The sequence below is a fragment of the Haliotis rubra genome, unplaced genomic scaffold (assembly GCF_003918875.1).
Source record: "Haliotis rubra isolate DU_JTF1 unplaced genomic scaffold, ASM391887v1 Scf518, whole genome shotgun sequence".
Taxonomy (NCBI): domain Eukaryota; kingdom Metazoa; phylum Mollusca; class Gastropoda; order Lepetellida; family Haliotidae; genus Haliotis; species Haliotis rubra.
Genome location: NW_025767211.1, coordinates 536,932 through 609,020, shown reverse-complemented (window position 1 = coordinate 609,020; position 72,089 = coordinate 536,932). Strand labels below are relative to the sequence as shown.

The 72,089-nt window shown below is 41.0% G+C and overlaps 2 protein-coding genes and 1 long non-coding RNA gene across 3 annotated transcripts; 2 read left to right on the top strand and 1 right to left on the bottom strand.

Annotated features, from left to right (window-relative positions):
- The first annotated feature begins 11,125 nt into the window (after positions 1-11,125).
- LOC124292452 (fibrinogen-like protein 1) lies at positions 11,126-16,319 on the top strand. The gene is made up of 4 exons (XM_046729535.1): positions 11,126-11,470; positions 12,798-12,897; positions 13,199-13,539; positions 15,419-16,319. The coding sequence occupies exons 1-4, from the start codon at positions 11,186-11,188 to the stop codon at positions 15,728-15,730; spliced, it is 1,038 nt and encodes a 345-aa protein (XP_046585491.1). The 5' UTR covers positions 11,126-11,185; the 3' UTR covers positions 15,731-16,319.
- Positions 16,320-36,636: 20,317 nt separating this feature from the next.
- Positions 36,637-46,242, bottom strand: LOC124292439. Its single transcript, XR_006902453.1, has 3 exons — positions 46,114-46,242; positions 40,018-40,022; positions 36,637-36,646 (listed from the first exon to the last, which is right to left on the bottom strand). It is a non-coding gene; the product is annotated as an uncharacterized LOC124292439 (long non-coding RNA).
- Positions 46,243-47,716: 1,474 nt separating this feature from the next.
- Positions 47,717-60,668, top strand: LOC124292442. The gene is made up of 7 exons (XM_046729521.1): positions 47,717-47,725; positions 48,299-48,404; positions 49,884-50,227; positions 51,071-51,367; positions 57,008-57,113; positions 59,458-59,801; positions 60,345-60,668. The coding sequence occupies exons 1-7, from the start codon at positions 47,717-47,719 to the stop codon at positions 60,666-60,668; spliced, it is 1,530 nt and encodes a 509-aa protein (XP_046585477.1).
- Positions 60,669-72,089: the final 11,421 nt, after the last annotated feature.

Sequence of the window (72,089 nt, the reverse complement as noted above, 5' to 3'; positions counted from 1 at the left end):
CTATATGTTACAAATAGGAAGAAATGGTAATACTACTACTGACGATGATATGAATAATTGTGATGAGGATGTATTTGGCGCAATAACTTGTGGAAAAAATGAGAAAACGTAAATGTGTAACCGACTTCAGGGCACCTAAGTTCAAACAAAAATTCACTTTCTAACGTCATGTTTGGTTTTGCAAATGCGATTTGAAAATCCGATAATTTTCAACAATAGAACTAAACAACAAATCATAAAAAGACACATGCAAGCCAATTGCCAAATAAATCAGAACATCGGTTTCAGACAATATACGTGAAGACCAAGTATATATACTCTCCCAAAAAAGAAACGCATATAGGAATTTCAACTGTATTTTTATGTTTATTTTGAAACATCTTGTAGGCTTTATGAATGAAATATAGCGAAATTGCACACTGGGAATGCAGACTTATCCGTCTTTGGCACCAACTCGAGGAAAGTCAGTTTGAGTGTCACATGGAGACGTGTGGTGGCGCTGAAGTCAATATCTCGTGTGACCACCGTGGGCATCCAGAACTGCACGGCATCGCCTCGGCATCGAACGAATAAGTCTCAGAATCTCGTGTTGCCCAATCGCAGCCCATTCTGCCTGTAGTGCTTGTGCGAGTTGCTGAAGTGTCTGGGGCTGAGGGTTACGGCGCCGTTACCCGTCTGACCAGGGCATCCCACAGATGTTCAATCGGGTTTAAGTCGGGTGATCTTGAGGGCCAGGGGAGCACATTGATGTTGTGGTTCTGGAGGAAGTCTCTAGTGTGACGTGCTGTGTGGGGCCTGGCATTGTCCTGTTGAAACAACTCCCTCTGGCGATCAATGATTGGAAGGAGGTGTGGGCATAGGATTTCGTCACAGTACCGTTGAGCTGTCAGGTTGCCCTGGATCATCACCAAATCACTTCTCCTACGGCAGGTGATCGCTCCCCACATCATAACACTTTCCCGGCCGAATCTGTCCACCTGGGCAACGCAAGCGTTGGCGAAACGTTCACGTCGACGTCTGTACACCCGCATTCTTCCATCGCGTCGTTCCAATAGAAATCGGGATTCATCACTGAACCAGATTCTACGCCAATTCGGTAGGTTCCAGGCCTGAACGTTGGTGCACCATTGAACTCGATGTCGACGATGTTGTTGTCGAAGCACAGGGCCAAAATAAGGTCTTCTGGCACGTAAACCAGCCTCTCTCAACCTGTTCCTGACGGTCTGTGCAGAAAGTCTCCTCAATCCGGGTATTTGTCGAGCGGTACTGGTCGCCATAGCTGTTCGATGACGCAGGTGATGTACCCGGATGTAGCGATCCTGCGCCGCAGTGGTCGCTCGAGGTCGCCCACTACGAGGGGCATCTGCTACCGCATTCTGCCGGCGATATCTCTCCCAGAGCCGTGAAATGGTGATCTGGTGAACATTCATGCGTCGGGCAACTGCACGTTGAGACTGGCCAGCTTCAAGCAAGCCAATGGCGATATGACGGTTGGCTTCACTTAGACGTGGCATTTTGCGTTCGTCAACAATATTCCAAATACAGTGAATAATCGACAGACAGCGATCAACCTTTTATACCCATCATTGAGACTATCTGATCCCAACTTTCACGTGCATTGCATGTGAATTGTGTATTCTGTGACACTACACGCCGAAATTGAAAATCATGCTGTTAAATACGGGTATTTTACGGATGGTGCGTTTTGTTGTGATGTTTCAAAACATAAACACCACAGGACTCATAAACAGAGCAAAACCTTTTGTAAAATGAATCACATTTTAATTCATTGCTACATGCAATTGCTATTTTCATGATGCGTATCTTTTGGGAGAGTATATATTAAGGCATATGCAACCACTTTAGCTTCCTATTGATGCAATATTGACTTATTATTCCTTATGACTTGCCTGAAATCGATAATTGAAGCTTCGAGGCGAACAGCTTCCAAACAGATAACACTGGCCATATATGGAATTTACATCGAAAACTGTCGCACCCGGTGTTGTCGGTGTTTGCCGAACTGCTTTCAATCACAAGTTGTGCGTAGGATATATTCGTAAAGAGCGCTACACGGGACATAAATCTATGGGGTTCGCTTGAAATAATGTTTGGCCGGTAGAGGGCGCGAGGGTCGATTCTTTAATTATTTTTTATTTATTTAGGGGGCATAGATAGTATTATTGAGAGAAATGCATTATTTAAGCGTGCTATCAAATAGTGCCTTTAAAATTAAAACGGACTGATTTTGTGATTTTCTCCAAGAGTATATTTAACATGAACTGAAAATACGACAGGGGTGATATGTACGACAGTGCCATGAAATATGCATCGTAAGGTGAGCTAAAAGTCTCATTCACTATAAAGATTCATGTTTCTTCTTCTTAAGTGTTTTGCGAATACAATGTGTTTATATCTTTTATGTGATGTTTGACATCTAATATATTTTATCAAATGATTAAAATGGCAAATTTATATCGGAATCGTCATGGTATCATCCATGCAGGAATTCCAGGACACAATGCTTGAAGAGCCGTGGAACACATCTAAGATAATCATTTGGCATAACGAAAGTGTAAAGGTCACATCATCAGGGCTACAGATACCTTTTGGGTCATTGAGTTATGTACTCGCTTGTGTTCTTTTCAATTCGGTATCCTAATTTCTCTCTGAGTAATTATATAACCACCTCACTCAAACTCAATTGGGTATTTGCTATTTTCCGTTAACTGTAAAAATACAACAAACTTTAAATGTTGGTTTACGTGTTTGTTATTTATATTGGTGTCGTCTCAGGACGCCGACCTTTCGATTTTCCATTAGTCTCAGGACGCCGACCTGCGGTTTCCTTTGAAGGTTAGGTTCTGATTAGGCGTCATTAGGGTTGCGGATAATCTACTCTAGATGTTTTGATAAGGTGAACTCGTCGCACTAGGTAAACATATCGCAGTGGAACGATATGGAACCACCACAACTCAGATGGGATAAGAACCAACAACCACCTGGAAGGTGGCATTTACGTCTGAATAGATACGTTACCAAGGCTCACCCAAACATCTTCGAGGTCGTGCCGTTCCTGTCACGAGAACAGACGAACACGGAAAACATTCTGGTCCAGTACGCTGCTGGCCAGAAGCGTCCGTCCAAGAACAAGAAATACAGGGACTTGGAGCGACATCCGTCACCAGCTCAGGCGAGGAACACTGTCCGTAAAACAGTTTGCTGATTCAGCATTCCACCTGTTGCATTTTTGGTTAAAATCTGTGGATCAATCTCTGTGAAAAAATGTCTGCTATATGTATCATGAATACGCATCGGATATGCGATGTCTTTATTAAAAGTGTCACGTATTTACTTATGTGAATCATTGTAAAAAAATGTTAAAATCTGTCAACTGAGTTTGTTGATGAGTGCTTCAAGTATGGAAATTAACTGATATAAATATAAACTGTTGTCGTCTTCTCATTAGGTGTGCTCTCGTCCGCATAATCCGGATTATCCTCTTCTAACAACTCGTTGATCCTTCATTGTCCTCGTAATCCTTTATTAATTGGCAAAATGAAACTAGTCTCAGGACGCGATATGTTTTTCCACTCAACCGTGAAGTTTGGTCGAAAGGTCGGCGTTATGAGCCTGAACCTGTATATTTGATCAGTAATATGAAAAACAACAAGAAAGAGTGCAAGTTGCCAAGTTCGTTGCTGAAATAGAACCTCTCAATATACCTCAGTTATTTTACCTATCCGCAGTAACCTCCAAGCTAAGATTTGACATTTTTGTGTGTACACATTTATTGAGTATTTACAAAAATTCAAGCGTACTTGTACGCAACAGACTTAATAGCTTATCTGTACCTCTGCATCATGGTTAAAATTATGGCTTATGACTGATGCAGCATGACATATTTGGAACTGGTCTCTATTTGATAGAGGATCACAATGACTGCCAGAACACCATACAGCCGAGTCTTCCGTCTGTGTGCCATGTTGGTTCACGTTGTGTGTTTGAAAACCTCCTGGAGCAGACTATCACCCAAATTCACTTGCCAGATCTTATATATCACATCTGGAACAAAATCGGGCGAAGTGTACGCCGACGCTAACGCCTGCTGAAGTGGGTAAGGAGCTGCAAGGGGAGTGGACACGGCTTCCTCAAATTGTCACTGGGAAATTGATCCAGACCATTATTGAGTCTTCGCAAATGTTTATTTTTAACACACGCATGCTGTCCTTAATGGTTGTTTGCGCCTTACAATTAACTGCAATAAATTCTGTTGACTGCCGTGTAACACAAATTTCTTCCTTTTCTTATTCATCCATTACCATCCCTGGATGCCTGTTTGAATTTCTGCTCTCATCAATTTTTTACATTTCCTACTCGTTTCAAGAGAATACACATATAAAAAAGCAGTTCCACACACGTTTGTTTTCCGTCGAACTGTTTTGTCAAGCTGGTAAAAATCGAACCATTTCTGAATTTTGTCATGTATGTTTTACATATTTCTGCCTGCTTTGTAAATACGCATTGTTCCGACATGTATTATTCCTAGTGAGGAACAACAGAGAATCCCCTAAAACAAACATTGCGGATGTTTGTACTATAAATGAACTAGTAGATTCCAAAATGAAACCATTTTGCAATGTACATTTGTCCAATCGGAGGCATCAGACATAACACAAAAGGCTAATTTCCTTTAAAACATGAACTGCAATGTGGTAGTTTATATATTCTTAAAAAAGTAAAAAGTAAAATTTAATACCAGCTAATTGGAATTCAGATAAGTGTCGATGACAAACATCCTATGCAAGTATGTTGATGTCTGTAAAACTTCACACAGACATCGGTATTGTTTGCGGGGCGATGGGGTAGCCTAGTGGTGACAGCGTTCGCTCTTCACAGCGAAGACCTTGGTTCGATACCCCACATGGGCAAAATGTGTGAAGCCCATTTCTGGCGTCCCCCGCAGTGATATTGCTGGAATATTGCTAAAGGTTGTGTAAAACTAAACTCACTCACCGTATAGTTTGCACGTAGTACGACTAACGTGTGTAGGTAAGGGTGCCATTCCTGATTTGGACACTTTCAGAAAAGGTCCCTCAAACACTATGGACCATTACTTTTGTCAATCTTATAGATTCTTCTGGTTTATACCATTGTGATTTACATTGTTTCGTTCATTTGGGTATATAAAGACGTTGGAAGCGGCATCTGCATTAAACACCTTTATTACATGTTTACTGAGTAATAAAATCTATATTCTCATGATCTCCTATCAGTTTTTATCGGTGCATCTATAAAGAGCGTCACCTATTCCAAAGGTTGATGGAGACAGGTGTGTGTGAGTTTTGTTTTACGCCGCTTTTAGCAATATTCAAGCAATTTGACGGCGGGGGATGCCAGAAATGGGCGTCACTCATTGTACTCATGTGGGGAATCGATACCAGGTCTTCGGCGTAGATCGATGCCCATGAGGTTGATTACTTGATCACGCCACGACCACACAAGATACCGCCAGACCACATGTTGCTTGAGTTGTACAACGGTGTCTTAAACAGACCAACAATAATATGTTACCCTAGCTCGCAGTATCCCCTGATTTGTTACCCACTGAGCACGTCCAGGATGAAATGGAGCGACGTTTACGATGTCATCCGAATCCCCAACAACGCTGCAGGAACTCCGACAAATCCTTCAACGGATATGGAATGATGTTCCCCAGGACTTCCATCGACATTTGGTGGCCCAGTGAGGCGAAAGTGTAAGGTCTGCATCAACGCACAAAGTGGGCGCACCCGCTGCTGAATTGCTTGTGAACCTCCTCATGATGTGGGTCACTTGCGTATGCCAGGTGCGCTGGTGTAAGGATTGTTGATCGTTACCATACCTTTCAATGTAATGACATTTCATTTGTGGCAGTAAAAGTGTGGCTGTGATCCTGTTTGTCGTGTTTGTATCACAATAACTTTTGCCTTTGAGTATATTACAATAGAAATAAGTGTTTACACACACTCGTTGCAAGAACGTTTGTGTCTGTAAAACATAAGATCACAAAACAATCGATAGTTTACACGTGTTACACGCAATAGCTCAACACATGTTCGTGCCAACTGATTCGACATTTCACACTCTAATGGAGAGTCCTTATCTCTGTTGACCCATGTTTCTGTCATTTGTATGGACCTTCTACACACTTTCATACAGGGGGGATTTGTTAGATTTCAATGTTTGTGTCTGAACAGGCAGTGCGGTCTGTTGGAACCCAACAGAGCCCAAATTTTGATAATCGAACACGTTCAGAACGTACACGATTAACGACCACAGCACAATAAACGATTGATCCGGAACCAGGATCGATTGAATCAGGATCAAACAGCGAAGCAAATTACCAGAAACTTTCATCAGGCTTCTGGAGTAGGAATTACGGGTCTGACAATTGCATGTTCGTCTTGCTAACGTCCTACTGGCAACAGATGTCAGTATGTCACGGTAACATTTCCCTATACAAGGAAACTAGGGTAAAATAGCTAGACATGCAAAGTCAAAGGGGTGTGGTTAACTCAGTTTATTAACACGACACAGTGGATAATCAATCAAGGGGAACAAAGGTGCCCACAACGACATATCACGACACACCTCTGCTTATTGTTTGATCTGCATTCTAGAAGTTGTTGGGTCAATAACGAAACATACGATGTTTCGGTGTAGATTTTAACACCGTTTTCAAGGCAAAAGAGATTGCAGCCAAGTATTTAGAAGTTTATTTACGAGTATGTTGTGAAAAACATTAGATTAACGTTAACAACAGTATGTAGTTGAATAGCAAAGGGTGGAGTAAGAACAACAAATACCAGGGACCATGAAGTCGATAAGCTGATAGGGTGGTGTTAATTGATAAAGTCTATAGCTTGACAAGTTATTGAACCCCACTCTATAAATATTGTGCATGGAAGGTTATTGGACAGTAGTATCAGAACACCTTGCTGACAACTTTCGATGTCCCGTTTACATGGCATGTGGGTGGATGTTTTGTCTTTCACGAGCACGGTATAAGTTGTTCGTTGGTCCCTCTGGACCCATAGGTTGATGTATCCTCTATGTCTGTTTGTTCCCCGAGCCTGAAGGGTGAGGGGAACATAAACAAACATAGAGTGTACATTAACCCATGAGTCCCGAGAGACCAGTGAACAACGTATTTATCTTACCGAACACCTCAATGTTAATTTTGAACTGTTTGAAGCACGCGTATCGTATCATAAAAAGGAGTACCAGAGTTAGGCAATTAGCCATTACTAGATTTTTCAGATGATATAGATTCTTGCAGACGACATGAAAAACAAATTTAGCGTTATATCCCTTCCATCGATTTGCATTCGCAACGTACATCATACGTGGCTCAATAATACGAGATAAAGATTTACTAACATGAAGTGAAACATTCGTAACTACTCGCGTCATTCCGGATGGCGTCTCGTACCCCTCTCGTGGCCATGTTTACGACTAGGCCCTGTCTAAGCACAAACGGGCACGGAGATGAAAATAGTCTAGTACTTGTACCAAGGAAAGATACATCTAAATTTCCAAACATGGCTACTCCAAGAATATCATATAGCTATATCCCGTGGACAAAACAACTATACAGTCATTCTCTTTGTAAGTATGTTTCAGTGTTGAAAGTTGCTGATCCTTTAGCTCAGAGTTTATGTTTAAATTGTGCTTTGCATAGTTAGCGAAGTTTCAAAGTTCAACGGTGCCGCCATTTTCATGCTTCGGAATGCGTTTTACTACGCGCAATTTGATTCGTTGGCTACGATTCTTGGCAATAATGGCGTACGATAGGGGTACGAGTCTTCTTGTAGGTCACGGAAAGAGGCGAATAGTTACGAATGGAAGTGAAAATGATAGAAGATCGCTCAGCCAATCAAAAAACGACATTTATATGTGAGGTAAGATAAGGCCGGTGGTCACCGTGCACGATTGCTCCTCGTGATCCATAGAACGCCAAGGCCAGCAATGAATCCAGACCTCTATATCATTGAACACATCTTGAGAGACAAGTTCCAACCATGTTGGAGGAATGGAACAGTATGCGAATATGCATGAATGTTTCACAAACTGTGACGATATTACACAAAACTGATACAAAACGTCAACCCTTACATTTCCCACCTTACCCTATCGTCATTCGAGACTGATGGAGGGCATTACATCTTTCGTCATACTTCACTATCGATTGTAAGATGATCCCAATTCGTTCATTCATAGCATACAACAATTACTAGAAATCAATATCTCTCAAACTTGTTAAAATATATTTTCGAATAGCTCCTACTTGTGTGACAACTGTACAATGGAAATTACAGCACTGTTTATGGCTGTAATCAAGTTCACATTAGTTTCATGATTAATTCATCAAACTGCCACCATTAGTTGCAAATACTTTACAGCTATGTAAATCTGAAATCGAAATCCACTCAAAACAACACATCAATATTAATCTGTTTCCACAATTCAGAGGCATATCGATTCCTTCGGTTTGCAGATTTTCAGTTGAATCAATGGCGGAATATATAATTCAGCGTCAAGAGTCATTATCCTTTCTGGACCTGAACACTTATCTAATAGGGATTCTTAGTGGATATGCAGTACATAAGTTCACCAACACAGTCAAGTAGTCAAGATCCAGATCCACAAAGCGTTCGTAACTTTACGACCTGTCGTAACTCTATAGTTTATCATGGGCTTAAGAATATCGTAGCGCTACGAACGTTTTGTGGATCGGGACCCTGACTACTTGTATTGGTGAACTTGTTTTTGATATGTAAATCATTTATTACTGCAAAGTATTTGTGAGTTGAGTTTAACGTTGCTCTGAACGATATTCCATCTGTCACAGCTTGTAAGGAAAGTCTTAAATGATGCATACCTCAGAAGTATACCACTTTAACAAAACCCATCAGCACGGGTAAGATATTTAGAAAACTAACTTCCCGGTGAAATACATAATGACATTTTAGAAAGTGGTCAAATGTAACATATGTTATATTTGGGATTACACTTTCTCAGTTAAGTACAGATTCTAGTACTTTTTGGGGGTTGAGTCCCATCCGGGATTCGAACCCACACCCTCAGAGTCAGGCACTTAATCGCCAGCACACTAACTTCCAGGCGGGATTCCAACAAACAATCACAGGTTCCTGGCGTGCCCCAGGGGCGTAACTCTGAGCTAGACAATTGGGCTGTCATCTGACCACCATTACACGACTTGCTCAACGTCATCAGCAAACCGGGGTTCCTGCTGTTCGTCCCCGTACCGGACGGCAACGGGTGACAACTCATGCACAAGATCGGTTCATCCGGGTCACTCATCTAAGGAACCGAACTCAAGCAGCAGCAGTAACAGCAGCCTTTGTTCTTGGGTCAAGGGGAGCAGTGCCAAGCGATACGATTAGGCGTCGTCTTCGGGCTGCTGGAATCCACTGCCGAAGGCCATATGTGGGGCCAATTTTGGCACGTCAACAACGCCAGCGACGTTTGCAGACCTCACACAGCAAGGGTGTCGATGGATTATCTGGCTCAAAACAACATTAACGTCTCCTTCCCCGGATATGGCTCCCATTGAACATTCTGGGACGAAATTGGACGGAGGATTGCTGCAGGTAGACAGCCACTCACACTTGCACAGTTGGAATAGAGATTAGTGTTTGAGAGGAACCAGTTGCCTCAGGCCTTCTTTCAGAGTCTAGTGAACTCAATGAGGCCACATTGCACGGCCTGTGTGCAAGCTCAAGGTGGCTATACGCGCTACTAAAGAGACTGTCACTTTTCGCGTTCAGGGGTATCTCCATTTGACGGACTGTGATCAATTTGAACTTATTGCAATTCAATGTCAACAGCAACTTTTAGCTGTTACATTGACAGTGTTTTCTATAGAATAAATGATTAGACATAATTTGGACTGTCTTCTATTAAAACAAATTGACAAAAAGCCAGACTTGCGTTTCTTTTGCTGTTCAGTATATTATAGTACTATTATACTAACATTTGTATAGCGCCAATATCCAGCCCAGCTGCTCAAAGCTGCACAGGTTTGTGTACTGTTCACTAGGGGTTGTGACAACACTGAGAGTGTCTCCACACAAAGTTGACTCCAAGGTTTTTACACCCGGTCACAGGTGGGCTCGATCCCAGCACCTCATGCCCGCTGGATCACTAGCCTGGCGCCTTAGACAGCTCGCCCACCGCGCCCATTTTGATTATTCTTATCTGCACCAGTCTTAGTGACCTGATTTTATTTGTATTTCTGATAGTACGGTGATGATATTACTTTCTTCAATGGCAAACAACCATGATACTTAATGCTTGAGACTGGTTGGTAAATGGTTTAACTAATCGATAAGTTTTAATACTTGGTTATGAATGAGGTGGACTCATGCATTATAAATACCAGTTTCGATGTTTCATGTACGTTGAGCAGGATAAAGTGAGTGAGTGAGTTATTATTTAACGTCACATCGGCAATATTTCAGCCATATCGTGACGAGAGCACGATAAAGAACCCCGGACTTGTATCAGTATATACCACCCGTTGTAGCTGAAGTTACAGCAACACAAAGCCTTTCAATTGCATATTCCTTAACCTGTTCTATGTGTGTATAGATGGCGTTTACATTTGGTCTAAATAATGTCATACATAAAAGTTTTGAAACAACTACTAATCAATATTGAAAATAACCATGAAACTGAACACATGTGTTTCGTTTAAAAAAATATTACAGGTTTGTTTAATTAAAACGAAATGGTACAATTGGTAAATAATTCACGGCGTATTCCATGATCAATTCCGTCTCTGGAAGCCTAAAAATATCCAGTTAGTTCAATATAATTGATCAAAATGAATTTACAGTTCCTACCTATGAATATCGCATGCTACAGTTGCTATCACTACATATAGCCTACAGCCATTGCAGAGTGATTTTATCTGTATTATACAACCCCTAAACCTGCGCATGCCTGGATAATAGCAATATTGATTCAGTTATACACGGGTAATGGTTTCTTGATGGGATTATCGAGTCGCGTGAAAGCATTGACAGGAACGGTTTCAGAAAAGATACATCCCAACAACGACTGAAGACAGTGGTACGTGAACCTGCTGGTGGGCTGCAAGGAGAAACCTTCTTCCGTTATGTTTCTCCTAATTGTGCTTCATTTTTTAGCTGTCTGCGGACAAGAGGACATCACTTCCAACTTTTTTGAAAAAGTGGGCATATGTTCGGTGGCACCAAGCGTGATTATTCAAACAAAACAGGTGAAATCTAAGATAGGCTGTGCCTCGATTTGTGTGGTTACGGAAAATTGTAAATCATTCAGCATTAGTAGAATCGTGCCGAGGATGTGTTACCTGAATAACGACATCCTGGTCGACACCGGGTGTTCGTCTGTGACGCATGCGCACTACAACATGATACAGGTAAGTTACATATTATGTAGTGTAATGACCTATTTTAATTTCCTATTTCAAGAGAAAGTATGTAAAAAGTATACCAGTAAAGAGTTTCGTGAACACTTACAATAAAGTGTATTGACTATGAGGTACCATGTCTTTGGATAATGTATTTACAGGCCACTTAATGTATTTACTACACATGTATACAGATTATATAACCTTCAAACCTATTACATCCTTTTAAACATATTATTAAACAACGTATTTGATGCATTTATTGGTCCCCGATACACGACACACACCCTGAAACATCCCACTCATTTGGAATATCAGTAAAACAAAAATCCAAACAATCTGTTTCGTAACATCACATTGTATAAACAGAAAAACAAATTATGAACCACTATGAAATGAGGTTTGAGCACAGATAGGTCCAAAAAGGTAGATCTTCAAATGTTTTTCTAGTGACTAATATGCTCATTAGACACAATGTGGTCAAAGGAGTTTATCGTATTTAAGGTCTCCGGCCCACATATTATACATTTGTAAAATATACAATATACAGATAATATACAATACACATAATGGAGAGAACAAAATGACAGCCTATTGTCAAATAGCGTTTTAAATTGTTTAACATTTCTTAGTGTCATACTATGTTTGATAAATAGTGATGTAAGAATATCATTATCCTTTTAAGAAGACATCAAGGATGTAAAAGCTAGAGCAGGTGGTTTTGACAAAAACGGACGTGGAATGTATTTGCTTCTGAGAATGGAGTAGGATGGACAAACCAGCATAAAGTGGATTTCATTCTCAACTGCGGATATACATAACGGACAAATTCTCCTGTACTTATCTATGGAGATTTTCCTGCCTTCGTTAATCATTAAATCTAACAAACCAAGTCTAAATTTGATAAAAATATTTCTTAAATCTTTAGAATATAAAATAGACAAATATATTTCAGTCTGAAGTAAACTTTGAAATGACCTGTAACAATTATTACTTTACGAACAACTATGGTCATAAGGAAGTGCAAGTGGCGATGCACTCTCAAAACATTCATTATTATCATATCAACATTGACTGACTCCTATATATCTCCCATTTTTTTCAATCGTAAGATAAAAATGAAGTTCCCAATTTTTTTCGAAGAGAATGTAATAGTTTCAAATTGAATTCTTTAGTCTTCCCCACTACTAACTCAGTGTTTATTGTAAGTTATCAGTCCCAACGTTCGAATATTTAACGTGAAAAACGCAAATTTCAAATGTCCTGCCAGAACGTTGATCTGAGGCATTTCTAAACTGCAAAGTTATGTCTCTCAAGTGTATCATATTTTGTTCAGGACAACCCCTGTCTCAATGGAGGGATCTATGACAAGGCCACACAGAAGTGTCGCTGTTTCAACAGTTACGTGGGAGAGTACTGTGAGAGGCTTATGTACGGTGAGTGAGACCCATTATGGAGATCGGGATAGAATTGGTGTTCACCGACCAATGTTTTTCGTAACAGGCGAGTAACGGCTTAGACTGGTCAGACTCGCTAATTATATACTATGGCGTCTCGACCTGGATGTTCACATTATCAACCACTCGTTCAGGAATTAATGCTTTTGCTGATCACAGTGTTAATAGTTAGACAACTGATCCATATTTGATTTACAACGCCGTAACGTCAGAGGTTTGTACAACGATGTAAGGAAATATAATGTGAAATAAATTTATATGCTTCAAATTACTATTTCAGATTGTTACGATGGCTATCAATCTGGGCATTACGATGGGGAGGAGAAGGCATTTTATGTCCACCCCACAACCTCACCCTCGAAATTCAAGGTGTTTTGTGAAATGCAACGGGGTGGCATTCTCATCGTTATGAGAACGGCGACGTGGTATAGTTCTGAAGACTTCAACCGCACTTGGGACGAGTACAAGGCAGGCTTTGGGAATCTGGAGGCGGGCGAAAACTTCTGGCTTGGCAATGAGAGACTATACTTTGTGTCAAACTATCGGAATATGACCTTAAATATCCAGATAGTCTATGGGAACAGCTGGAATTTCAGACAACATTACTACAGTTCGTTTAAGGTAATCAGTAAGAAGGCGTTGCGTTTGTGCCGTGTTACATTAATTCATTTTCCTTATATAAGACGGCATAAATAAATCAAACGCGGTCCACACAAACTGGTAGTATGTGTGAGTGAGTTTAGTTTTACGCCGGTTTAGCAGTATTCCAGCAATATTACGGCGGGGGATACCAGAAATGGGCTTCACACATTGCACCCATGTGGAGAATCGAACCTGGGTTTTCGGCGTGACAAGCGAGCGCTGTAACACCACGAGCATATACCCCCCATAAACTGTGGCAGTGTGAGAAACGTTCAAAGCCGCCATTGACCTCCGATCCATTTACTCACCTAGTTCAACCAGTCGTTGTCTAAGGCCATTTCTACCCCAGAATCCATCCTTGTTCAAATGCTTCAAATTCATTTGTTTGATTTGAATGTCGGAACCGTCATCAAACAACGTTTGACGTTCTTTGAAATGTTTGTAGAGAGAGATTAGAGTCAGGAAAACGTTAATTGTTGTGAAATGTAAACATCAAATCCTGGAGTTGGTGAAATAATACTTGATGAAAGGGTAACTGGAGACAGTTTTGTGGCGAGTTTTTTGTCAATCAATGCATAGATCTAGATATGATGCAGTTCTTTTCTTTCTTTCTTTCTTTTGATGTTTAACGGCGCACTCAGCAATATTCCAGCTATATGGCGACGGTCTGTTAATAATCGAGTACGGACCAGACAATCCAGTGATCGACAGCATGAGCATCGACCCTCGCAGTTGGGATACGATGACATGTGACAACCAAGTCAGCAAACCTGACCACCCGATCCCGTTAGTCGCCTCTTACGACAATCATGGGTTACTGAAGATCAATTCTAACCCGGATCTTCACGCGCATTGACCTATAACTATTTATGTATAATTCAGTGTAGTAAGTCAGTGGAAGGGTATTGACCGTTATTGGAGTTCTTCCAACACCAAATGTCAATAAGCTGCAAATTATTTCTAAAGAAAAATGTTGTTCCCATGGTGATTCCAGCCATGTTTTCACTGGTGGGTGTGTTTGTACGTTAATGAGCAGTTATCCTCGTGTTATATGTGTCAAATAACTTATCGAACTAGATTCAAATGGTTTTATCTTCAGCGACATAAAATCGTGAAAGGCAACTAATGGGATCGGATGGTCAGACTCGCTGACTTGGTTAGACGTATCTCCATTGCGTACGTAGATCGGTGCTCATGTCAATCACTGGATTGTCAAGTTCAGACTCGATTATTTACAGACCGCCGTCATATTTCTGGAATACTGCTGAGGGCGGCTTTAAACATCTAACAAACAAACAAACAAACAAACAGTGCTTGTGACATTGTAGACTAACCTAACTTAGAGACCGCTGTTATAAAACTTGAATATTGCTATATAACAATATTGCGGCCTTAAAAACAATTAAAAAACAGCAACAAAAACAGAAATACATTCGGAAAACACATTTGCCTCGATACTTTACTCTGTCAATAAGAAGAAATTTCAGTCTGTTTTCATGGTAAGGCAATAATTATTTTAAACCCATCATAAACCATTTCTTAATAGGCTTATGTATGTTCATCAAGTTCTTGGTTTGGAAAGGGACACGGCCACGGGTACCTGCATTGACAAAGGCGCCGCCAATCGATATGCAGAGTTTCGTTTCTTCGGAATGCCACAAACCTATATAATCGTGGGCTGATTCCTGGTTTGCTTTGATAATGTTCCTCGGTGCTTTAGGCTTCCCCCAAAGTGGTAAAGGACAGAAATCTTCACCACTTTGAATTTTCCTTCTGTATGACAAACGGAGATATGATGGAAATTCATTAATTTTCGAAGAAACTCACGCATGGTACAAAAGCTCTGATTATTTTCCAGATATCTGACGAAGCGAGTAGTTACAGGGCTTCATATGAGAGCGCCTATACCCACAGCAGTGCCAATCACCAACTCGGCAACTGCATGAAACAGCAGGGAGACATGATGTTCACCACCATCGACCGCGACAACGACCTCAACGCTGGTGGGAACTGCGCACAAATACATCAGTCGGGCTGGTGGTACAACAACTGCGGTGGTTGTAACCCTACAGGAAGCTGCAGCCCAATTCCGAGTATGTCCAGAACTCGGATCCGACTTACGCCAAAGTCCCTGTGGTGGGCGACAAGACGCCCCGACTTTTGTCGGTAACCCTAGAGGTTTTCTCATAACAACGGCTCGGTGGGTAACCCCGTAGATAAAGTGTTGTGTCATTGATGGATTTAAAGTTAGTGTCCCCGCCATGATATTTCTGGAATATTGCTTAAAGCGGCGTAAAACCACACTCGCTCACTCAAGCTAATGTTCAAGTTTTTATTCCGTGTTATCGTACTCAGACGGCGAGAATAATATCAATCACTGGATCGTCTGGTCAATACTCGATTACTTACCGGCCTCGTTAAACAGACACACATGGGAGTATTGTATCTCTTTAATAAGAGATAACACTCATTCTCACACTGTGTTCACTACATATACTTAACGGCATAAGAAACGCAAGTCATGTTGGTTTTTAAGTGTAGAATCACAGTTCACTGTTGACATTGATCCTTTATAAAACTTCATTCTGTCTCGTTTTTGCACGTGCAACGCAAATCACATGAAATTGCATACATTTCCCCCTTGGCCATCTTTTAAAACTAATCAAGCATTTTACCCTGGACATTGAAATGGGACGGAAAACATGACTCATTTATCTGAACTCCAGAGCAGCGTTGCTATTTAGATGCTACGGGCCTGATCAACGTCAACTACAGTGGACAGATCAACGTCAACTACAGTGGGCGGATCAACGTCAACTACAGTGGCCGGATCAACGTCAACTACAGTGGGCGGATCAAAGTCAACTACAGTGGGCGGATCAATTTCAACTACAGAGGTCGGATCAACGTTAACTACAGTGGTCGGATCAACGTCAACTACAGTGGACGGATCAAGTCAACTACAGTGTGCGGACCTACGTCGACTGCAGTGGCCGGATCAACGTCAACTACAGTGGACGGATCAATTTCAACTACAGTGGGCGGATCAACGTCAACTACAGTGGGCGGATCTACAAGAACTACAGTGGACGGATCAAAGTCAACTACAGTGGGCGGATCAACGTCAACTACAGTGGGCGGATCAACGTCTACTACAGAGGGCGGATCTACGTGAACTACAGTGGGCGGCTCAACGTCAACTACAGTGGCCGGATCAAAGTCAACTACAGTGGCCTGATCTACGTGAACTACAGCGGGCGGATCAACGTCTACTACAGTGGCCGGATCAACGTCAACTACAATGGGCGGATCAACGTCAACTACAGTGGACGGATCAACGTCAACTACAGTGGGCGGATCAAAGTCAACCACAGTGGGCGGATCAATTTCAACTACAGTGGGCGGATCTACGTCAACTACAGTGGTCGGATCAATGTCAACTACAGTGGTCGGATCAACGTCAACTACAGTGGGCGGATCAACGTCAACTACAGTGGACGGATCAAGTCAACTACAGTGGGCGGATCAACGTCAACTACATCGGGCGGATCTACGTCAACTACAGTGGCCGGATCAACGTCAACTACAGTGGACGGATCAACGTCAACTATAACGGGCTGATCAACGTCAACTTCAGAGGGCGGAACAACGTCAACTACAGTGGGCGGATGAACGTCAACTAAAGTGGACGGATGAACGTCAACTACAGCTGGTGGATCAACGTCAACTACAGTGGGCGGATCAACGTCTACTACAGTGGGCTGATCAACGTCAACTACAGCGGCCGGATCCATGTGAACTACAGTGGCCGGATCAACGTCAATTACAGTGGACGGATCAATTTCAACTACAGTGGGCGGATCAACGTCAACTACAGCGGCCGGATCCATGTGAACTACAGTGGCCGGATCAACGTCAACTACAGTGGACGGATCAATTTCAACTACAGTGGGCGGATCAACGTCAACTACAGTGGGCGGATTAAGGTCAACTACAGTGGCCGGATCAACGTCAACTACAGTGGGCGGATCTACGTCTACTACAGTGGGCGGATCAACGTCTACTACAGTGGGCGGATCAACGTCAACTACAGTGGGCGGATCTTCATGAACTACAATGGGCGGATCAACGTCAACTACAGTGGGCGGATCAAAGTCAACTACAGTGGACGGATCAAGTCAACTACAGCGGCCGGATCAAAGTCAACTACAGTGGGCGGATCAATTTCAACTACAGTGGGTGGTTCAACGTCAACTACAGTGGGCGGATCAACGTCAACTACAGTGGGCGGATCAACGTCAACTATAACGGGCTGATCAACGCCAACTTCAGTGGGCGGATCAACGTCAACTACAGTGGGCTGATTAAAGTCAACTAAAGTTGCCGGATCAACGTCAACTACAGCAGGCGGATCTACAAGAACTACAGTGGGCGGATCAAAGTCAACTACAGTGGCTGGATCAACGTCAACTACAGTGGGCGGATCAACGTCTACTACAGTGGGCGGATCTACGTGAACTACGGTGGGCGGATCAACGTCAACTACAGTGGCCGGATCAGAGTCAACCACAGTGGCCGGATCTACGTGAACTACAGTGGGCGGATCAACGTCTACTACAGTGGGCGGATCAACGTCAACTACAGTGGACGCATCAATTTCAACTACAGTGGCCGGATCAAAGTCAACTACAGTGGGCGGATCAATTTCAACTACAGTGAGCGGCTCAACGTCAACTATAGTGGTCGGATCAACGTCAACTACAGTGGCCGGATTTACGTCAACTACAGTGGACGGATCAATTTCAACTACAGTGGTCGGATCAACGTGAACTACAGTGGGCGGATCAACGTCAACTACAGTGGCCGGATCAACGTCAACTACAGTGGCCGGATCAATTTCAACTACAGTGGCCGGATCAAAGTCAACTACAGTGGGCGGATCAATTTCAACTACAGTGGGCGGCTCAACGTCAACTATAGTGGTCGGATCTACGTCAACTACAGTGGCCGGATCTACGTCAACTACAGTGGACGGATCAATTTCAACTACAGTGGTCGGATCAACGTCAACTACCGTTGTCGGATCAACGTCAACTACAGTGGACGGATCAACGTCAACTACAGAGGCCGGATCAAAGTCAACTACAGTGGGTGGATCAACGTCTACTACAGTGGGCGGATCTACGTCAACTACAGTGGGCGGATCAACGTCAACTACAGTGGGCGGATCAACGTCAACTACAGTGGCCGGATCTACGTCAAGTACACTGGCCGGACCAACGTCAACTACAGTTGGCGGATCAACGTCTACTACAGTGGCCGGGTTTACGTCAACCACAGTGGGTGGATCAACGTCAACTACAGTGGGCGGATCAACGTCAACTACAGTGGGCGGATCTACGTCAAGTACAGTGGGCGGACCAACGTCAACTACAGTGGGCGGATCAACGTCAACTACAGTGGGTGGATCAACGTCAAATACAGTGGGCGGATCAACGTCTACTACAGTGGCCGGATCAAAGTCAACTACAGTGGACGGATCAAAGTCAACTACAGTGGCCGGATCAACGTCAACTACAGTGGGCGGATCAACGTCAACTACAATGGGCGGATCAACGTCAACTAAAGTGGACGGATCAACGTCAACTACAGTGGGCGGATCAACGTCAACTACAGCGGCCGAATCTACGTGAACTACAGTCGTCGGATCAACGTCAACTACAGTGGCCGGATCTATGTGAACTACAGTGGCCGGATGAACGTCAGCTACAGTGGGCGGATCAACGTCAACTACAGTGGGCGGATCAACGTCAACTACAGTGGGCGGATCTACGTGAACTACAGTGGGCGGATCAACGTCTACTACAGTGGGCGGATCAACGTCAACTACAGTGGGCGGATCTTCATGAACTACAATGGGCGGATCAACGTCAACTACAGTGGGCGGATCAACGTCAACTACAGTGGACGGATCAAGTCAACTACAGCGGCCGGATCAAAGTCAACTACAGTGGGCGGATCAATTTCAACTACAGTGGGTGGTTCAACGTCAACTACAGTGGGCGGATCAACGTCAACTACAGTGGGCGGATCAACGTCAACTATAACGGGCTGATCAACGCCAACTTCAGTGGACGGATCAACGTCAACTACAGTGGGCTGATGAAAGTCAACTAAAGTTGCCGGATCAACGTCAACTACAGTGGGTGGATCAACGTCAACTACAGTGGGCGGATCTACAAGAACTACAGTGGGCGGATCAAAGTCAACTACAGTGGCCGGATCAACGTCAACTACAGTGGGCGGATCAACGTCTACTACAGTGGGCGGATCTACGTGAACTACGGTGGGCGGATCAACGTCAACTACAGTGGCCGGATCAAAGTCAACTACAGTGGCCGGATCTACGTGAACTACAGTGGGCGGATCAACGTCTACTACAGTGGGCGGATCAACGTCAACTACAGTGGACGGATCAATTTCAACTACAGTGGCCGGATCAAAGTCAACTACAGTGGGCGGATCAATTTCAACTACAGTGAGCGGCTCAACGTCAACTATAGTGGTCGGATCAACGTCAACTACAGTGGCCGGATTTACGTCAACTACAGTGGACGGATCAATTTCAACTACAGTGGTCGGATCAACGTGAACTACAGTGGGCGGATCAACGTCAACTACAGTGGCCGGATCAACGTCAACTACAGTGGGCGGATCAACGTCAACTACAGTGGACGGATCAAGTCAACTACAGCGGCCGGATCAAAGTCAACTACAGTGGGCGGATCAGTTTCAACTACAGTGGGTGGTTCAACGTCAACTACAGTGGGCGGATCAACGTCAACTACAGTGGGCGGATCAACGTCAACTATAACGGGCTGATCAACGCCAACTTCAGTGGGCGGATCAACGTCAACTACAGTGGGCTGATGAAAGTCAACTAAAGTTGCCGGATCAACGTCAACTACAGTGGGTGGATCAACGTCAACTACAGTGGGCGGATCTACAAGAACTACAGTGGGCGGATCAAAGTCAACTACAGTGGCCGGATCAACGTCAACTACAGTGGGCGGATCAACGTCTACTACAGTGGGCGGATCTACGTGAACTACGGTGGGCGGATCAACGTCAACTACAGTGGCCGGATCAAAGTCAACTACAGTGGCCGGATCTACGTGAACTACAGTGGGCGGATCAACGTCTACTACAGTGGGCGGATCAACGTCAACTACAGTGGACGCATCAATTTCAACTACAGTGGCCGGATCAAAGTCAACTACAGTGGGCGGATCAATTTCAACTACAGTGAGCGGCTCAACGTCAACTATAGTGGTCGGATCAACGTCAACTACAGTGGCCGGATTTACGTCAACTACAGTGGTCGGATCAACGTGAACTACAGTGGGCGGATCAACGTCAACTACAGTGGCCGGATCAACGTCAACTACAGTGGACGGATCAATTTCAACTACAGTGGCCGGATCAAAGTCAACTACAGTGGGCGGATCAATTTCAACTACAGTGAGCGGCTCAACGTCAACTATAGTGGTCGGATCAACGTCAACTACAGTGGCCGGATTTACGTCAACTACAGTGGACGGATCAATTTCAACTACAGTGGTCGGATCAACGTGAACTACAGTGGGCGGATCAACGTCAACTACAGTGGCCGGATCAACGTCAACTACAGTGGACGGATCAATTTCAACTACAGTGGCCGGATCAAAGTCAACTACAGTGGGCGGATCAATTTCAACTACAGTGGGCGGCTCAACGTCAACTATAGTGGTCGGATCTACGTCAACTACAGTGGCCGGATCTACGTCAACTACAGTGGACGGATCAATTTCAACTACAGTGGTCGGATCAACGTCAACTACCGTTGTCGGATCAACGTCAACTACAGTGGACGGATCAACGTCAACTACAGAGGCCGGATCAAAGTCAACTACAGTGGGTGGATCAACGTCTACTACAGTGGGCGGATCTACGTCAACTACAGTGGGCGGATCAACGTCAACTACAGTGGGCGGATCAACGTCAACTACAGTGGCCGGATCTACGTCAAGTACACTGGGCGGACCAACGTCAACTACAGTGGGCGGATCAACGTCTACTACAGTGGCCGGGTTTACGTCAACCACAGTGGGCGGATCAACGTCAACTACAGTGGGCGGATCAACGTCAACTACAGTGGGCGGATCAACGTCAACTACAGCGGCCGGATCTACGTGAACTACAGTCGTCGAATCAACGTCAACTACAGTGGCCGGATCTACGTGAACTACAGTGGCCGGATCAACGTCAGCTACAGTGGGCGGATCAACGTCAACTACAGTGGGCGGATCAACGTCAACTACAGTGGGCGGATCAAGTCAACTACAGTGGCCTGATCAAAGTCAACTACAGTGGGCGGATCAACGTCAACTACAGTGGGCGGATCAACGTCAACTACAGTGGGCGGATCTACGTCAAGTACAGTGGCCGGACCAACGTCAACTACAGTGAGCGGATCATCGTCTACTACAGTGGCCGGGTCTACGTCAACCACAGTGGGCGGATCAACGTCAACTACAGTGGCCGGATCTACGTCAAGTACAGTGGGCGGACCAACGTCAACTACAGTGGGCGGATCAACGTCAACTACAGTGGCCGGATCAACGTCAAATACAGTGGGCGGATCAACGTCTACTACAGTGGCCGGATCAAAGTCAACTACAGTGGCCGGATCAAAGTCAACTACAGTGTGTCTTGTGTCCCTTCCCAGGACAAGGCAAGCCGTTTTAACAGTTATTTCGAAATTACTGATATTTTCAAAGATATATAGGGTATAAAGGGTAAATTGATCACGTAAATTTGAGAAACATCAAAGAAATCATTCCTCTAGTGAAAAGGAAACTCTGTCAGCTCTGTCGGCAATTTGTAGTGTACCTTGATACTGATTTTTTTCCCCTATTCCTGTGTGCACTGATAACCATCAGCTGTTTTTTCTACATAAAATGAAGACCAAATACCAACGGCTAATGTTCTGGAGTTCAGGAAGTAAACATATTACAGGAAAATGCAACATAATAGTTGATACAATACTATATTTAGACTTGTGCAGAGTTCAAGAATGACTGCAACCCTGTAGGCATGTCAAGTGAAAGAGTCTTTTTCTTTGGTATAAGGGAGCTAACTCTTCCCTCTGATCTCACATATCTGAAGTTACAAAAATACCGATTGTGTGGAGGACATTCTTATCCTGGATTCTCTGCATAGGCCATTGATGGATAGGAATATTACCATCATTTTCTTTATTGTATTATATTGCCTTTGAATTTGGTCTGCCGCTGTCATACCTTTGTAGTGATTTGCATTGATTTGTAAACATTAGAATACAATTGTTAATTGCATCCCTTCTCTATCTTGTTTGTCGGGTTCACACCTATTTCTTTGATGGACTGATAACCGGTTTTAGTTTCAGCTTGCACATCAACACGTCTCGAGCAGGGTTGATTGTGAAGTTTCAACTATATCGTGAACATGTGTTTATGAATCATGATCAAATAGTGACGACACCAGGTGTTCGCAAAAAGGGGTAACCATCAAAAAGGGGTAGCCATCAAAAAGGGGTAACCATCAAAAAGGGGTAACCATCAAAAATACATGCAGTTATTTACCTAAAAGCACGTGAAAGTGTGGTACACGTCAAAATTGGGAATTGCATCGGACATCGTTTTTGTCACTGAAGCATCATGTATGGTAATGTCCACATGTCCAGCTTTATTGAGACGTGAAAGTACTACTCCAAATCAACAACCACCGTCCACCCTAAAGCTGTCCAATACCCATCCAATGCTCCTCTTGGAAAACCACCAAATCCTTCTTCACTGATTCAAGAGAAGGTGTAGTGGTTAGAGCGTCCGCCCGGAGAGCGGAAGGTCGCGGGTTCGATCCCGACCGCGTCATACCAAAAAACGTTAAAATATGGTTCTTGTTGGTCCCTGCCTGGCGCTCGGCTTTAATGGGTACAACAAGGACTGGTCGGCTCGGAGTCAGTATAATGTGTCTGAGTGGGGTATTCCTGCTTCACTGCGGTATGGTATCTCAGTGGGCTAGCACTATAAAGCCAGCTTAAGTCTGGGTTAGTACAAGCAGCCGCACATACACATACACACGCATGCACGTCGTCATATGAGCGAAATATTCTCAAGCACGGCGTTTAACCCAATTTCACCTCACCTCACCTCACCATGCTGTATAAGTTATTCTATTTATGCTATTCTAAGGTTGATTGTTATCTGTAACCTTCGAAAACAGCAATGTTTGAAACGTTCGTAAATGATTCTAAGACTATATGAGTGACGACGGAACATGTCTTTCTTGCTTGTCCTATAGACAATTTTGAAGGCTTATGAAAAGTTGGTGTGCTAGGAAAAGGGATGGATTGTCCTTATTTTGTTATGGAGAAAAGGAAACTGTGTGGGGTAGCTCTAATGAGCTCAGTGGTGCTTTTAACGGTTTGGGCATTTATTTTTGCCAAAGTGAAACGAGCAAGCTGTGACAAATCTCCAGCCTGTGTAAACCAATGAAGAGTCCCTCTTCTTCCATAGAATGACCGACATGGAAGCTACAATGTAAAACTTCACTAGTCAAGCATGACTCTAACATCACCACTTGGAATAAAAAAGGCTTATGCTGCTGTTCTGTTTCAACCCCACCCCAATCAAGTCATATACCCCCACCCACCTGGTCCTAATTAATCTATCAATCTGCATTGCTAATATTGGCTACCGGTTTGAAGCAAGCCAGAAGCCCTTAGGCGTTCCACGCGTTGTTCACTACGCTTTCTTCACGAACAATTATATTAAATGAAAGTTGCAGATCTGTGAGCCCATATACTATATTCCTAAATAGTGGTAGTTATTTCGTCAGTGGATTTGTTGATTAGCAATCTATTTAAAACATAAAAATTATCTTTTAAACTTCTCGTAACATCGATGAAGTAAACATGACAGTTTGTTTCAACTTTATATTTTCAACTGTAATCTCTTTTCATAGACAGAACCAGAACCAACAGTTCCTTGGGCAAAACAAACCTTGAGAATAACTTCCGATGGATTTTTTATGCAAAACCAGACATTAAGGAAAGCCATGAATTTTAAGAAAGTACGACGTGTGTGTTTTTAATTGCTTCCAAAATAGCTCCAATATAATATCGCCTCTGTAGATTATGTAACGTCTCTATGCAGTGTTCCCAGTAAGCCCCTCCAGTAGCAAACTGTCTGATAACAACATTGTCTGTTAACCTTTTTCTCTTCGTAAACGATTGATGTTTTCATCATTGCTACTTCCTATGTAAACACAGTGCATATTTTTCTTCTTTGATGGGCATTTTAGAAGTTGAGTTGATGAAGAATAATGACAATTATTATTGATATACAACTTCTAAATCAGCCATTGCCGACCACATCAAAGCCCATCCTAACCACACCATCAAATGGGACAAGACCAAAACCATTGTAAAGAACCAGTCAGACTACAAAATTCGTAAACTTTTGGAAGCAGTACACATCAAGAAGATAGGACCCGCCCTCAACAGAGATGAAGGATACTACATTCCCAATCAATATATTTCTTGTGTACATTACCTGTTTCATTCCAACTATGTACATCAACCCCATCCATTGTATAAACATCCACCTGGCTTCCTATCAGTTGTATAAGCTCTAATTCAGTCCTTGTATGTCACCCTACTGGCTTCCTATCAACTTACACAATCTCTCATACAAACGTTGTACATCAACCTCATCTAGTGTATAAACAACTCATTCCCTATCTACTGTAACAACAACTCCTGTATATATTATCTCAATTTGTTACTCATGTATCACTTGCTTGACAACGACATTAGAACCTTTGTCGAAACGTCGCCTCCACAGAATAGAAGAAGTTGTACATCCATAATAATTGTCATTATTCTTCACAGTGCATTTTGTTCAAAACGTTCGGATTCTAATTTCAAAATGGCCTGGTACCTTCTTGCAAAACAAATCCAATTATTAGCCACTGTTTGACGATGTTTTTCTAAATATTTAGAATAGTCTTTCAATGCATGTTAATATATAAAATTGTTTACCTAGCTTCGCCCATTGTATTTTTACTTCAAAAGTGAACAGCCGATTATTTTAACAAGCATCCGATCTAAATTGGAAATGTACTTGGTAAATTTTGTGAGCAAACTGGTATGAGCGTGAATGTAAAGAAAACCAAGATAATTGTGTTTAGAAATGGTGGTCCCTTGCGCTCATATGAAAATTGGTTTTATAATGGCAATGTTATTGACACTGTATCATTTTACAAGTACCTTGGAATTATGTTCACTCCTAAATTAGCCTGGAGCAGAGCTACATCTTGTCTTGCATCACAAGCTAATACGGCAATATTCTCTGTTAAACATTTCCAAAGGAAACTTGGCAGCATTAATTGTACAGATTAATTTAAGATTTTTGATTGTATGATATCACCTATTCTATGTTATGGGTCTGAAATCTAGGGCACATCCTACTGTAATACTATTGAATCTGTCGATATTAAATTTTGTAAATATGTTTTGAAACTTGGAAAATCCACCTGTAACAATGTGGCCTTAAGTGAATGTGGAAGAGTGCCTTTACAGTTTACTTATACAACCAATGCAGTGAAATACTGGTGCAGACTTCTAAACATGCCTGGCTATAGATTACCAAAACAATGTTATTTTATGCTATTATCTCTAGACAGGGTAGGACGAAATTCATGGGCAACTAGAATTAAAAATAATCTTTTTCAATTTGGTTTTGGATTTGTTTGAAAAAGCCAGGAAATTGGTGATCACAGAATATTTATTGAATCATTTAAACAGAGACTACATGATAATTTATTCCAATCTTGGCAGTCATCTTTGGACAGTAACTGTAAATATTTTTACTATAAGCAATTCAAATCTTTGTTAAATGTAGAGAGCTACTTGATAAATATTGATATCCCTCAATATTTAAAAATTATATATGCCCGATTTCGGTGTTGTAATTTTAAACTAGCAGTTGAAACTGGTAGATACATTAATGTTGTACATAATGAAAGGCATTGCCTGTTTTGTAAATTAAATGGTATCTGCGTTTTTGAAGATGAATGGCATGTGTTATATATCTGTGATGCATATTCTCATATCAGAAATAAGTACATATCAAAATATTTTAGTAAATGTCCATCAATTATTAATTTTATATCTATATTACAGAGTAAAAATGTTAATATCATCAAGGATGTATGTCTATTTTTATACTTTGTTGACAAGAAACACAAATCTAAATGAAATACATATGTGCTCTAATTATCCATCAATTTATGTATATGTATTTTGGGCCGGAGGCCTGTTACTGAAATAAAATTCTGTTCTGTTCTGTTAATTGGAACTTATGACTAATTGGCTTCACAACTCAAAGAGCGATTTGTCTGACATTTTACGAAACATTATGTCTCGACAACATTCGTGATCAACTCGTGTTATTCTGGTACAGGTCTTCTTGCGGGTTACGTACAGGAGCTAGTGGTGACAAGTGCCACAACTGCGCCGGAAGTAGGAGATGCACATGCGAGAAGCGTTTAGCGGTGCACATAGAGCAGTCGTCCTTAAGGTGGTCAACAAAACACTTTTTAAAAGTTTATTAAGACGCACCTTAGTGCAGATAATACTTCTACTCCTGCTCGTGAAGATCCGGGTTAGAATTGATCTTCCGTAACCCATGCTTGTCGTAAGAGGCAACTAACGGGATCGGGTGGTCAGGCTCGCTGACTTGGTTAACACATGTCATCGGTTCCCAATTGCGTAAATTGATGCTCATGCTGTTGATCACTGGATTGTCTGGCCCAGACTCGATTATTTACAGACCGCCACCATATAGCTGGAATATAGCTTAGTGCGGCGTAAAACTTAACTCACTCGCTCACTACTACTCCTGTTTAGAACACATACCAATACGTCCAGTTAGAACGTCCAGTACGAAATGGTGTATATGTCAGCTCTGTGTACATCACGTTGTGACGGCTTAACACGGCAGAAACACAAACGTGATGCTCGTATATTTTTACCATTCGTTCATACTTTCCTGGCATGCACAAGGTACGCAACTCTGCATAACTAATTGCCCCTTAGAGGCTAAACCTGGCTTGTTGGTATGGGTCAACAGCTGTGTGCACATGGACATGAATGTGTGTAAACGCTTGTACAGAAGTCAATATATCTGAGAATAAAACACTAAACAAACACTTACACTAAACACCAAAATAAACGTTACCCTCCTTCCTTAATGACGGAGGTACCTATCTTCAGCTGGCGTTGTGATGCGTGGACGTCCACTTCTTGGTCTGTCTACGGTGACCCCAGTCTGTCTGAAGCCCTGAATAAGTTTTATTACCGTGATACGGTGGCATCGATCCGAGGGCGTTGGCAACAATTTGTATGTCGACCCCATCTGCAACATCCCAATGGTTCTTTCTCTCTCTTCCGCTGTTACTCGTGGCATATTTCTCGTACTTGTATCATATCATGTGTTCTAGGCTCTCTTCATACACTACAGAATCATTCTACATGTGAAATTGATGCAAATACTGCTTGAATATTACTGCGTTTTGGCGATTGATACTGCTATGTGTAAACAGAAAATGGAAAATGTTATTTTGCAAGCAAAAATGTTAACAAAGATAATTTTACATGTTCCTAAACATTTTTCCACAATATCAAAGACACGTTTTACTTGTTTTCACTAATGTAATTCAGCAGAAAATGTTTTAAAAGACTGAAATCATAGGAATGATTATTTTTCAGTTTTACACACTCTACAACAGTTGTTTTAATAGTTGAAAAATGGTCTTTATAAGGTTTATCTTTGTCCCAAAGCAGAATTGTATCGAAATCACAGTTATTGGTTTATTTCGGCATGGACGAAAATAGGACAATTTAACTCTTCTGTATGCATTTCACCTAAATATGAATTCATTTGAGAATTAAAGCTGTATTGTTAAGTTTTCGTCTCAACTAATACCTTCTAACATATCTTTGACAGTTTTTAAGAAATCCATAAAGGTAGGAGGGTAACGTTTCTTTTGGCGTTTAGTGTATTTGTTTGCCGAAAGAGTTTATCTTGCCTGTTCAAGTGGTAACCCGCCGATTGTCCGTTCTGATTGAAACACTGAGCCGCATTATTGAAATAGTTAATAATATACGCCATTGTTTCCTTGGGAACGTGAAATATTCCGTTTACATGACCGGCATTTCAAGAGCTGACGACAACACAAAATTGTGAGAACATCCATACGCTAGTTTTAGAGTCATTTGAACGAAAAGAAAAACACAAAATCGTGTTCATTCAAGATTTCAAATATTGTATAGTTTACCCACTGAGAGTGAGCGAATGAGTTTATGTTTACGCCGCTTTTAGCAATATTCCAACAATATCACGGCAGGGGACACCAGAAATGGGCTTCACACATTGTACCCATGTGGAGAATCGAACCCGGGTCTTCGGCGTGTCGAGCGAACGCTTTAACCATTAGATCGCTTTTAAATAATACCTTACTATATCATTCATACGTGTGCAGCGGGGCGGTGAGGTAGCCTAGTGATATACAATGTGTGAAGCTCATTTCTCGCGTCCCCCGCCGTGATATGGGTGGAATATTGCTAAAAGCGGCGTAAAATTATACTCACTCACTCATCAACCGGGCGACAGGTATTCTAAAGTTTCATTAAACCAGTACTGTTGTACTGAATTATTAAGCGTGTGATTTCTATACACTTGTTCGATTCCCAATAATCGACATTCCATAAAAACATGCACTGGGGGCGTGAACTGTAACCAAGATTTGAGAGTGTATTGTTCCCGTACTCAATCCCTTTGGATTTATTAGCAATGTAAATCAGTAGACAGTACATGACTGTATAGGAAACCAATACTCGTTATTTTCAGATTAATTATGCATATGATATTTCACAGCTTTTCTCCATTTCCTCAGAACAATTTACGTCTTCGATCTGAACCCACACAGCACATCAATATCAGCCTGTTTCCTCAATTCAGAGGCTGATCGGTTGACCGGATTTTTATTTGAGACCGAAAGCTTACTAATTAGACTGAAAGACAGATTCCATTTGGTAAGGCAGGCCTTGCTAGCCTTTCTCACAGGCACCTGTTGCCTTCACTGTATTTCGGAAACGAATTCACGTTATGCCATTCTTAAAAGCCTCCCTCGGTTTCGACGGAGATACGAGACCGAATTTGACGTTTAACGTCAACATCTCACTAAGCCTTGGCAATCAAATTTCACATAAACAATTGTTAAATACTTTAGTAAGTACATTGTACTATCTTGATGGGCATTTTAGAAGTCCGGTTGATGAAGAATGATGGTATTTGTTATGGATATACAACTTCTTTATCCTGTGAAAGGCGGCGTTGCGACATAATGTTGTCATGCAAGTGAACGTTGCTTGGCAGCGACATTGGAATCTATGTCGAAACGTCGCTTTTCACAGAAGTTATATATCCATAAAACGTACTATCATTGTACTTAAGTAAGTAAGCTAAATATTATGTTCATTTTTCTATTCTGATGTATATGTGTTAAGATAGCTATTCTCAAATGTGTATTATGACTCAATGAATAAATACACAGCGGGGTCAAAGTTCGCTAATCAGCCAATCAAATGACAAGGCAGTACTCCCTGATGTTTTGTGTTGAGGGGGAATCTTATTGTAACGTATTTCGGTCACGTGTCATATAATTAGGTCCACCAGCCGTTGTCTGTCGATCGATGGCTTCCTTTAACTGCATGACCCGTGTTAGAATGAACCTTCAGTAACCCATGCTTGTCGTAAGAGGCGACTAACGGGATCGGGTGGTCAGGCTCGCTGACTTGGTTGACACATGTCATCGGTTCCCAATTACGCAGATCGATGCTCATGCTGTTGATCACTGGATTGTCTGGTCCAGACTCGATTATTTACAGACCGCCACCATATAGCTGTAATATTGCTGAGTGCGGCGTAAAACTAAACTCACTCACTCACTCACTCACTCACTCACATCTATGAGAAATGTTCCAGCAATAGCATGGCGGGACTTTTCCCACATTGGCACCATGTGAGGAATCGAACCTGTGTCTTCAGCGTGATTAGCGAACGTTTCACCTACAAGTCTATCCCACCGCATCGTTACTGAGATTGAGCGATCAGAAACAACAGACAAAATGGTAATTATACTTAACTTAAATATGGCATTTTTCTAACACAAAAACAAACATCCAATCACAGCTGCCAGATGATTCAATCTGGCACGAAATCTGTCGTCAAACTTGGTGTTGGATAACCTGAAGTAATTAATGTATGTCCTTTCGCACATGCACATGGGTATACATGGATTGCGGTCATCAAGGGTTTGCAAGATCTGGGATTGATTCAACAGTTTGTCGCACTCGTTTTAGCAGCTCATCTCACATGCGTTCGATCGGGTTTAAGTTAGGGGAGGACAGTCCAAGACATCAACACCGGCATTACGTTACTGAGAAAGTGTAAACCCAAATATAACATAGGCATAACATGACATTGTTTATTCATAGCTTTCGGTCGTCGGAGCCGTGCCAATTTACACTTATCAGAAGGGTACACAGAAGTCCGTGGGATGGACTACCAGTTATCCGATTTCCATTATTTATGAAGGCACGTTGGCTGAGTGGGTTAGATGGCTGACTTTGTGTGCTGGCGGTTAGGTAGACACTGAGGGTATGGGTTCGAATCCCGCATGGGACTCACACCATTACGCCACCGCCTTCAAATCGGTCATACTCACGAGCACAACACTGAACGTGACGACCCCGTCCTTCGCCACACACGTACCCTGACCATCGACAAATTCCAGTGTTAGACTCATCACTAAAGACAATCTTGTTCCACTAGTTCTAGTTGAATCTGGCATGTTCGTGGAACCATCGTAAACATTGAACACGATGAAATTGCGTCAGGATAGGTCCTGTGTGCGGTCGACTAGCTCGGAGACCTGGGGCGCGCAGTCTAACTGTCTGTGCTGACACATTATCTGATGTCTGCTACTGGAGGTTGCAGTCACACAGCTGTGGAGATGACGTAAAATGATTTGTACGCCATCTAACAGCAATGGTTCCCGTACATTGCACACGCCTCGGGCTGTGTATTGTCTTACGACCGCAGCCCAGGGTTCGTGCGGTGTCAGGCCGGGAAAGCCACATTTCAAAAATGACTATTGCCGGGAAGGCCACATTTCAATTACATGGCTGTAGCCGGTAAAGCCACATTTCCAATAGATTGATTAATTAATGGATTACCGTCACCGGTAAAAGACTGTTCCTACACTTAACGCCAAAAGAAACGTTACCTTCCTACCATTTATGAATTACTTAAATACTATCAAAAATATGTTGGAAGATATTAGTTTATAAGGAACCTTAACAACACAGCCTTATACAAATCACGAACCAAATTCTCAAACGCATTCATATTTAGGTGAACTGCATCGTTTTCAGAAGAGTTAAATTGTCCTATTTTCGACCATGCCGAAATAAACCAATAACAGTGATTTAGATGTCCAAAAGAAAGGTTGAAATAAAATTCTGCTTAAGACAGAGATAAACTATTTAAAGTTACCATTTTTCAATTATTAAAACAAGAAACAACTGTTGTAGAGTGTGTAAAATTGTAAAAGAATCATTCCTATAATTTCAGTCTTTTAAAATTTTTCTGCTGATTTGCATTAGTGAAAACAAGAATAACGTGTCTTTGATATTGTGAAAAAGTGTTTAGGAACACCGAAAATAATTTTTGTTAACATTTTTGCTTGCAAAGTAACATTTACACACAACAATATCAATCGCCAAAACGCAGCAATATTCAAGCAGTATTTGCATCAATTTCACATGTAGAATGCTTCTAAAGGGTATAAAGAGAGCCTAGAATGCATGATATGATACACAAGTACGAGAAATATTTCCACAATTAACAGCGGAAGAGAGGGAAATAGCCATTGCGATGTTGCAGATGGGGTCGACATACAATGCTGTTGCCAACGCTCTCGGATGCTACCATATCAGGGTTATAAGACTTATTCAACGCTGCAGACAGACTGGGGTCACCGTAGATTGACCAAGAGGTAGACGTCCACGCATCACCATGCAGCAGAAAGTTTTCATAAGAAATGCACACATGGCAATATAATATACCATTATCATTATTATTATGGTTTACAGATTAAGATTTTTTTATTATTATGTGATAATATTATATGTAATATTAGTATATTATGTTGTGTTTTGACAACATAGCCTGGAGAGCCACATTCCATGTTCACGCAACCATAACTATTGCCGGGAGAGCCACATCAATTTTGGCTATCTGTTTCGGAAATGTGGCTCTCCAGGCCTGTAACTGTTCGTGCAACCGACGCAACGGTTTGACCAGCATTGTTCCCACCCTTGGTACGCTTGCGTTGCTGAATTTTGAGTCGCGACATACTCGCATTTTTGTTAAACTTACAATTTTGTGGCGTTTTCCTCTCTTGTCATGTCTGTGTGCGTGAACTCCAATGCGATCGCTAAGGTGATCACGTGACTCGTTTCACGCTTTTTTACGCTTTATGACCACTTTTTTACGTCGTTCGCTTGCCATGCGTGTGTGTATGGGCACTTTAATAATCTAACCACACCCCTACCCACAGTTATTACCAATAATAAAAGTGTCAAGTTTCTAATTCTGTTGAGTAAATTACTGTTGTAGTCTGTTTGCATTTGATCATTTGAAAATGTATCCGACAATGAATGAGAAAAGAGTCGCGAAGTCAAGTGCTTCCATGTTTGGAGTTTCAGATATACTACCAAGAAATAATGACGATTGTACCATGGTCTTCAACAAACATGGATGGATGGATGGACGAACGGACACACACACACACACACACACACACACACACACACACACACACACACACACACACACACACATACATACATACATACATACATACATACATACATACACACACACACTATAGTTAAAGAAATAAAACGTCGCTATTTTGTGAAACGTGATTGGAAGCTGAAAGTAATCGATTAATAATAGATCACATGCTACCGTCGCCGTCCAATGCAACACCTATTTATATATCATACGGATGTAGATTCTGGCTGACCTTATCGAGTCGCATAAAAGTTTTCTTGACCCGTCATCAGACCAGATACATCCCAACAACGACTGAAGACAGTGGGGCGTGAACTTGCTGGTGGACTGCAAGGAGACACTTTCTTCCCTTATGTTTCTCCTAATTGTGCTTCATTTTGTCGCTGTCTGCGGACAAGAAGACATGACTTCAAACTTTTTTGAGAAAGTGGGCATATGTTCGGTGGCACCAAACGTGATTATTCAAACAAAACTGGTGAAATCTAAGATAGGCTGTGCCTCGTTTTGTATGGTTACGAAAAACTGTAAATCATTCAGTATTAGTAGAAGGCTACCGAGGATGTGTTACCTGAATAACGACATCCTGGTTGACACCGGGTGTTCCTCCGTGACGCATGCGCACTACAACGTAATGCAGGTAAGTTACGAAATCTGCAGTATTGTATGGCTGACTGTTGACAGATATTAGATCAAGTCTATAGTTAGATTCGTTCTTAAACAGTACCGAAAATAATGTACTGCATCGGTTAGATTTCATTTATAATAATAAGTACTGCATTTGTATTTTTACTTGGTATGCATATATTTAATATGTATGCAAGTGAATTTTCCTTTGAACTCTTATTACTTCCTTACAATTATTATTCAAGGATGTAAGTCTGTGTGTATTTTTTGCACAGTATAAGCCATTATAATAAGGACCTTTTCTATTATTTTACGAAATCGCCCTGGGCGTTTATTACTGAACATATCCTTTTTTCATTTTCAAGCTGATCTTCTCCGTAATTTCCCCACTACGAAGTCGGGCGTTTGGGTTGCCTAGTGGTTAAAGCGTTCGCTCCTCACGCCGAGGACCCAGGTTGGATTCCTCACATGGGTACAATGTGAGAAGCCCATTCTTGGTGTCCCCAGCTGTGATATTGCATGAATATTGCTAAAAGCGGCACAAAACCATAATCACTCACTCACTACGAAGTCTCTGTTGTGGTTCGTCAATCCCATATTTTGAACAATCTACGTTTACAAAATATAACACAATGCAATCCAGCGTGATCCTTGAGGGGCGGGCGGTGGCGGCCTCTAACTGTTGTGCGAAGTTGTTTGCCTTAGTCGTGATGTGTTCTTTTATTATGTAGGATAACCCCTGTCTCCATGGAGGGATCTATAACAGCACCACACAGAAATGCCGATGTATCAACAGTTACGTGGGAGAGTACTGTGAGAGGCTCATGTACGGTGAGTGAGTGAGTTCGGGTGAGTGAGTGAGTTCGGGTGAGTGAGTGAGTGGGGAAGTGCGTGGGCGGTTCACCAGGCTCTGTCCATTACTGTCTTGAATACCAGGGACGATCTGAGTTAGACCTCACATTGGTACAATGTGAAGCCCATTTCTGGTGTCATCGTATCCCAGTTGCGCAGATCGATGCTCAAACTGTTGATCACTGGATTGTCTGGTCCAGACTCGATTATTTACAGACCTCCGTCATATAGCTGGAATATTTCTGGGTGCGGCGTAAAACTAAACTCACTCACTCACTCAACAAAATTATAGCCATGGCGAATCTTACTGGTCGGCTACATCATCTTTGTGTTTAGGCGAATACGAGTGACTCTGTCATGGAAAATGGACCTTGATGTTCATATTGTCGACCACTCGTTCAGACATGAATGCTGTTGTTGATTACCTTTAAATAACACCTAACGACATCATGTATCCTTGTGTAGCTGTTAACTGATTAGAGGCGGTGGGGTAGCCTAGTGGTTAAAGCGTTCGCTCGTCACGCCGAAGACCCGGGTTTGATTGCCCACATGGGTACAATGTGTGAAGCCCATTTCTGGTGTCCCCCTCCGTGATATTGCTGGAATATTGCTAAAAGCGTCGTAAAACCATACTCACTCACTGTTAACTGCGTACGGTCAACATTTTGTGATGCAATGTAAGGGAATAAAATACTGACATAAATTACTATTTCAGATTGTTACGATGGCTATCATTCTGGGCATTACGATGGGGTGGAGGGTGAATTTTATATTCACCCACCTAACTCACCCTCGCAGTTCAAGGTGTTTTGCCAAATGACGTTGAGCGGGGTGCTCATTATAATGAGAACGGCGACGTGGTATAGTTCTGAAGACTTCAACCGCACTTGGGACGAGTACAAGGCAGGCTTTGGGAACCTGGAGGCGGGCGAAAACTTCTGGCTTGGCAATGAGAGACTATTCTTTGTGTCAAACTATCGGAATGTGACCTTAAATATCCAGATAGTCTATGGGGAGAGCTGGAATTACAGGCAACACTTCTACAGTTCATTTAAGGTAATCAGTAAGAAGACTATGTGTTTATGTCGTTTTACATTACTTCATATTCCTTATAGACCCGTGAAGATCCGGGGTAGAATATGTCTTCAGCAACCCATGCTTGCCACAAAAGGCGACTATGCTTGTCGTAAGAGGCGACTAACGGGATCGGGTGGTCAGGCTCGCTGACTTGGTTGACACATGTCATCGGTTCCCAATTGCGCAGATCGATGCTCATGCTGTTGATCACTGGATTATCTGGTCCAGACTCGATTATTTACAGACCGTTCGCCAATCACGCCGAAGACCCGGGTTCGATTCCCCACATGGGTACAATATGTGAAGCCAATTTCTGGTGTCCCCCGCCGTGATGTTGCTGGAATATTGCTAAAAGAGGCGTAAGACTAAACTCAATCACATGATAGAGTTGAAATGTGCTTTGCACTGTTTATGAAAGGAATACTACAATTTAAAGGGTTAGCCGAAAAACTTATTACGGATACTTTAACATCATTAAAAACTCAAGGCCATTGTCTGGTAAAAGGGTCTGTTTGTGGAACATGATCCTTAACCTTACTGCATACGTCAATGTGGATAAATACGTGTTGATTTATTCTCTATTTGGATTCAATTAGAACATTGAATTCAATTAGACCATTGTCCCGAACACCGCCATTCGAAATGTGCTACAACTCATTGACATCATTGTGCAGAACGTAAGAGATTTTAATAAGTTTTTAATAATTTGTCCCAGAGACAAGAAATTTGAAAGGATAATGAAAACATAAAAAATTGTTTGACGCTTATGGAATGTTGCTCATTGAGTCACATAAGAACATTGTTATGACTATTGACACATGCCCCTAGTGTCCATTTTGAAATAGTGTCCTCATTAAAATGTTGACTTGATCGTACACTTGACTTACACGTTTACTTTATCGTTTGTGTGAAGACCTTTGGACTGAAGCGTTTTCGGGCAAGGTCTCTGCTAGGAGGTTTAAGGCTCTTACTGATGTATATTAAACGCTGTTTTCTCAGTTTAACAGCCCCTGCTGTCTGTAGTTGTTTGAATGTATACCCAGTCTATGTATTCTGCACCTCCATTGTTATTGCTACAGCATATGTCAATAGACCGCTAATTACTTTTAAAGATTAGTGAAGTTCGCAAGGCAATGCTAGTACAGTGTTTAATAAGGACAAGCTAGGAAGCCTTTACATCAATGTGTTGTTTTCCTAGGGGTCTTGACTATATATCTAAAGACTTAAATAGTTTGATTATAAATTCACGATCGTGTTTACCTACCGTCGACCATGTTTATGTATCCTAAATGAGTCATTAACTTATCAGGCATATTTACTGTCGCCAAGTTTGAGAACTGTTATGAAAGAAAAGCGATAAAAAACTTCAGTAATCATAAGAAAACTCAACGAAAAGCAAAGTCATTTATATAATTCAGACATTATCATAAGCATTTGTTTTTGAATTACTGGCAAATAGTTGCAATACCTAGTTGTTGCTGACAGATAGCCTTTCTACAAAACCAAACCTCTTTTCCAGTTTTAGGCCAACTTGTCATTACGAAAACATGAAACATCACAAATTATCAATAGGCACTTCACGACCAGCCTGATCTGTGCGGCAAGTTTCATGCAACATATTCAACCATTTTATTGGTTCTGTTCTGGATTTTAAAACGGGCAAACATTCAGGCCAAACATTCGGCCGGACATTCTGTTCGTTACGTCCCCATTTTCCAACCGGGACTATAAATACAGGACAATATGTCCACATGCATCGGATGTCATTTTGAAAAGATTTACTGTGGCTTGAAAGTAGTAACCTCAATCAACCATTTCTTTAGGCGCTCTCTAAAATTGGTAGAAAGCTGTGAAATACAAACACCAGAGCAACCGGGAGAGGTTAGAGTGAGTGAGTTTGGTTTTAGGCCGCTTTTAGAAATATTCAGGCAATATCACGATGGGGGACACAAGAAAAGGGCTTCACACATTGTACCCATGTGGGGAATCGAACCCGGGTCGGGCGTTTCGAAGGCAGAGATTAGACATTGTTGCAAATGTTACAAGTGGTTTCAGAGGTACAAGGCCACCTGGAAACACCCTATAGGTCGCTAGTCTTTTCAGGAGCAAGGGAATTATGTCACTCATTTGTAGTCCAAGATACGTGCAGATGATAACAATCTCGGAGGAGAGAGAACCAAAAACACACTCTGTAACTATACATTAGATCAACGTAAACGTGTCGTTCATATTCTCGGTACCCATTTGTCAAGATACTTTCCACGGTCAACTATTACATCTATTTTCTGTTTCTTAATTTCATTTGCTGAAGCATAGGTGGCCCAGTAGACTAAGGTGCCCTCATTAGTCCCTCACCAAATGCATTTGACCGTGGGTTTGAATCCCAGTTCGGCCCCATTATATTTTCAGGTATGTCTGTGCAGGACAACTCACTTACCCGACAACTCTTGGTTTAGCAAAAGCACAAAGGTATAATTTCATTGTCACATGTTATTCAAATTATGTGTGATGTCCCCCAGAGTACAAGAATCTTTAGTCAGATCATGGGTTCGAATCCCTGATTACCATTCATGGTTTGTGAACTCCATACTCATGCAGGTGTGTTTTTAACAAAGTGTTAAATATTGTAGATCAACATCACTTCGAACTTTCCTCTTACAAGACACAAGATGTGACTGAAATACTTGCTTTTATCGCAACTTACTCTTACTTAATCGCTCCGATTATTTTCCAGATATCTGACGAAGCAAGTGGTTACAAGGCTTCACATCAGGGTGCCCACCAACACGACGAAGTTGATCACCAACTCGGCAACTGCATGGGACAGCAGGGAGACATGATGTTCACCACCATCGACCGCGACAACGACCTCAACGTTGGCGGGAACTGCGCACAAATACATCAGTCGGGCTGGTGGTACAACAACTGCGGTGGTTGCAACCCGACAGGAAAACTGCAGCCCCATTCAGAGTTATTCCAGAACTCGGATCCGACATACGTGAAAGTACCTGTCGTACACAACTGGGCACCGCGAATCGTGAAGTTATCACTAGAGGTTTTCTGATAACAACACACTCGTGCAGCCTAGTTGACAAAGCGTTTGCTCTTCACGGAGAACGGCCAAATTCGACACATGGATATCCTCTACTATCATGTGTTATATACGACAATAATTCACACCATGTTAATAATAATAATGAGGCTACTCATACCGCACAATACTCCACACCACAAAGGGGTATGCTCAAAGCGTGTACAAACAGCACAACATTATTACCCCGGATAACCCATAACCCTTGCCCTGTGAGGCGCTAGAAGCTTATAGTTATATGACTTATCCCACCGGGTACCCATTTTCTGCTGAGTGAACAGAGGCAATTTTGAACAAACTCACTTGCCTAAGGTGTGACCACATGTATCACATGTTATTCTCAGGTGTCATGCTGCCAAACACGGTCACCCATCCAACGACTCTCCGAGCTCATTGTTGCTTTCCTTCAACTGATTTGACCAGAGCGAAAGCTTTAACCACTAGGCTACCCCATCTTGTTTGTAACCACAAGACGGGGAAGTTGCAAGCATCATCATTTCTTGGACATAAAGAATGAGATGCAAACCCAAAACGTCTATACTTACACATGTTGTTGATAATCCAATCTCCAAAGTCAATTATAATACAATCGCCACAATGTACGTAATCCCTTCTGATTTCTGATGAGCATTAAGAATGGAGATTAGCGTCATATGCAATTACCGTATTTCCTCCAATAAGCGCCTTCGGCGCTTATTTTTTCAACGGACCTCCAGACCCGACGCTTATTAGAGGCCCGGCGCTTATTAAAATACCCTGTATTTTTTATAAGCGGGGATGAGTACATGAAGTTATGATTTAAGGGACCATTCCTTAATATATATATTTTTAGACCAAGGGAGAATACATTTGCGAAAAACTGCAAAGGTCTATACCCGGCGCTTATCAGAGACCCGGCGCTTATTAGAGGCCCGGCGCTTATTTCTTAAAGAACTGCTTTATCCCCGGCGGTTAATAGAGATCCGACGCTTAAAAGAGGAAATACGGTATTCATATGACGCTAATCTCCATTCTTAATGCTCTAACCAACCGGATTGTACATTGACTTCTCGGTCAACCCGTACCGCTCTGTCACTCTCATTAGTTACTGTGTATGGCATTTATAACCTTAATTGGTTATTCCCTTGGCCGTCTTTGTCACCACGCCAATAAGTCCAAGGCAATGATGTTTTTTCTTTCTATGTCCATCTTGTCTTTAACTACATTTCTATTGTCAGGCAGTCTAGTATTCCGCTGGCACCTGTATGTACGAACGTGAGTAGAATTGTCCCGTCCTAGTAAAGTTATATTCACTGCTCAACGTTCTTTATGTAATCTGTTTATTGCATAAGCAACGGAAGACGTTCGTTCTCAAGGTATTCCTTCACCTTTGTCAACGTATGATTCTGAGCTATTATTCCTTAATGTTACCTGTCTATTGCCCAAGCTACTGAAGACGTTTGGACTCAAGGTATTCCTTCACCTTTGTCAACGTATGATTCTGAGCTATTTTTTCTTAATGTTACCTGTTTATTGCACAAGCAACGGAAGACGTTTGTTCTCAACGTATTCCTTCACCTTTGTCAACGTATGATTCTGAGCTATTTTTCCTTAATGTTACCTGTTTATTGCCCAAGCTACTGAAGACGTTTGGACTCAAGGTATTCCTTCACCTTTGTCAACGTATGATTTTGAGCTATTATTCCTTAATGTTACCTGTTTATTGCCCAAGCTACTGAAGACGTTTGGACTCAAGGTATTCCTTCATCTTTGTCAACGTATGATTCTGAGCTATTTGTTTCTTAATGTTACCTGTTTATTGCTCAAGCAACGGAAGACATTCGTTCTCAACGTATTCCATCACCTTTGTCAACTTATGATTCTGAGCTATTTTTCCTTAATGTTACCTGTTTATTGCCCAAGCTACTGAAGACGTTTGGACTCAAGGTATTCCTTAACCTTTGTCAACGTATGATTTTGAGCTTTTATTCCTTAATGTTACCTGTTTATTGCCCAAGCTACCGAAGACGTTTGGACTCAAGGTATTCTTTCACCTTTGTCAACGTATGATTCTGAGCTATTTTTTTCTTAATGTTACCTGTTTATTGCTCAAGCAACGGAAGACGTTCGTTCTCAACGTATTCCTTCACCTTTGTCAACGTATGATTCTGAGCTATTATTCCTTAATGTTACCTGTTTATTGCCCAAGCTACCGAAGACGTTTGAACTTAACTTTATGTATTCCTTCACCTTTGTCAACGTATGATTCTGAGCTATTATTCTTTAATGTTACCTGTTTATTGCCCAAGCTACTGAAGACGTTTGGACTCAAGGTATTCCTTCATCTTTGTCAACGTATGATTCTGAGCTATATTTTTCTTAATATTACCTGTTTATTGCTCAAGCAACGGAAGACGTTCGTTCTCACGTATTCCTTCACCTTTGTCAACGTATGATTCTGAGCTATTTTTCCTTAAAGTTACCTGTTTATTGCCCAAGCTACTGAAGACGTTTGGACTCAAGGTATTCCTTCATCTTTGTCAACGTATGATTCTGAGCTATATTTTTCTTAATATTACCTGTTTATTGCTCAAGCAACGGAAGACGTTCGTTCTCACGTATTCCTTCACCTTTGTCAACGTATGATTCTGAGCTATTTTTCCTTAATGTTACCTGTTTATTGCCCAAGCTACTGAAGACGTTTGGACTCAAGGTATTCCTTCACCTTTATCAACGTATGATTTTGAGCTATTATTCCTTAATGTTACCTGTTTATTGCCCAAGCTACTGAAGACGTTTGGACTCAAGGTATTCCTTCACCTTTGTCAACGTATGATTCTGAGCTATTTTTCTTAATGTTACCTGTTTATTGCTCAAGCAACGGAAGACGTTCGTTCTCAAGGTATTCCTTCACCTTTGTCAACGTATGATTCTGAGCTATTATTCCTTAATGTTACCTGTTTATTGCCCAAGCTATCGAAGACGTTTGAACTCAACGTATTCCTTCACCTTTGTCAACGTATGATTCTGAGCTATTTTTCCTTAATGTTACCTGTTTATTGCTCAAGCAACGGAAGACGTTCGTTCTCAAGGTATTCCTTCACCTTTGTCAACGTATGATTCTGAGCTATTATTCTTTAATGTTACCTGTTTATTGCCCAAGCTACCGAAGACGTTTGAACTCAACTTTATGTATTCCTTCACCTTTGTCAACGTATGATTCTGAGCTATTATTCTTTAATGTTACCTGTTTATTGCCCAAGCTACTGAAGACGTTTGGACTCAAGGTATTCCTTCACCTTTGTCAACGTATGATTCTGAGCTATATTTTTCTTAATATTACCTGTTTATTGCTCAAGCAACGGAAGACGTTCGTTCTCAAGGTATTCCTTCACCTTTGTCAACGTATGATTCTGAGCTATTATTCTTTAATGTTACCTGTTTATTGCCCAAGCTACCGAAGACGTTTGAACTCAACTTTATGTATTCCTTCACCTTTGTCAACGTATGATTCTGAGCTATTTTTCCTTAATGTTACCTGTTTATTGCCCAAGCTACTGAAGACGTTTGGACTCAAGGTATTCCTTCACCTTTGTCAACGTATGATTCTGAGCTATTATTCCTTAATGTTACCTGTTTATTGCCCAAGCTACTGAAGACGTTTGAACTCAACGTATTCCTTCACCTTTGTCAACGTATGACTCTGAGCTATTAGTCCTTAATGTAACCTGTTTATAGCACAAGCTACTGAAGACGTTTGGACTCAAGGTATTCCTTCGTTTTTATCAACGTATGATTCTAAGCTGGTTCTCTTGTTGACTCTTGACAACACCAAAAAACAAATGATCAGTTTCTGGATTAACGATTGATGGTTTGTAATCAGTGAGTGTGTCGAACTAATTGTTTATAGTTTTTGTGAATGACCCTCCAGCTATTCCCATGAAGAGAATTCAAGCAAGTTTCCTAAAACCCTGTACATAAAGTAACATTTTGTTGCTTCCTAGTTTCACGTATAGAGTCTGGTTAACTTTCAGTTTCAAATTTGAAATCTACACACAATGCCATAATGGACAAAAGTCAAGTAATTACTTATAGGAGTTTTCTTATTCTCTTAAAGAAGCTCTATGGTACGAAGCCTAATCAAAATATACTGAACTAAAAGTTTTAATTTTGTTGTATTTATCTTTCAAGGAGATATTTTTATAACTATGATCCCAGGAAAATACTACAGAGGGAAATGCCGCGGAAGGGGTATTGCTCTGTGTGGATTTCTGATTTGTTCTGAAATGGGGTGGCAAGGAGATGAGGCCGAAACGGTTCTCCCAGATATCATGAGTTTAGCTGTATTTTAGCCTACCCTATCCAAATATACACGCCCATGTGATTGTGAGTTAAAATTCACCTTCGTCTATATAGTTGTCTTTCGTAAATGTTTACATTTTCAATGTATTCCCTGAAACCAAAGGTGTGAAGTTGTAACTGGTTATTGGCGAGTCAGAGAGATTGGACCCATGTTTCGTAGGTGCGGCCCTATATCTTAGCGGGTTAGTGCGCCAGTAAATATTGCTTAATCATCAATATTGCAGCTATTCGCGGCGAGAAATGTCAAAAAATAAACTTTATGTTAACAAACGAAATAAAAATTGTGTGCACATTTACAATGTTTAGTCCCATATCACATTTAAGGGATGCCTCAATGATGATTGTGTATTCATACATGACCCCTAATTGGGGAACACTGTACTGAAGACCTATCTGATGAGCTGGTACCTTTGGGAGACTGTAGACTGTAGTCTTATACCATACGTGTAGATGCATCATTCATGAATATTCATGAGTATGAAATTACATGTGCGTTGACTGATGACTGTTGGACTGGAATATACTCATCGTTTCCAACATTTATCTTTTGTGATACATTGTGTAGTGTTTTGTGTGAGCATGTATCTTTGTTCCAAAAACCTTTGATCGTAACACTGACATGAATAAACCTTAAAAACTGAGTCTCGGTTAGTTATATTTTTCACATTGATCACGTCACTCCAGTTCTCTCATTCTGAACTGCTGAAGATCCGGGTTAGAATAGGTCTTCAGCAACCAATGCTTGGCGTAAGAGGCGACTAACGTAATCGGATGGTCAGGCTTACTGACTTGGTTGACACATGTCATCGTATCGCAATTGCATAGATCGACGCTCATGCTGTTGACAACTGGATTATCCGGTCCAGACACGATTATTTACAGTGCTGCATAAAACTAAACTCATTCACTCACTCACTCACACTCATTTTGAACTTGGGCGTACGGCCTTACAATTTCATCAATCGGAAGCTTAGAGTCGAAACTTGAAATGGCTGTTCTGGTTGCATATAAAAAATACTAATATTTCACTTTCATTAAAACATATTTTGCAGAAACAATGTAAATACTGAATACGCCACTGAGTCAATACATGCGAATCAAAGAATAAGTAAAAAATATGACATTTTTTTCGGACGTTATTCCCACAAGCAATTAGACCTTCAAAGACGTACAGTCTGCATCATGAATTAGTCTTGCTGCCTTTGAGAAGGGAATAACGTCTTTCAAGATATTGATTTAGATGGCTCGATCACAAATCCCAGTCTGTCGACTACACAGGGGCTTGTAACGCTAAAAAACGCCATCAAAGTATGCACTGTCACTAACGGGGTCTTAGCACTATATAAAAGGAAAGGGTTGTAACGAGGTCAACACAAGTTCGTTTCAGGGCGATTTCAACAATGCTCACTGTATTTATCCCATTAAAAGTCGCAGACATTTCAAGCCAAGAGATGTACCTACAAAATGAGACATACAGCTCAAAACTTTAAGCAGTACTTTGGGAGCTAGGGTCTTCGGAAGCTCAAAAACCGATTCCGAGCCAAAATCCCTGCTCAGAATTTGTAGCGGTAACTCACCGATCTTCTTGTTTATTTCACACTATACTCAAACGACATGCGCCAAAACATGTTGAAATGATGGCACTTGCCAGCGCGCTAATCGCCATTCCTTCGGAGACGCTTACACCTGACTGTCATAATGAATTTATGTACATGTATTCATCGCAAACAGGCCCGTGTATTACCCAGTGAAAGGGCCCTGAATAACATGTTGAGGTCTTCTGCCAGTGGCAGTGATGCCATCAACCCCGTTCTGTGTAACGATAGCGGCATGAAGACAATCAATTTACACCACCTTATGTTGCGCCTGAATTCCGAACTAAACCTTGATTCACCCTAAAACTTAGTCTGTCATTCAGACCCTGAAGCAAATATATCCAAGAAAGCCCACGTAGGTCTAGAAAATGTGGCAAGTCTAGATTTCCACAGCTTCTGAAAATGAAGAAAGTCTCAGGGCTCATGTTCATTATATTTTATTTTGTTTACTATGAACTTTTTTTCTGTAAAATATGTTCATTACAGAGACTAGTTTTTAGTAGAGCTGTGACGATATATCATAGTATCGATAATCGTGATACTTTATCTGACAATAAATATATCGATACTTTTGTTTTGTATCGTGATATGAATCGTTCACCCGAATATTGTTAATGTTCACTAGAAATTGACGGTTATGTAAAAAATTACACTGTTATTTGCTATCAAGATATACAAATATACTTTTTTAAAGAAAATAACTAAAATAGCACATCGTGATATGCATCGAATCGAATCGTATCGTTCCAAGATACGTATCGTATCGTGACATTTCCGTATCGTCACACCTCTAGTTTTTAGTTTACCAAAAAACTACGTTTTTACCCAACAGCGAACGGTTTAGGACTTCCGCTCTTGACACCAACGAAGTCTTTCAGTTATGTAACGATGAACACGTACATGTAGGCGTCGAGCATGCAGTTTCCATCTGTGTAGCCGATTAAGAATCGTCTGTAGCTCAGTGAACAGTGTGCGAAATGGTTTCAAAATTTTGCTACCAGTCTGGCTAGCTATGTCTGAAAGTTACTAGCCCACAAAATAATTCACTAGCCAGAAATTTGAATGTAGAAACTAAGTAAAAGATTACAAAAAATAGATGAGAATAAGATATTGTCGGTATGACAAGGGTTTCATCATTAAGCTGCTAATATGATGAAATTTTTTATCAGGCCATAATCTTGCATGATTTAAAAGTGTATATAATAACTTAACAAGTCGGAGAGATATTTACACAATGACCCCATGGAAATTCACTAGCCAGTAGGGCAAGTGACTGTGGAGATTTACTCGCCCGACTGGAATATTACTAGCCACGGGTTAGCGGGCCATGGCCAGTGGCTATTTCGCACACTGCATTGAAGCATGTATCATCTGTTGTATCTGTATAAATGTTATGCATTTTCAGAATTGTTATTGAGTATTCGTCGCATAGAAATTTGAACTGTTTAAAACTCCAGCTAACGCACTTGCTACCAAACATTTCAGGCGTCGAATCAACGCCACGATTCTGTTCATATTTGAATCACTGAGAAAGACAACATTTATTTGAAAGCATCTCTTTCAGGGAACGGACCTGTCGGCAATTCCAAATGCCTGTTAACATTTGATAACAGCTGCTGTAGTTCATATGCTACACCTTCCAGACCTTTGTCCCTGTGTGTCATCCAACCAATATCAGTCGTCACAGCCTTTGAACGTTGCAATGATGAGATTCCACGTACACAAAGAACCGGACATTTGATCCTCTGTACTATGTAACCGGGACAATATTGAATTTTCGTTGCTATGATGTACACTGTTGATACGTTTTGTCAGCTGCAGTCACTGATTGTCGCCAAAGACCTCACACAACAGAACAACCATACTGCAGTACACCATTCACAAAATGTTGGACAGATCTGACATAGGCAATAAATGCTATTGTACAAGCAACTGATCAGTGGAAATTATTGTCAGAAGCAATAAAGGAACATTTGTTCTTTTTTCATAAGAAGTTATTACCTTTGGCACTGCTTGACTATCATCGTCAATATTATCCTCAACGCAGAATATTTCCCGTGAGACGTGCAGCTTAGTTATTAAAGAAAAAGCCATTGTTAAGCCGTGTTTCCGAACATAAATACATTCAAAAACATTAGACACGTGACTGTTACTGATGAGTTTTGTTGGTTGTATCAGAATGTTATTAGTGTTTTCTATATGACTCTAAACGCTGGTAGCACTAATAGGAAACATGTCCATAAGGTCTTGGGAGTCGACCAAGAGCACACCTCTGGATGCCCGGCACGTCAATGAGATGGTTCTTGATCATACCCCTATGGGTCCTCGTGGTCCAAAGTGTTACTATTGATGAAAAGGCTTACAAACAAGTCAAGACATGCGTGGATTTACCAACGTTCAACTACAAGAATGTATCGATGACGTCGAGGATTCAGTGTGCTGTAGCTTGCTCTGAAGACCCTAACTGCATGTCCTTCAGTATTTCTGTGACGGCTCCCGACGTGTGCTGTTTGAATAGCGCCATATTTATACATACCCAGTGTTCCTATGGGACATTCCAACACTTCAGTATGGGAAAGGTAAGTTTAGACAGAAAATGAGCGAGTGTTTAGTGTTTAGTTTTACACCGCAGTACTCAAGCAATATCACGGCGGGGGACACCAAAATTGGGCTTCACAGATTGTGCCGATATGGGGAATCGAACCCGAGCCTTTGGCGTGACGAGCGAACGCTTTAACCAATTGGCTACCCCACCGCCCCTTAGATAAAAATAATATTTGTACGGTGAGTTATGTACACGGGGAGCGGTGGGGTAGCTTACTGGTTAAAGCGTCCGCTCGTCACGTTGAAGACCCGTGTTCGATGCCCCACATGGTACAATGTGTGAAGCCCATTGGCCACGTTGGCTTAACTAGACCAGGTGAAGGCGCTGCTTGAGAACTGTTACAGACTTCCTAAAATTGCCAACGGGGAACCTCATACGCAGTATGCCTCCTCAAGTGAATACATGTTTGACAAATTGTGGCGGTATTACTGAGAACCAATTTAAAATGTGAAATGTTCCATCTTAACCCTGTCGTCCTTCAAGATCGTCGGTGGTCATAACATCTGACATCATACTTCTGATATTCATACGGATATTTCTGTTGCAGTCCCCAGAACGACCTTGTTGGCATGGTGGCATCTACAACACTAACACGTCAGACTGCATCTGTTACCATGGTTACATAGGCAAATGGTGCCATAAACTCATGGAAGGTAATCGATTCTCAGCTTGGTGAACGGTTAGTCTAGTTGTCCAATTGGCGCAATACGCTGGGTTCGATTCCCAATATTCGCCCAGATTATCATCTTTATTTTTGTCCTCACCATACAGTTTCCCACCCGTGAAGATCCGGGTAAGAAATGATCTTCAGTAACCCTTGCTTGTCGTACGAGGCGACTAACGGGTTAAAATTGGTTTTCAGTAGCCCATGCTTGTCGTGAGAGGCGACTAACGGGATCGACTAACTTGGCTGACACATGTCATTGTATCCCAATTGCGTAGATCGATGCTCATGCTGTTGATCATTGGATTGTCAGGTCCAGACTCGATTATGTACAGACCACCGCCATATAGCTGGACTACTGCTGAGTGCGGCGTAAAACTAAACTCACTCAAAGCAATTCGCCCATTTGGCCAACAATCATACTAGATGAATCAAACGTTATTGCTTTATTGTTTTACTATATATCACAATCATAAAGTTGTCATAAATATATTAATGACGTATCAGTTTAATTGTACTTTCAAATGCAAATATTGTTGTAGAATCAGATAAAATTGAAATTACAAAAATCCAGGGTGCGGTTGTACAAAACAACCTTAGCGCTAAGACTACCTTAAGTCTATGTTGAGGTATGGGAGTTACAGTCACCTTATCGCTGAGATCGCTTTGTACAACGGCACCCAGATGCTCGTGTTGTGCTCATCACACTTCATCAGCTTCACAGAAAAACCTCTACAGTCTGTCATAATATACAGATGATGAGGCATGATTCCATATGACATGGTTAATCTTGGTCAGTCGGAACCTTCACTAGCGTCGATTAGTCAATAATGATATATGTTACAGTCAATGGATAAATCAATGTGAACCATTAATTTTGACTTCATGCATCACACAGTTGTTAGTGTTTGTTTCTGTGTGACGAGAAATTTGCATGTGTACGATATTCAGTTTCAAACCAAAACAATCCGGCTAGAAACAAACACTAACAACTGTGTGATGCAAGATGTCAAAATTAATGGTCCACATTGATTTATCGACCTTCTTGTAAACCGTCAAAATCAAGAATGACACCCCATGCACGTGTATGGGGCTACTGTGTTGTGTTTAGGGATGATACAGAGAAATGGTTATACCTTCTGTATTTGAAAAGTTTGTTAACGCATATACTTCCTATCCTTTCCTATTCCCCTACTTTTTGTAAGAGTGTATATAATATTTTATAGCTGTAACTCGATAACATACATTCAGCTACTTCAATACCTGTATATCTTTCAATGATCTCCCCACATGGGCACCATGTGTGAAGCCCATTTCTGGTGTCCCCCGCCGTGATATTGCTGGAATATTGCTAAAAGCGGCGTAAAACTAAACTCAGTCAGTCAGTCAATCTTTCAATGATCTACTTCGTGTATTCATTAGATAAGATCTCACTGTGCAGATGGACCTCCTGCTGTCTTGTTTGCAGACTGTAGTGAAGGCTGGACCCTACCATATTACAATAAAGAAAAAACAGTGTTCAGCATCCACCCAACCACATCACCCTACCCCTTCAAGGTCTTCTGTGAGATGGTGCACAAGGGCAAGCTTACCATACTTCGCATAACTCCAGATGCCCCTTATGTGGACTTCAACAGAACCTTCACGGAGTACAAAGATGGATTCGGTGACCTTGAGGGCAATCTCTGGCTGGGGCTGGAGAAGTTCTACTACCTGACCAACCACCGCAACATGGTCTTGAAGGTGGTCGTGAAGACCAATGGGTATGAAAAACAAACATCTTTCAGGCAGCGTTTCTACAACGATTTTAAAGTGAGTACATAAGAAAGTCAGTATCATTCAGGTTGAACTGTAATTAAGTTTTAACTGCACTTATGAACTTGTGTGCGTTCGTTCGTGCGTGCGTCCGTACGAGTGCTAGTACCTGTCCGGACTTGTATTGGTTTTATAAGTCCCAATTAAGATGCCATGTCGCACTTTAACGTGAATACTACACGCCGAGCTGGCCGAGCCAGGGTAACAGTAAATATGCCGTTATGTCTGAACGTTCGGCCCCGACTTTGCACCGTCCGAACTGACACTCTACCCGAACGATCACAGTGGCAGTCGTTTGACAGGTGTTGTGTGTTAGCACTCTCGCAGTAAATGATGTGTTTATATTATCTTTGTATTTGATGGCATTGATTTGCCTTAGGATGCAACATAAAATAGCTACATCTAACAAAAGAACAATAATATGGTTGAGGTTCGAAAGCTATATTACCATCTCAGGACAATAAAGACTGACTGACACGAGGGACAATCAAATGATGTCAGTCACTGGATTGTCTGGTCCAGACTCGAATCACCCAATCCCGTCAGTCGCTTCTCACAACTGTCATGATGAAGACCTATTCTAACCCGGATAGCCACAGGTTAAAGGGGAATCGTACACGAATAAATCAAGTTTATTCATATGTGAAACAAAATGGAATTTTTTTAGTATTTAATATCAGTGTTTAAAAATATACTCTCATTTTTCTTAAAATGAAAGTATATATAATCATTTATATTTAAGTGCTGAAATGTTATGCCATATGAAAAAGAAGCTTTAAACTGGAAGATGTGTCACGTGGACATATGAACGTATATGCACGTGTATATTTCACTTTTCAGTTGTCCAGTGAATCTGACGGTTATCGTTTCAACTTCTCATCACACGAAACAAAACCGGGAGAAGCAGCACTTGGAGACTGTCTAACAGAGGTAAAGGGACTCCCTTTCTCCACAATCGACAATGACAGGGACACCAAGGTCGGCAACTGCGCTAAGACTCACCTCTCCGGCTGGTGGTACAAGAACTGCGGGCCATGCAACCCGACCGGGAAACTACAACCAACGTCCGAGCTGACCCAGACAACCGATCCAATCTATGTTCGCATGACAATCGATGGAGATTTACCGGCCCTTGAGGTGAAACTACTGCTTTCCTATCATGGGTAACCAAGCACCAACGGCTGGCACCTCTCATGGGCACCAGGATGGCATATGATGAGCGGATCCGGAAGATGGTTCCAAAACTACCCACCTTCACTGCTGACTCAATTTTGTAACATTCTGGAAATTAAACTGTATCAGGATTCCATCCATTCATCTGTCATCTATCAACGCTTATACCGGTGTTACGTTTAGCCTAGTAATAATAATGATAATAATAATAATTGATTTCTATGGCGCTGGGTATCCAACTCGAAGCTGTTCAGCGGCGCATCACAAAGTCATCTGATTATTATGGCCCCGGATAACCAAAGCTCCCTGTGAGGCGCTAGAAGGTTACATGACTTATCCCACCGGGTACCCATTTTTCTTCTGGGCGAAAAGAGGCGATTTTAAACGAACTTTCTTGCCTAAGGTAAGACCACATGTAGTGTCTGCAGTCACGCCGATGGCAGGGTTTCGATTCCCCATCTGTCCTACCCCGCTGTAATATTGTGATATAGCAAAGGTCGCGAACAGCACAAATCATTCAAACTGTTTAAGAGAGAAGTAGATCTTAATTCGTTGATTTAATCAGCTGGTGAATAATTTCAAATTATGAATATTGGTAAATACTTTTGTTTCCTGTTCTAGAGTTCCCTTAAACTGAAGTAGCTTCTGAAAAGCAAGCGTCATATTTATTATCTGAGAGTGACCTGTAGCGTCAGTTAAATGTCTTTTGACTTGGGAATAAAGTTATACATTGGTCAGTTACTGTTTGTAGTTTTGCAAAACAACAATCTTATCAGTAAAATAGGGGTGAAACGGGATACCGCGGTATTAGTAGAACCGCCGTATTTTGCCTTCGGTTCAGTATACGGAACCCAATCCAAAAATTCGGTTTTCGTACCGTTCTTCTATCTAGCCAAAAAATGGCAGTTTTGTTCATTCAAAATAACAAAGGTATTTTTTCCATATTATCAAACAATGTAATTTTTGGCTCTTGTTGTCAATTATGATTATTATGATCTTCATTATGATCATATCTCATATACCGAAGCGAAACGGACCGAACCGAGGGCCTTGTACCGCAATACGTACCGTAACGTACATTGGTAAGAGTGTACCGTTTCTCCCCTATGGTGAAACAACTGGTTTCGTCAGTGAATTGCGCAGGTTTTTCTTTGCGAAATACATCGTGTGTCTCAGTAAGACAGGAGTTCTGCGTCTATTGCATATTTATGTTGGCATTAAAATATATATGTTGTTTGTTTGTTGTTTAACGCCGCACTTAACAATAATCCAGGCACATGGCGGCGGTCTGTAAATAATCGAGTCTGGATCAGACAATCCCGTGATCAACATCATGAGCATCGATCTACACAATAGTGATACGATGACGTGTCAACCAAGTCAGCGATGAACATGAAAAGCTACAGTTACGGAGTTTCACATTACAAGATTGTATTGACAGACAGAACATACCTAAAGCAGACATGCTCACAGCCTACTTACTAATGCCATCGGAGGCCATGGAATATTTCAAAATCACTTCGCAAGTTACATGTATTCACAATCGTTCTCTCATCGCGCCGAAGGCCCGGGTTCGATTCCCCCAGGGGTACAATTTGTGAAGCCCATTTTTGGTGTCCACTGCCGTGATATTACTAGGATATTGCTAAAAGCGGCGTAAAACTAAACTCACCCTCTTATCCCCTAACAATGCTTTCGAAATATTTGACAAGAAAAGTGTCCCAAAGTTAACCTGTAGATGTGGAATATGGGGTTTTACTGAACATGAAGAGGGTGTTCAAATACTGTTTTGGGGTTGAATCCCTTTTAAATGTATCTACAATATATAATTCATTCAATATTGGCTACGTCTTACCTGTATGCAAAGACATAGATATCCATATTATTGTTACCTAATGTTTAGAAATGATTGTAGTAGTCAGCAATGTTTTACGCCGTTTTAGCAATATTCCAGCAATATCACGGATGAGGACAACAGAAACTGGCTTCACACATCGTACCCAAGTAGGGAATCGAACCCGGGTTTTCGGCTTGACCGCTTTAACCATTAGGCAACCCCACCGACCCTGCTTGTACTAGAACAATCATCTAAAATGGGCGTCCCACATCCAACATTTATTATGTACTTTTGGATTTAGTATGACATGGGGGCGATGGGGTAACCAAATGGTTAAAGCGTTCACTCGTCATGGTGAAGGCCAGGGTTCGATTTCCCACATGGGTACAATGTGTGAAGCCAATTTCTGGTGTCCCCCGCCGTGATGTTGCTGGAATATTGCTAAAAGCGGCATAAAACCGTACCCACTCACTCACTCACTGGTATGGCATGAATGTCACCTGAACTACAAACCATGTTAATAACCTTAATTGGTCATCCCCTTGGTAGTGTTTGACGTCACATCACTAAGTAGTAGGCTATGCCAATGTCTCTTAATCGGTCCATTGTTGTCAGTCTGTCTATTGTTATCTTTATATGTTTACATCAGTAATTTTCAAATCACGTAAATCCCTAAATCATCATCCTCATCCTCCTCATCATCATCGTTATTATTTTCACTGTCAGTCCGGGTAGGATCGACCAAGAACAGGATGTGCCGCCCCGCTCACCCCATTTATGTTTGAATCGGAATCCGCTCTCTTTGAGAATTTGTTTATCATATGTCGTGGAGTTTCCGGTTCATCGATCATTTGATTGCCTTGTTTGTGTTCAAACCGCTCTCGCATGGCAGGAGTTCTATTGTGCAGCGTCAGGCAAAAACTACTTCCATTTATAGACATGTTTAGTGACTGCTACCGGTAGGGCAGTACATGCTTACTTTCATACACAATGCCATGGAGGTGGAGGTGAAATTGGATTTAACGTCGTGCTTGAGAATATTTCGCTCATATGACGACGTGCATGCGTGTGTATGTGTATGTGCGGCTGCTTGTACTAGCCCAGACTTAACCTGGTTTTATAGTGCTAGCCCACTGAGATACCATGCCGCAGTGAAGCAGGAATACCCCACTCAGACACATTATACTGACTCCGAGCCGACCAGTCCTTGTTGTACCCATTAATGCCGAGCGCCAGGCAGGGACCAACAAGTACCATATTTTAACGTCTTTTTGATATGACGCGGTCGGGGATCGAACCCGCGACCTTCCGCTCTCCGGGAGGACGCTCTAACCACTACACCACGGAGGCGGTCTTTTAGAAAGTAATCAAATGTAACATATGTAAAATTACATTACACTTTCTTAGTAAAGTACAGATCTAGATTCTTGAACTTTTGTGGGTTGAGTCCCTTCCGGGATTCGAACCCACACCCTCAGAGTCGCACAAAGTCAGACGCCTAACCCGCTCTGCGAACACCTGGTGTCATCACTAATTTTTTGTGAGCCATCCATATAATTTTCACAGCTATTTTCTGCTTTACATTAAGCGGAATTTGTTTCTGAGGATAGTCAACACTGTTGCTCTGACGTTCTATACATTATCTGTCCATTGTTGTCTCTTCGTCTGTCCATTATAATCTTTTACTATATATACATGTTCACATCGATACTCAGCGTTCGAAATTAGTGTCGGTCCTTCGGCCCGACGCCGACTGAAAACCACTCGGACCCACTTTTTGTTTTCTGCCGTTCCTTATGACCGACAGCTTTTTCATCCAAAATAAATAAGAGTATTATTTTTTCAGAAAATATCATTCAGCGCTTTCAACTTTTTATCTCGATCAGCAGCTGTTTTCTGTGAGTGAAACGACTATCATTCTCGAGAAGACTTGGATCTTGACAAGGATTTTGATTTTGTTGTAAATGAAGACTAGTCAGTCTTCCTTATAATTCAGGGACGGTGAGGTAGCCTAGTGGTTAAAGCGTTAGCTCGTCACCCCGAAGATCCGGGTTCGGTTCCCCACATGGGCTCCATTTGGCGAAAACCATGATCTTTTGTGTTTGGAAAGATGGCAATTAATATGGATATTGTACAAATACGCTTTGTCGTAGGACCAACTGTACAAGATTAGGGGCGGTGGGATAGCCTAGTGGTTAAAGCGTTCGCTCATCACGCCGAAGACCCGGGTTCGATTCCCCACAATGTGTGAAGCCCTTTCTGGTGTCCCCGCCGTGATATTGCAGGAATAATGTTAATAAAAGTGGCGTAAAACTAAACTCATTCACTCTTTTAATTCTGAGGTAGTTCCCTTGTCGACACAGGGGAAATGTTTGTGTGGACTTAACACAAGTTCGGATTTATTATTATTATTCATTATAACAATAATAATAGTAAGAGAGAATAATGTACTTTCCTGCTGTCTTATTGATTTTAATACAATTGACACACAAACTCATATTTTCACAAACCGTTACAAAGGAAACCGTCTCCTAAATAGAGCCATGAAGACTGTTGGTCCATATTATGTTTATTCCATTCCTTGACAACCGAGTCTTCATTTACCATTTATCATCCCTACAGGATATTGTCACTGACTTTCATCTATAAGTCTATGTACACATCAGACATGTTATACAAACATCAATTAATGTCAGTTAAACGAATGACAGCCGGTTACTATCTTCAGACTTGTATAAAAGTTGACGTTTTTACCAAAGCATGTTCCGGGGAGCTGACCGTTCGACTGATCGGAGAGCTGAACATTTCCTGCCCAGATATTATTGCCTGACTTGTCTTCATGGAGTGTGTTCTGATTTCCTTATTGTTTTCTTTAGTTTCAAGTCTGGTTTTCAACAAAGATGAATACCATCTTGTCGAAACATGTGTTGATGTGCTTGCTTTCAACTACAAACAGACACCAATTGCAACATGTTCAGTCATACATTGCGCGATCCTATGTTCCCAAGATGCTGATTGTAAGGCTTTCAGTATCCCTGTGGCCACGACTAATGTTTGCTACTTGAACAACGCCACCTTCACAGACACCGGGTGTTCCTTCGGCACCTTCCGCCATTTCAGTCTCGACATTGTGAGTATTTTACGTGAGACTTATGTCTTAATAAGTAAATAATGTATCACGTGTTTCTGCTTAAGCAGAGCGAAAACGACTTCCAAAATGTATGCATTTGATTTCAGGATTTCCTTCATGTAAATGACACAGGATGCCTTATGCAGAACGAAAACTTTACGAAAACCCTTTACTTTAGGGACATATTTTACAGATGGAAGTTTCAAAAGGAATGCACACATCGTCATGAATATGATTGTAGTTTACGTGTAAATGTATGTTTGGAAAAATTGTTATGAATATACGCGGTAAAATTAATTTCATGTACATATAATTTGTCAGATTGTTTCTATGAATACATAGCATTTGTTCAAACATGATGAAATATGTCCCAATTAATGTGAATGAAACAAGCTGATGTGACTAGTGCAAGCCCAGCGAGTTCTTACAAAATGGGGCGGTGGGGTAGCCGAGTGTTAAAAGCGTTCGCTCGTCATGCCGAAGGCCCGGGTTCGATTCCCCACATAAGTACAATGTGTAAAGCCCTTTTCTGGGGTCCCCAGTCGTGATATTGCTGGAATATTGTTAAAACCGACGTAAAACCAAACTCATTCTCTACCACCAAGTTTGACGCAGACCACGTCTTCCTCTGTTGCAGTCCCCGGAACGACCCTGTTTCCATGGCGGCACTTACAACCCTACGACGTCGGACTGCATCTGCTACCATGGTTACATTGGCAGCCGGTGTCACAAACTCATGCAAGGTAACTACAGGTCTTATATTCTTCTTCTCTGAGAATCTTGCGAGATCCGAGTACTAGTCGTTTCGATCTTTACTGTTACTACAAGTCTTATGCGACAAGTTGTTACTCCTACTGTAGGGACGGTGGGGTAGCCTAGTGGTTAAAGCCTTGGCTTGTTACGCCGAAGACACGGGTTCGATTCCCCATATAGGTACAATGTATGAAGCCCATTTCTGGTGTCCCCGACATGATATTGTTGGAATATTGCTTAAAGGTCACATGCAACCAAAAAATCAAACATAATTAAAACACAATTATCACTTATTCATGACATATAATATACATTGCTGGTAATGAAAAAACATATAAACAAAATTATAAGCGTACAATCGCAAATCAAAAGTGCATAATTGTGTACTTCGGTTTACTTCCCAAGAAACGAAGCAGCCGGGATACCGAACCCAGTCAGAGCGGGTGGGTGTAACGGCTTGTTCATTTGCAGATGCCTTCACGGCTCATTGTATGTGTATATATAGAGATGTTGTGTTTTGTAAATACATGCTCATTTTTTGTGTATAACATTTTGCAATCAACAGACATCATAACATGTCATGTGTTCAAGTATCACACCTGCCTGTCTGTGTAATTACATAATGTGACAGAGACCGAACTCGGGCCATAAATCAATGCATTTTGTTTATGGTGTATAGCCTGATTGGTGTTAAGTTCAAATTGCATGTGGTCTGAATATTGTCAGACAGGCAGGCAGACACACAGGTGTCAATAAAACAAGACATTGAGTTTTGTCTGTGACAACGACATATCTATATCACAGTTAGAAATTCTGTACAACGCTAAATAATGACATTGCTTTAAAGTATCGAACTGAGAAAGTGACTCGGTAAGAAGAACGTGTGGTGAAATAGACAAATGAAATTATATAAACAGTTAATTTACTGTCATAACATATAAAAAGCTCTCGCCTGTGAGATATCAACAAAACATTAGAAAAATAGCTCACACCAAAGCCTTCACCGAGTATTCACCGGACAACCCGCTTCCAAGCTGTGGGAACCTATTTCACTACGCACGTGCTATGAGCGCAGCCCAGCTGTTGAAACCCGTTTTCCCCAGAAAAGTCGGGGGAAAATTAGTGAAACGTTTGAACTCCGATTTCGCGCGGTTTTTTTCATCGCGTTATTTTTTAACTTTATAAGTTGAATTTGCATTTTTGACGATTTGTTTCGGTAAGTCCATACCGGAAGGTATCAGAATCTGCAAAGTTGTGTTTTACGTTGCATGTGACCTTTAAAGCGGCGTAAAACCATACGCAGTCGATGTTTGCTTCTACAATGAGGACGCTTAAGGACATTCAGTTCCGTCGTTTGCCGGATTTGCAAAGTATACCTTCAACTTGGCGTGAAAAGATGTTTTCCAAATATTTTCAAAGTGCTGAAGTAATTTAATGCACTTCGGATTAAAGGTCGCTTTATTACAATATATACATATGGAAATTGATTAGGCAACACCAAATACATAGACCTATAAATCTCGGAATTAAGAAAACAGAGCATTTTTATAAATGATTTATTTACATTTGGCATTTTGTTGTATTGCATGACATTTTTGTGGAGGCATTCCATGCACGTGCAATGGCGCGCAGTGCCCGTGAAATGTCTTACCCCAAACATTGTTGAAATCACGTTTTGACTGATAACATGTTACACTCGCTTCTATTTGGATCGAATATTCAGTGTCATAATTGTCAGAGGCTACAAGGTGACAAATTATTGGCATAAGAAATGTAATTCTTCCATCATATCAAGACTCTTGAACAAACACAGTGGTTTTAAAGATCTTCCCATAATTGGCACACACAGTAAGACAATAAGAGAGGGTAGAGATTTTTAGACTTGTTAGGCGCCGTTCATGGGTCTCAAGCACATCGTTAGGGAAACAGTGGTTACCAACGAGAGCCATTTCCTGCAGGACCGTCAGGAATCGGCTAAAAGTAGCAAACTGGACTTCAATAACCAGACAACGCGGAAAGTCCAGGCCATTATTCCTTCATAGTTGTCAGTGAGTGAGTGAGTGGGTATGATTTTACGTCGCTTTTCCAAATATTCCAGCAATATCAGGGCGGGGAAGAAAAATGGACTTCGCACATTGTACACACAGCGACTACAACTGATGGTCTTGCCACGGAAACCTTACACTCACTACTTATCAATATGCCAGTTTATGCAACATAAAAAATATATTGCGGATGTGTTAAGATTTGGCAAGAGGCTGCAGTTGTAGTCGCTATTTTGGGAAATATATTGGCTCTTTTTCGAAATCATCTTGAGTTCTCTCTTGTTGGCAGATTGTAGTGAGGGCTTTGACCAACCGTATTATGTTGAGATGGATGCCATGGTCCCTGTCCACCCGCGCAGCTCACCCTATCCCATCAAGGTCTACTGCGAGATGAGGCATGGCGGGAAGCTCGTCATCCTCCGCAGAACGTTTAAAGCCCCGGAAGTGGACTTCAACAGAACCTTTGCAGAGTACAAAGATGGCTTCGGTGACCTTGAGGGAAATGCCTGGTTTGGGTTACAAAAGTTACACCATCTAACCAGTCACCGAAACATGACCTTACAGATCACAGTAAAGGCGAGGACTGATACTGGAAAACCGGAATTCAGAAAGCGGTTCTACATTGGCTTTCAGGTAAGATGATATTCACTTTATTACAGGATTAATGAACACGCGTCTGGCTTAGTGTGTGTCTGTGAGTTAGGGTTTGTTGATTACCACTGCGCTCAACAATATGATTTTGCAAATTGCAAACAGTCAGCTTTGAGATCAACCCATCCTTGTCATAAAAGGCGCTTAACGGGAAAGGGTGGTCAGGCTCTCTGACTTGGTTAACGCATATCATCGTATCCTAATTTGGTAGATCGATGCTAATGTTGTTTGTCACTCGATTGTCTGGTCCAGACTGGATTATTTACGGACCGCTGCCATATAGCTGGAATATTGCTGAGTGCGACGTTAAACAACAAACAAACAAACAGGCTTTCAGATGAACAAAACACAAGGGACGTCGCGTGTCTGGAAGTATTGTGAAGTTTACTGTGTTTTAAAATACAATTTAGTCTTCACGACCCATACCTTGGTGTATTTTTATCTCCCTATTTCCTAAACATCTGACGACCCTCTCAGTCACAGCGAGTCTGACCATGTAGATCAGTGTTCAAACTTCCATTTCAGCTATTGAATGAATCAGATGGTTACTCCTTCACGTTCTTGTCACAAAAACCCGATCCAGTTTGGCCGCTTGGGGACTGCCTAGCGACAGCGGTAGGACAGCCTTTCTCCACCATCGACAACGACAAGGACACCGACGTCGGCAACTGTGCCATGATTCACCTTTCGGGCTGGTGGTTCCAAAATTGCGGCATGTGCAACCCAACAGGAAAACTGCAGCCGAAGTCCGAGCTGACCCAGAACGCTGATCCAACCTATGTAAATATGCCGATCGATGGGAATAAAGCGGCCCTTGAGGTGAAGATGTACCTGACGTATTTTGGGTAAACAGGTATGAAAGCCACTCTCCTGTTTGGCATTGGTACCATGAACTGTATCGATCGGGGCACCATCAGTAAGAACACACATGTATCAATGTACTTTGATTAGCAGTGAATATTTAATGGCGAGGTCAGGATTATTCTGGTCATATTACCTAAATGTCAGTAAATAATCCAGTCTGCCCCATATTAGTAATGGAAACACAATCAGTGGAGAAAGAAACTGTCCATTTTGAACTTATATGGTCCACTTATACGTGGTTACATACGTATTATGGTTTTGGAGCAATTGTTTTAAGCACGATGAACTCAATACGGAAAAATTACGGTCTATGATAAAGTTTAGATCAAGTCTCTTTCAGTAATTATATGAAATACTACCAGCGATCAGGATCTACCTACTGAACGCAGAAGGCCCATAACATTTTGTCATGTCCTTCTGAACCTTTGTACTTGGGCGTGATTAAAAACGTCCAGACAACTAATATTTAATTTGCGAAAGACATTCGACCATTTCTTTCTTAAATACAAAATCGGAAACATAAATTTAATGTACACGAGATCATTCGTCAAGTTTTAGAGGTCACTTCTTTACGTCGTGTCTTAAATTTGTTTACGCCATGTCAACTGGATCTTTGCGGTTTCTGAGTTGTTTCATAAAATTCCAGAGGAAAAATAAATATCCCTTCCAGTTAACCTGTCTTGTACTTCGTTAAAGTTCCTTCAAAAGTTTCAGTTTCTAGTGATATTTTTGTTCATATTTGTCAGGTATAAATTCACCTGAATCCATTGTCTGACTGTATATGATGCCCGGTTCCTAGACAAGGAAAGGCAAATGCATTGTTTATGATAATTATGTTAACGTGACTTAAATGTATTAAGAGGTCATTTGGACCCTAGGATCTAGAACTACCGAGTTTCTCATTACTTCTTACTCAACCAGGTTGAATACAAGGAAATAACTCCCAGCAGGCACATCAACGTTGTTTCAACGTTGAGAATAGGTTGATCCTCAACGTTGAAAATAGATTGAAAATAGGTTGTATATGAAAGTTTTTTTGACGTAGATATCCGACGTGGAATCAACGTTGAAGTTTGACCGATTATCAACGTTGAGAATAGGTTGATCCTCAACGTTGAAAATAGGTTGTATATGAAAGTTTTTTAGACGTAGATATCCGACGTGGAATCAATGTTGAAGTTTGACCGATTATCAACGTTGAAAAAAGGTTGATCCTCAACGTTGAAAATAGATTGAAAATAGGTTGTATATGAAAGTTTTTTGACGTAGATATCCGACGTGGAATCAATGTTGAAGTCTGACATATTATTAACGTTGAAAATTGGTTGTTCCGTGGTTGTGTCTGGGAGGTATTACGCTTTCCTGTAAATAGACTCGCATTTCATCTTTAAACTACAATAAAGTAGCACCAAACTCCTGCATCCAGCTAAAATACCCAAAAAGCTACCTGCAATAAACAGTGTTCAAACAGAAAATTGCAGTAAAAATATTACCTGATAAAATACTTGGTTAAAATTCCACTTTCAATATAATGTTCATTTAAGTTTTATGTCAGTTGGACGTTTAGTTCCAGTAAGAAGAAAAGAGTATTCCAAATTAAGAAAAACTATTTACTGTTGTATTGTTACCTTGAAAAGGTGAAAATTGTCCCGATAAGACATTTTGTCTGAATTTCAGCTCTTAGACAGACACCTGAATAAACACAATGCAATTACTTTCACCATGAAAGGGATCCAAGATGACCAGGAACTATACCTGAAGACAGCACATAAAACAAGTCACTTTTCATGAAATCTTTATGAACACACACGCACACAGAAAACGTGGTTTAATGCATAATGTAAAACATCACACATGACATAGTCTGTAGGTGATCTCTGTTGTGCTAATAACACAATATCATCTGCAAATAGCATCAAAGTGACATTTACGCCACCAATTTCAATACCACAGTTCAGATTTTTCAACACAATTACAACTCCAAAAACACAATTATCAGCTCCTCTTCTTTCTGCCACTCCCTGCCTGGCGGTCAGGTGGATACTTCAGAAACGTTCCTAACTCTTTCTTGAAATTTGCTTCGGATGCATTCCCATCTCATTCCCTTGAGATAGGACACATTCTGAAATTTTATATTTAAATACATGAATAAGTTATATGGAAGATATATTGTCTTAAATGATTCAAGTATTTGTTTAATCAATCACTTGAAAGGTTCATTTCACTGCTGTAACTTGGCATGTGAACATATGAACAACATCAATACAAAATATGACGAAAAGTGTAAACAATTTATATTTTCAACCGAAGGAATGGAAGTTTTCTTAAACATTTTCAAAGAAAATCCTCAATTGCAAGTTCATTATTTAATTCGACTATGAATTACCGGTAGGATGAATTAGACGATGCTTTACTGTCATATATTATTTGCTATGGTCATGATGAAAATGCTGCACTTGGTAATTAACTTACCAGAAATGATTGAATACAACCTAGTATTCTTAAACATGTAAAAGAAAACTTGCCATTTTGCCCATCAACATTCATTCTTGACATCAAATTGTTTGACATTGTCCTGCAAAACAATGGAAGATTGTTGTTATTTTGTCAGATTTAGTTTTCTTTAGAGATTCTCGGAAATGATTATTTCAAATTAATAGGAGTTGAACTGATGTAGCAATTTTGCTACCAGGAGTCATAAATTGTAACAAAAGCCATTTTACATTAAATGATAAGAAAACAAAATGGGTGGTGGTTCACAGGTCAAAGAACAAGTCTATTGTGGGAGGTCTCCCAACACCATTTGTTCCCAAACACAAGGAAGTATGGATCATGGAGTTCTGAAAACAATAATGAGCTCTCATAAGTATGCAATATATTCTCTATTATCTACTCTCTCTCTCTCTTTGTCATTTGTACACGCATAAAACTCAGATAAATAACTTTTTTATAATTCATAAATGTTTACACTTAATCTCTTATAGGAACGCTTAGAAAATCTCTCATATAACGAATTATGTGTGCGTATTATCTGCGACGTCATAACTATGCTTCTCTGAATCATGAAAAATAAAATAATGAGATTTAACTCTACATTGCCAGAAATAATCTATCATACCATGAATAATAAGACATTGAATAACATCTCTTATAACTCCAATCTACACTCAAAAAGACTTAAATGTACTCGTAAACAAACATCGCTGGACTCTCAATTCACCTACTCTATTTGCAAATTCTTGGAAACAGTGCATCCCTGACTCCATCAATTCCAAGAAATGGAAGTCCTACTCTATTTGACCAAAGGTGACAGGTGGCCTTAACATATTGAAATGGAGGTCATACAGCCCGGCTGTGTTTTTCACAATTTCTCACCAAGATGCTGAAAAAGTAACTCTGATTTAAAACACTACAAATATACACCTTCTCACCTCTAATATACTCGATAGATGATCTTAACAAGGAACATGTACATAAAATGCTGATATCTAACAACACCTGTACTTTAAATAATGGACTCTTCCAAATCTCAGTATGTTTCACTGCACACATATTAGATTGCAAATAATGAAAAACCTACCCTTTGACAATAATAAAACACATCATATTCAAATTCTACAGCTGACCAAATACCTGAAGAGTGTGTTTCCCAGCAATTAACATCTCTATATATCTATAAATGTATGACTTCTGTCCTCTCGCGTGCTAGATCCATCTTGCATCCAGCTGTTTACGGCGAAAAACAATATGGCGCCAAGCAAGGGAGTGCTCATTAAACTAAACATCTCCGGGAGAAATCATTGTCAATTTTTTCTCTTAAATGATCAACCTTAATATATAAATGAAAATAAAGACCAACTATTATCACCAAAAAAGACCAAACATTATCACAAATATTCAAAACAGGTGGTAATGAAAGAGCATTATATTCTTTCTCTTAAACTTTGAGGTGGATATACTGGAAACAAGTGAAATGTTAAAAACGTGTTACCTTAGCCTTGCTCCTTTTATGTGATCCACAAAATTGCTGCCACCCAGTCTTCGAAGATGAGATTTCTGCAAATTCCATTAAAATAATCTTATTTCATGATCAAATGTTCCTTACATTAAAATTACTTCTTTTGTATGTAAGATTTTAACCTTTAAGAGACATGAATTATCATATCCCTTCCAAACAAGTGTAAGAATGAAAGTCTGTGGGTGCAGTTTTGTTAATTGTCCCATCAAAGAATCATTAGTGAAGTTACACTTTTTGTAAATAAATAAAAGTTCAAATAAATTATATACAATTTCATCCTTAACAAAGACTTTCACAAGACATTTTAAAGTGAAAATTTTCGTTGCATTTCCTTACGCCATTCTCCACCGACCCTTCCCCCCAATAATATACATATGTTGACAGGGTTCAGGGCGTGCTCAATGCATCATTTACTGATAGATCTATTCAAACGAACAAATGATCATAATAATGGGATGCAATATAAAATGTTGATTAATCCTATCCGATTTTGTATAGCTGCCCTTAGGGACCGTTCATAATGTATGGCTTTGGGGTGATGTTGATTTTTATGTACAATGTGAATTACACCACACACACACACACACACACACACCCTAAAGTGTATGAGTATGTACAGAATAAGAGACGACCCACCCTGCATGTCATGTACATTATCTATGACGCCCTTTCCCCTTCCCATAATTTCTAAACATAGTGCGTGTGTACAAAAATGCTGACCCCTTAGCTCCCCTGAACAAAATGGGTGACACCCCACCCCACCCTCCAACCCTTACAATCAACACCCCCACCTGGGGGGTGTTTAATTTAATTATGAACGGTTCCTTATATTGATGTACTTTATTGATTATTTGAAAATGTATATTTGCAAAATTCAAATCAGGTGATGGGTACGAAAGGAAATCTTATTCGATTATATAATAAAATGCCAAATATATGCATGCAAATATATTGAAAAATAACAAAACAAGTTCATGGAAAACACGGGCTTCCACTAAATTTTGAGAAACATGTACTGTGACATACCGGTAACCTTGTGAGATAAAACATGAGCCCTAATTCGGAGTTTCTTGCTATTGCTAGATTTAAACGGCATTCCTACGTTTTCATTATACATGAAGGACATACTTACCAAATAAACACCAGCATGCCGTGAAGATGGTGAAAATAGAACGATATTGCGTTGAACTTCGCCAAAGTGAACTGACAACGATCAGCTGCCTTTGCGCGCGCGATAATTGTGCGCATGTCCGGATATGGCCAAACGAGGCGATCGAAAGATCAACATCTGGCTTGTGTTTGAAAGCAAATTGTCGGGAATTATACAATTTTCACAGTTTTGTGGGAAAATATCAAATGTAATGCAATTTGGATAACTGATGACTTTATACCTAAAACTGCGATTTACGTAATATTTCCGTCCGTTGATCGATGCACAATCAAATAATATATAAGATTATATCTGTAACTAGCTCGATCTTGATCTTTTATGAAAATAATGTTCCGAAATGATAGTTGCTAAGTTGGATACCTATTACCAATATGAATTATGTATCAAATTTGCCAAGGAAACAATTAGTTGACATTTTGTTGGTTCCTTACGTTGAAACAACGTTGACAACTAAACGAATCTCGACTAACTTTCTTTGGTCGCATGATAAACGTTGAATCAACGTTTATGAAAGGTTGATCAACCAAACAACCAAAATTCAACGTTGATTCAACGTTGATTCAACGTTGTGTGCCCGCTGGGCTGTTTATGCGGCAGGCATTAACGTCTTGCAATACTCTTTGGTTTGTCCACTTTGGTGAGTATTTGTTACAATTAACATGGAAATAAGGTTCAACGTTTTACAAAATTTGTCTTACTTAACATGCGATAGTGATTGTGAATTTTACATGCGAACGGACCATGTTCCTGTACCTTAAACCGGTGTCTTCGGAGGAAGGCGACTTTTCTTGCCGTGTAAAAACATGGGCAGGTTTTCGCTTCAGGCAGGTTTTCGTTTATACAAGAACCCTAATCCCAGAGGAAGGCGACAATCACAAGACGTTCATATTCATTTTATTCCTACATGTGTACAAAATAACAGTTTAACACCGTAAAACGTTTACCATTATTGAAGGATGGACAATAATGCACTTTACCACTGTCCTTTTTAATCATTAAAATATGTACAATATATCAAATAACGTGTCAGCTTTATTAATGTACAAATTTATATTCACGCTAATTAAGAGCATGTCATGCACTGTCTGCATACTGGTTGGAATCCAACTTCCAACTTACTGATTCTGTACATATAACTTCCAACTACCAAATACCTTCCACCTCGAGCTGTAGGTAGATACTTGTATTGTAGATGTGCGTTCCCCATGTCTCAGAAAATCGAGTAATGATGGCTCTTGTAGCTAAACTACGTACATATAAACGTTTTAAAACTGCGGTTATTTTACTGAAAAAGTATGAACATTTACGTTATGAACATTCACCTGTGGACGAACGCACCTGTCCGTTGTTCAAGATAACTGTATTGAAGACGAATTACATATTTTACTTAAGTGCTCGATGTGCGATGTCCTGCGATCAGAATTGTTTACCAATGTTTGTACTATTTAAGGTAATTTTTTTAATCTTAACGAAGAACAGAAATTTGTTGGTTTTTTTAATGTCAAATTATAAAGTTGTTAGTAGTGTTGCCCAAACCTTATTCTATCTAGAAGGCGATTGGTGCTGTATAATAGGTAAATTGCAATTGTGTATTAACACAAACGTTTTTCTGTGACTTTTAGTAGCCTGAATATATTTTAGATTGAGTCTCTCATAATTCCATTAGAAATGGTGCATGTGCTTTTATTGATCATTTTGTATTTTGTCTATCTTTCATGTTGTACATGCAGTGAGGCGTAAATAAAATATCTGTCTGTCTGTCTGTCTGTATCGGCATATCTATATGAAACTGTTGATATTGTTGTTTTATGCTGTTGATACGAACTCACAATACTTATGATTACCAATCAACTGTAAATAACAGTTCACCAAAAACAGTTTAAAAAATCAGTGACAGCATGAACCGACCCATGAACTGTGTTCATGTAGAAATGACTACAAATTTCAGTCACCACCCTTATGCTTATCCCCCGTTAATCCCTTACATAAGCATTACTGCAACAACACTAAACATCACAGGGTACCGTGTTTCGCCTTCGTGCGAAAAGCTAAACCTAAAAAGTCGCCTTCCTGCGAATAAACCCTTAAACCTGCCCCTGGTGCAAACTGATAACGTCTATGGGGCATATTCCGGTGACAGTATTGTTATTGTGCTGGTCAAGAGTTAAGCAAACACTTCTAGGGCGTTGATACTTTGTCTGCATCAACGGATATGTTCACCCACCATCAACCATTCTCCAACATCGACAACGACGAAGGCAACTGTAACATGATTCAACTTTCGGGATGGTGGTTCCAGAATTGCGGATATGTTACCTTCTAAATCACAATTACCATATGTTCATGGTTGCATACAAGCTGGGCTGTCATTCTACAAGTGAAACGTCACACACAAACACCGCCATCATCAATGTCATCGTCTACGTCAAAAAAGCATTTTCTAATTCTATCGCGATGAGTCAACCAAGTCAGCGATGAACATGAAATGCTGCAGTTACACATTACAACAACGTTGTATTGGCAGAAAGAACATACCTAAAGCAGACATGCTCACAGCCTACTTACGAATGCCATCTCAGGCTATGGAATATTTCAAAATCACTTCGCAAGTTACATGTATTCACAATTGTTCGCAATTATTGATAATACCCGGGTTCGATTCACCCCATGGATACAATGCGTGAAGCCTATTACCGGTGTCCGCCGCCGTGATATTAGTAGAATTTTGCGAAAAGCGGCGTAAAACTAAATTCACCCTCTTATCCCCTGGTCATCCCCCTTGGCAGTGTTTGACATCACATCAATAAGTTGTAGGCTATTAGACTATATGACAATGTCTCTTAATCGGTCAATTGTTGTCAGTCTGTCCATTGTTATCTTTATATGTTTACATCTATACTGTCAGTAATCTTCAAATCAAGTAAATCTCCAAATCGTCATCATCGTCACCACCACCATAATCATCTTCATCATCATCGTCACTGTCAGTCCGACATTCCGACCGCTTGGGTAGGATCGACCAAGAACAGGATGTGTCGCTCGTAGAGAACGCCCTGAGGTTGAGATGGAACCTCATTTATGTTGGAGTGGGAATCTCCCCTCACTGCTGTCTTTGAGAATTTGTTATCATGTGTCGTGGTGTTTCCGGTTCATCGATCACTTGATTGTCTTTTTTGTGTTCAAGCCGCCGTCGCATGTCAGGAGGACTATTGCGCAGCGTCAGGTAAAAACTACTTCCATGTTTAGACATGTTTAGTGACTGCTACCGGTAGGGCAGGACTGGCGTACTTTCATACACAATGCCATTTAGAAAGTGGTCGAATGTAACACATGTGTGATATAACATTACACTTTCTTAGTAAAGTACAGATCGATGCAAGTCCTTTTGTTAGGTTTAGTCCCATCCGGGATTCGAACCCACACCCTCAGAGTCAGGCACCTCGCCACCACACAAAGTTAGACGTCTAACCCGCTCTGCCACCGCTTCGCGAACACCTGGTGTCATCACTAATTTTTTGTGAGCCATCCATATAATTTTCACAGCTATTTTCTGCTTTACCCCAAACGGAATTTGTTTCTGGGAGTAGTCAACACTGGGTATTCTGTTGCTCTGACGTTCTATATATTATCTGTCCATTGTTGTCTCTTCGTCTGTCCATTATAATATATATGTTCACATCTATACTGAGCGTTCGAAATAAGTGTCGGTCCTTAGGCCCGAAGATGACTAAAAACCACTCGGACCCACACCTTTTGTTTTCTGCAGGTGCTTATGACCGACCGATTTTTTCATCCCTAACAACTAAGAGTATCATTTTTCAGAAAATGTCATTCAGTGCTGTCTAGTATTTATCTCGATCAGCAGCTGTTTTCTGTAAGAGAAACGACTATCATTTTCGAGAAAGACTTGGATCTTGACATGGATGTTAATATTGTTAGTCAGTCAATAGAGTTTAATTAAACTCTTTAACTCACTTTTTCAGTTGTCACATGTTGTTTTGTTGTTGGAAATCACTTATATTGTAGCTAAGGTAAAGGGCCTACACGTTCTGATCAGGACCCACAACTTTATATTGTTCTGGGTCCTTAGGGGCCACAGCTTTTCAAGGTTAAGGGCCAACACTGTCTATACTGTCAGGTAGTGTGGTTATATTCCGAGGTCACCTGTATTTAGGGCCGTGAGTCGGATAAACCTGCATACTGGCCTTGTCCCATCATAGTAGAGTTATAATCGCTCAGTCCTCTGTTAGTAAATTAATTCAATTTGTAATCTGTTTATTGTATATTCAATTAAAGAAGCTTGGAGTCAACGTATTCTTCGTTGTAATTCTGGTGTAGTGAGGTAGCATAGTGGTTAAAGCATTAGCTCGTCATCCCGAAGATCCGGGTTCCATTCCCCAAATGGAATAAACCCGTAACACTTAGGGCTGGTACAATTTAAATGCCATTTGTAAGCCACTGGGTCTTGTAACGGGAAGTTGCGGTGACGTAGTCCAGTGGTTAAAGCGTGCGCTTGTCACGCAGAAGGCTCGGGTTCGATTCCCCACATAAGTACAATGTGCGAAGCCCATTTCTGGTATCCCGGCCTTGATTATGCTGGAATATTGCTAAAAGCGACGTAAAACTAAACTCACTCACTCGTTTTAATTCTTGGCTAGTTCCCTTGTCGACATAGGGGAAACGTTTGTGTGGACTTAACACAAGTTCGGATTTATAATTATTTATTATAACAATAGTAATAACAAGAGAGTAGTACGCATTTTCCTGCTGTTTTATTAGTTTTAATACAATAGACACACATACTTATATTTTCACAAACTGTTACAAAGGAAACCGTCTCCTTAATAGAGCCATGAAGAATGTTTGATTCTGCTCACGACAAAGCGTTGTTGATATTATGTTTATTCCATTCCTTGACAACCGATTCTTCATTACAATTTATCATCCCTGCAGGATATTGTCACTGACTTTCATTGATAAATATATGTACACATCAGACATATTATACAAACATCAATTAATGTCCGTTAAACGAATGTCTGTAGGTTATCTTCAGACTTGTATAAAAGTTGACGTTTTCACCAAAGCACGTACCGGGGAGCTGATCGTTCGACTGATCGGAGAGCTGAACATTTCCTGCCCAGATATTATTGCCTGACTTGTCTTCATGGAGTGTGTTCTGATTTCCTTATTGTTTTCTTTAGTTTCAAGTCTGGTTTTCAACAAAGATGAATACCATCTTGTCGAAACATGTGTTGATGTGCTTGCTTTCAACTACAAACAGACACCAACGTTTTCAGTCATGCATTGCGCGATCCTATGTTCCCAAGATGCTGATTGTAAGGCTTTCAGTATCCCTGTGGCCACGACTAATGTTTGCTACTTGAACAACGCCACCTTCACAGACACCGGGTGTTCCTTCGGCACCTTCCGCCACTTCAGTCTCGACATTGTGAGTATTTTATGTGAGTCTAGTAAATGATGTAGTATGTGGTCGTACTTAAGCAGAGAGAAAATGACTTCCCAAATGTATGCATTTGACTTCATGATTTCCTTCATGTAAATGACACAGTATACGCAGAACGAAAACCTCCACGCAAACCCTCTACTTTATGGACATTTTATACAAATGGAAATTTCAAAATAAATGCAAAAGAGATCAATTATATTGTTTTATTACGTGCATACATATTTGTTTTAATTTTAGATAACTTTGTATGACTTTAGGGGGTAAAATTATTTCCTGTACGTTTAATGTGTTATATTGTTCTTGTGAATACACCCGTGAAGGTCCGGGTAGAATATTGATCTTCAGTAGCCCATGCTTGTAAGAAGCGACTAACGGGATCGGGTGGTCAGGCTCGCTGACTTGGTCGACACATGTCATCGGTTCCCCATCGCACAGATCGATGCGCATGCTGTTGATTACTGGATTGTCTGGTTCAGACTCGATTATTTACAGACCGTCGCCATATAGCTGGAATATTGCTGAATGCGACGTAAAACTAAACTCACTCACTCACTCTTGTGAATACATAGCATTTGTTCAAACATGATGAAATCTGTCCCATTCAATAACTGTCAATGAAACAAGCTGGAAAATATCCGTTGGTGTGACAAGTGAAGAACAATCACCGGTGAGCTACAGCAGAGGTTATATCACCAGTTTCTGAAGTCAAGCCCAGAAACAAAGGCTGAACTCTCAAGTCTATCAACA

Coding starts and splice junctions, on each gene's coding strand:
- LOC124292442 (XM_046729521.1), top strand. Junction 48,405..49,883: donor GTGCCATAAACTCATGGAAG/GTAATCGATTCT, acceptor TCTTGTTTGCAG/ACTGTAGTGAAGGCTGGACC. Junction 50,228..51,070: donor GTTTCTACAACGATTTTAAA/GTGAGTACATAA, acceptor TTCACTTTTCAG/TTGTCCAGTGAATCTGACGG.
- LOC124292452 (XM_046729535.1), top strand. CDS start 11,186: ATGTTTCTCCTAATTGTGCTTCATTTTTTAGCTGTCTGCGGACAAGAG. Junction 12,898..13,198: donor CTGTGAGAGGCTTATGTACG/GTGAGTGAGACC, acceptor TTACTATTTCAG/ATTGTTACGATGGCTATCAA. Junction 13,540..15,418: donor ATTACTACAGTTCGTTTAAG/GTAATCAGTAAG, acceptor ATTATTTTCCAG/ATATCTGACGAAGCGAGTAG.